Below are 54309 nucleotides of genomic sequence, written 5' to 3'. Positions count from 1 at the left end.
TAGTTTATAGGCAACTTGAAGTGCGAATGTAAACCTTAGGTTCATTCCTATATCTTAATCATATAGTCCTAGCATTGCTCCTTTGCATCTTTGTACATCTTCTTCCTCATATGTACTCCTATTGTGCCATCCTCGCATATCATTGATAGCTCCATCCTTGTATACGCTCTTGCAGCTTCTCTTCTAAAAACATAGAATGGAGAGGATTGAGTACATAAAGTACTCAGCAAACGATAGAGGTTAGGTGAATGGCAGAGGCACTATTGGGAGGTGGTTTATGGTGGTGAAGTATATTTGGTAGGAGGGAAGGAAAGTGGTCTACAGTGGTTGAGTTGTAGTTGGTGAGAGTTAAGCTACATATATAAGGGAATTTGGGCCCTAGGAGAGTATTAATCTTTCCCACCAGTTCCTAGGTTTTATGAATTGTCACTTACCAAATTAGTAGATTGCAACTTACCAAATTATCACAATTTCTTTTCATAAACACATCTAATCATTTGATACCTCATCCCAACAATTGTTCACTCCAAGGATGTGGCTATTCGAATAGATTCAATACACTTTGTAGAGGTTGTACACATTTTCCCACATGATAACACAATCTAACACCATCATCATGGCTTAGACAGCTCTAACGAAATTTTGAACCCAAATGGAAAGACAACAAGCATCCATACAACATTACCACAACTTACTCAGGGGTCGGTAGAACTCACAGAGGTTGGATGATTATACAACATCCAATTCAAAATAAGCGGATTGTTGGTGTTTCATGACACAAAAAGATGAATGGTTTATACTGATTCGAGCCCTCATAATGAAGTAATAGCCTTTACATCTAGTTAGTGTGTAGCCTTTTGTGTTGGATTGCCAATCTTGGGAGCCTTGCCCTCCTTTATATAGCCCAAGAGGCAAATCTCCTAGTTAGTTGCAATGTAAGAGTCCTATTAGGACTATAGGGTAGCAATAATGTTACTAGGATTACATGTGCGGAATTCTAGTCGAACTAGATCTTCTTCCTTCCTTGTGGGGTACCCGGTGACTATGTCCCACAAACCCTTGAGCATTGTATGGTTGATCTTGGAAGCCTTCTTGTTTCTCTAGGTCTTATCCAGTAGAAACAAGCTTCATCCAAGTGCTTGCTTAGGAGAATTCATGAAGTGCTCTTGAAGTCTCCAAGTGTGTGCACTTTTTTGGAAAAGTGCACTCACTAAGTGTAGCCCCAAGCCTCTTATTGTTTGGAACAAAGAGTTGGAGGGTCTTGTTTGAAATTCCTTGCTAAAGAAATTTGAAAGCATCCACAACCCCTGAGCCTACCATTTGACTACTCGAAGTCGATTATAAGATCTTGTAGACATCCTCAAGGATGTAGCTGAGCAACCTCCCAAAGACAATGATTAGTAACTGCATGTTGCCGAGTGGTTGAATGCTTGAAAATTTGGTCTTCTTCCATCATTGAGTCGAAGCCCCCGAGCATAGTCAGATAGCAATGTAAGAGTCCTAGTAAGATTACATATAGCAATGTTACTAGGATTACATGTGGAGAATAATCGATCGAGTCATCGTGCGCTGCAATAATCGATCGAGTCACTGTGCGTTGCCACATGGTGGGGATAGAAGAGATAAATTAAAGAGAGTGGGATGCAGGGTTGTGAAGCTTCAGTGGGACCATGACACCTTCAATCTTATCCATTTCGATGCTTAGGCGGTGGTGAGGTCGGGGAGGTAGGTGAGTAGACGATGCGATGCGGTATTCAATCATGTCATTGTCACTAGGAAGACAAATGATGCTGACGAGCGGAGCCTTCATGTCAGTGAGCGTGAGAGAGGAGAATGGAAGCGGCTACATAGTAGCTGGGCCGGGCGGCCGGGGCCAGCCCACTCGGTAGAGAAGAGGAGGAATAGGAAACACACGCACTTGGGCTAGGCTGGTGGCGACCCATCGCAGGAGGAGAGGGAGACGAAGAAAGCGGTCTTCTTGACCAAAGAGAGGGAGAAGGAGAGATTGAGCATAAAGGGCTTTTCTATTTATGGAATTGCTCTTCCATTTCCCAAAAATATACTAAGGCTTATTTGAATTGATTTCAATTTAGATTTTAAGGGAATTTTTAAAGGGGAGTGTCTGGGTTAATTAAAGGGAAAGGTCAAGGAAGAATTCTCGTGCCACAATAAATTCTAGAAAAGCAAACACACAAGCATTCAAACACAAATGCATATGGTGAGTTTTGATGTAAGGGTTTTTGGAAAAGTTTTTTAAAAGGTGGTTTTGTAGTAAATAAACTACTCAAGTTTTAATTTGTTGTAAAATTTAAAAATTTCAAATTTTTGTAAATTTTAACATGATGCAAAACACAGGGTGCTACACACTTCATCCGTTCATGAGCACCTTCGTGAGCGAGCATGCCCAATGATGAGGCTGACGATGAGTGGAAAGTTGCTCACGCTTAGAACGTGGTCTAGGAAATCCTGACGACTGAAGGTGATTAGAGTCTCTCACTAGCGTAGGTGTTAGGGTCGCACCAATCCGACCAGGTTCACCTCCCATAGGGAGAGCTTCTATCATTGTCTAGTGTCATGGTATCATCTAGCAAGCCCACCCTTTGTTGAGGCAGAATAGCATCAAGGTGAAGGTGTGAAATATAGGGGAGATCTGACTAGGCTAGCACCTAGGAAGGGGTCTAGAGGTTCCTTCCTCACCATCAACATTAACTCAGCACCCTAGGAGCCGCAAGGTACGACAAGTTGGGGTTGCGGGGCGTCTGGGCCTTCCCTTGATGGCACCTTCATCAGATGTGGCGACTGAAGTTCCCCATTGGTGGGGTTCGTATAAGATCTAAGTTACATCTACTAGGTGAGGGTCTCGGAATCTACCCCCGAGAGGCCCAGTGGAGGGTTTAACGCTAGGGACTCATTGTCCATCGGCTTAGCCTCCTTAAGCGGGTGAAGCTCGCCGTAGCAGTCAACGATGTAGTCTAGGCTCCCAAAGTTGAGAGCCTAGCAAGGGGTGAATGGCATCGGTTGTGGTGGAGATCTCACCAGGGAGGCAGACGCTGCCTTCTAGGGCAGCGCTGCCTGCTCTAGCGATGAGGCAGGTGGCTTTGGCCATCGTAGAGCCATGATGAGACTCGGGCACTCCTCTACCTGGCGCGCCTACTCTCATTGTGCTTATTTTTGTGGATTTTCATTCAAGGAAACATGGTTTCATTTCAAGACTATGTTACATATAATTCAGAAATCATTAGACATTTGTTCGTACATTGTGCAAGAAATAGAGTGGAACGACTTAAGACATATCTACATTGAATTTTAACGATAAGCACTAAAAAGACTTTAGACATTTGTTTGAGCCCTCACAATAATAGTGGGGTCAGCATTGTATTGGGATACCCCTCTTGTAGAAATATCTAAGATACAAGACTAAGGTCGTATGTATAACTTTTAAACTAATGGGGGGTTTGGAGAAAGATTGCCTCCTCCCACTTATCCTATAAATACAACCCATGAGTGGAAAGGCAAGAGACATTTACATAACACCATACCCTTTCTCTCTTTCCCAATGTTTACTTTGAGTCTCTCGAGTTCATAGTGAAGGTACACACGATAATTGTAAGCACTAAAAAGACTTTAGACATTTGTTTGAGCCCTCACAATAATAGTGGTTTTGAGTTTGTCGAGTTTATGGTGAAGGTACACACAGTAATTGTAAGCACTAAAAAGACTTTAGACATTTGTTTGAGCCCTCACAATAATAGTTGGGTGAGCATTGTATTGAGATACCCCTCTTGTAGAAATATCTAAATACATGACTAAAGGGTCTATGTCTAACTTGTAAACTAATGGGGTCGCGAGAAAGATTGCCTCCTCCCACATATCCTATAAATACAACCCATGAGTGGAAAGTCAAGAGACACTTACATAACACCCACTCTTTCTCTCTTTCCCAATGTTTATTTTGAGTCTCGAGTTCATGGTGAAGGTACACACGAGGACCTATATACCAACAAATTCTTTGTACAAAAATTAATATCTTTAACATAATGGTGTAAGCAAAAATAATTAATGATGTAATTATACTAATTAAGAGAGAACTGGTATTAGTTAGTCTTAATACTTTTGCACATATATATAGTTCCACAAATTTATATCATTTCTACCATTAGGTTTTTTAGATGAACTTTTTTAATTAGCTATATATGCTTATGGTCATGAGGCGTAACTCATAAACAAACCCTTATGTATTCACAAAATATTAGAGTAAAGCTACCTACTCCATTATGACTAAATACACTATAAAACTCTTTAACTTTATTACAAATGCAAAATACATAATATTCTAACATTATGAATCAATAGAAAATTACGTTGATAGTTCATCGAGTAATATTGCAGGCTTTAGTTCTTTGAAAGATTTAAAAGAAGTTTTATGATGAGGCACCCCTGAATTTAAAGTTTAAAATGACTTCCAAAATCAAGTGGCTTCAATTTCTAACTGGTTTGAAATTGAGTTTAGGTTATGACACACTATAAAGAGATGCGATGCAAATATAGGTGTATAAAAAGATAAGAGCGCTCAATTGTCAAATTTAAATATATTTTGAGAGATATTCTATCACAACATAGCACATGATAAAGATTTGGCTTTCTTCCTCTATCAGTAGTAAAGATGTCGGTGGTACCAAGGAGGTTGGCGGTAAGATACCTCTTATCTCTTCTCGTCGATGGTACTAGTAACTGTTAGTGGTATCAACATGTTTGGTGAAACCTGCTTATGCTGATGGTACCATCGATCATCGGTAGTACTGACATTTGTTCATGGTAATGACAACCTTGTTTGCATAGCCTTAGCCCATATTCATGCAAAAGCCATCAGTGCTACCGACGCTGCTCTAAATAGTCATTTTTTTCCTTTGGGCTATGAATACCGCTTCTCTTTTCTAACCATTACCCATTCTTTCTTCGTGATCAACCTTCAGACCAAAAGGCATCTTAGCACTCAAAAGTCAAAACTCTCCTCTCTTCTCCCCTTTGCTCTTAGATTCCAATCTTGCAAGAAATTGAGTGAAAGAATAATTCTTGGTAAGAGAAATATCGAAGCAAGCTTGAGCATTTGATTTCTTCGTCAAGCCGGTTAGATTTGTGTTTGTTACTCTTTGGGGCTTTAGCTTTAGCTGGCTAGGTATCGCCTCGAAATTCCCAATCTGAGGGAGAACTTTGGAAAGTTTGTATTAGGAGACGTTGGCGCATCGAATGGTGCTCTGTTGCTCTGCTCACATGTGCCTACTGCTATTGGCTATTTCCTCCTTGTCTCTCTGCTTCTCGTGTCTCGATGTCTGCCCATGCGTGATATTGCTCGCGTGCCTGCTGCTACTGCTTATGCGTGCCCTGCAAGTCCACACGTGCCCCTGCACACCTGTGTTCAGATGTGTGTTGTTGATTGCGTGCCTTGCTATGCACTTGCTGCTCTGCTGCTGCTAAGCACCTGCACCTACTTGAAACATGCACTAGAGCATAAAAAATATACCTAATACAACAACGAAAAAAATCTACTACAACGAACAAAAAAAATATACTGCAACATCGAAAATATATACTGCAACATTAAAAAACATGCACTGCAACATCGAAAAAATATGTTGCAACAACCAAAAAGATATCTAGTGCAATAATGAAAAATGTATACTGCAACATTAAAACATATACTGCAACATCGAAAAAATATGTACTACAACATCCAAAAATTATGTCGCAATATTGAAAAAAATATACTGCAATATTTTAAATAGTAGTACAATATAACAAAAAAACATTTGTTGCAACAACCTAAAATAATTTCATTACAATATTTAAAATCATCTGTTACAACGTAAAAAAATACGGGCACACGAACCAGCATATGTGCGTTTGAAGCAGCGGCAGGAGCTGGTGCGGACGCACTTAGCAGCAGCAGAGCAGCGGGCATGCGCTTGGAGGCAACAGGCAAGAAGATAAGAGTGGATGAGCAATTTTTTTTCTAATAAGCTATGACATAAAATACTATTGGCTCATAAGCTATGACCTAATTTATTATGAGAAAAAATACTATTAAATGACTGGTAGATTCAGTTAATAAGCTCAAGCGAACATGCTAATAGAAATAGGAGATAAACAGTTTTTTTCTAATAATGAGAAACAAAGGAGGATGGGATTGTTGGGCTTCACGTCGCGGCCCACTGACGCAGCATCCGGGGCGGACGAACGCTCTACTCCCAGCATTACCGAAAGAAAAAAAAAATCTACTTTTCCTGCTCAACTTTTATAAAAGTTCATTTTTCCTTCTTTAACTTTAAGATTGGGCAAACCATCTCTCTCAACTTTTCAAACCACATATTTTACCTCCCTAGTGTGGTTTTGAAGGTAGTTTTGCTACAATGAATGGTGGTTTTGCTACAATGATAATGATTTTGTCTTTTTTTAAAAAAAATTATTTCGGCAGAGTCTTTAAAAATCATAATAAATCACAGAAAAACCATGAAATGGAAAATTAATTTTTTTTGGACTCCATATAAATAGATCTACACAATAAACGTATAATATGATATGCTTTAGTATAAAGTTTTTGCTATAAAGGTTTTGTCCTTTTATTTTTTTTATTTATTTGGTTGAATCTTTGAAAAAATCATAGTAAATCATAGAAAACTCATAACATAAAAAAAATAATTTGTTTAGACTCCACATGAGTATATATACACAATGAACATATAATATGTGTATGCGTTAGTCCGACATAAAAGCATAGATCTAAAGCTACAATAACAAAAATATACTTAAACATACCATATTATATATTTATGTGTAGATATGCTCATGTGAAGTCTAACGAAATTGGATTTTCTATTTTATAATTTTGCTGAAAGTTACTATGATTTTTCAAATATTTAGCTGTCTGGATTTTCCAAATGGGCCATATATAAGAGGCCGATTCACTAACCTTGTTACGAACCTTGTTACGGTCAGCCTGTCTGGATTAATCGCACTGCTGTTACTGTCAGTGGGTTGTTAGGGGGTGTTTGGGACTGCTCCACAAACTCTGCTCCACAAACTCCACTGTGGAGCAGCTCCACAAAAAACTGGAGTTTGTAGAGTACATCTCATAACTCCACTCTTTTTTTCCTCGAACTGAGTGCGTGGAGCAGAAACCGTTTGGCTAAAAAACATGGAGCGAAGCTAAAAAAAAATGTAGAGCAGAGCAGTCCCAAACACCTTGCCAGACACTTTCTCCTCGCCTGGTCTCCTACTGTCCTGCTGATCCCATACATCTGTTTCCTTTTCTTTTCTGTATATCTATATATAATCTTCGAGATCTCATAATCTTCTTCATGTGAGTGTGAGTGTTGCTGCACCAAACCAAACCCTGCTTTCGTTCAGCATCTGCAAATCGCGGGCCGCCCCATGGATGCATGCCGATGATTATTCAGAGATAGCTGTTGGGTTGCACTTGCACTTGCACCGATGAACACGGCTTCTGCATATTTATCCACTCGAAAAGGGGCAAAGCTAGGTTAGGTGCAATGCCTTATCAGCACTCGCCAAGTGCCAAGTCATTGCCGACCTTTATTAGTTTCTGAAATGCCATTGCATTGCATTGCATTTGTTGGTTGAATGATTGGATCCATCAATCACCACCACACCAATCCAAACCCCCTCTTGTTTGCTTATAAGGAGGCTAGTGTGTGGATGCTTATCCAAGAGAGGAAATAGGGTTAGGGAGAAAGACTGGATTGGAAAGCTAGATGTTAGGCTGCCACCAAACAACTCCTATGTGAAAGGGAAAAGGAAATACCTCTCTTCTTGGTTGGTTCCTTTCACCTTTTTTTTTTTTGAAACCGGTTCCTGTCACCTTATTCTCTTGTCTGGGTTAACTCGTACTCCCACAATCTCAAATAATTTAGATCGTTTTGGGATTCTAAGTAGCCAAATTTCTTAAATTTGGGATTATAATAAAAAAACACTTCTTAAACTTGACCTTAGAGAGTCAAATATTCTCCCTCATTGTTTTTGTCCACCTCTTCTAAACTACTCATGTGACATCACTTGGTTCGTTATCACTCACTTAGTTTAAAGTTGCAAAAATATTTATTGATTTGTCATCGCTCACTTAGTTTATTTAGTTAAAAAACATTTATTAACATTGCACCACTAATGGCCTTCGTAGCGTAGCCGGTTGAGCTCCAATCTATGTGCGTTCAACTTGACACACACGTGTGTGTGGCTAGTATAAATAAAATTACACATAATAAAACACTAGAAATATTGCATCAATAGATACATTATGAAAAAAAAGCTTTTTATTTAAAATAATATGATATCATCTCTATTTAACGTAATATAATTTTAAGGCAAACCAACTCAAATCGTCATAGCGTGGATACTATGGCACTATCCTAAGCAACCTGCTATTCTTTTTAGAAAATGGAAGAGACATCCCGCTACCAGTGTTACTAAATACTAGTGCATTTTAAATGGCTCTCATCATCATCATCATCATCATCATCTTCTTCTTCTTCTTCTCCCTCCTCCTCCTCCTCCTCCTCTTTTTTCATTAAATATCTTCACCTAGTCATTGCTACTGTAAAATCACTACACCAACATCAGAACATGTGTTGTTCATCACCTTTAATTGTCAACCTCCAAAAAACGTTTCTCACATGTTTGGGACTTGGATTAGGAGACTCACTCCTGGGCTAAGAAATCAAATTATAGTGGGGATAGCAGTCATGTGTTGGGCTCTATAGTTGACTAGAAATGATGCGGTGTACCAAAACTTTGTAAATAATTGTCCATGCTGTCTAAAGAGGAAGAGGGAAAAAATTTGAAGGAAGGCTGCAGATGCCTAGAAGGTTTTGTTTTGCAGTTTTTTTTGGAACCAATGGATGGAGGAATCAAAAAAGAATTAGGCTCTAGAGCCAGGTTGCCCAGTGCTTGTTTGATCTGGTACTGCTCTTGCTGCTTTTGGTGTTGGTTGGTCTGGCGCTGCTTACTTCCAGGTAGCTGACAGCTCTGGTCATTTGTAATTGCAAGAGAACGGAGGAAGATAGGAGTATGGAACTAGTTGGTGCGTTGAGTGTCTGCTGGTTTCTTCGTTGAGTTGTGCTTTGGGTTGTGTCCTGCTATTTTTTTTTTGGTCTTGTAGGGTTCTAGCCTCTGTGCTTGGTTTTTCCGCCTAGCGGTTTGTAGACTATGTCCCGTTCTTGTAATGTTTGGCTCGAAGCAATCACTTGTGATTGTGAAGGCCGGAATAATTTATTCCTTAATCTAAAAAGTAGCAGAAAATTTGTTTATTTTTCGCTAGAATTTGGCTTATTCATTGTGAGAGAAAAACATTATATAATGGTTGATAAGCCGTGCTGATAACTTCAAGCGAACAGGATCAGCCAAACGTACCATGAGAAGAGAGATTGATCTTTTTTTTTTTTTTGAGGGGGAGAAGAGAGACTGATCTCGAAATTGACAGGGAAGGGAATACTTCTGGTACGCTGCTCCCATCCGGTCTCATGGAAAAAAATGTATGGCCTTGTTTAGTTCCGAAAAAATTTCGGATTTCGCTACTGTAGCACTTTCGTTTTTATTTGACAAATATTGTTCAATCATGAACTAACTAGGATCAAAAGATTCATCTCGCGATTTACAGACAAACTGTGTAATTAGTTTTTGTTTTCATCTATATTTAATGCTTTATGCATGTGCCGCAAGATTCGATGTAACGGAGAATCTTGAAAACTTTTTGGATTTCGGGGTGAACTAAGGCCTTGTTTAGTTCGCAAAAATTTTCAAGATTCCCCGTCACATCGAATCTTTGTCACATGCATGGAGCATTAAATAAAGATAAAAATAAAAACTAATTACACAGTTTACCTGAAATTTGTGAGATGAATCTTTTGAGCCTAGTTACTCCGTGATTGGACAATGTTTGTCAAATAAAAACGAAAGTGCTACAGCAGCCAAAAAACTAAAATTTTTGCCAACTAAACAAGGCCTATGTATGAAAATCTCCCCCCCCCCACCCCCCGAAGTGCTACAGTAGGCAAAAAAACTACAATTTTGCCAACTAAACAAGGCCTATGTATACAAATCTCCCCCCCCCCCCCCCCCGGCCCCACCCTATGATTGTGACCACTGACGACCCAGTCAAATTAGACATCATCCCAAAAACGAAATGCTCCTAATAATAATAATAATAAACATGATGAAGGAGGCATACTCATCCGACAGGCGTCTGGCCGTCGACGTCCACAGATCGCCGTTGCTCCGTCTCGTCTGGTTGGTGGCGAACTGACGAAGCCGAAAGCCTGAAACGACGTTAGTACGGCTCGGTCCCATTCCCATGCCTCATCTCAACTTCAGAAGAGAAGCGTCTGCGAAGCTGCTGCACTTGCACTTGCACTTGCACTTGGCGTCGTCGTCAGTGGAGACCGAGCCGCTGCGACGACCTGCAGCACCAGCGAATTGAGACGAAAGCGGCGTCTCCGTCGTCGTCGTCGTCGGCGTCGCTTTGCGCGGCACGCACACACGGTGCCGACGACGACGGCAGCTGCTTTTGAACGCTTCAAAGGCAGGCAGTCGTTGCTTAAAAGGCCTCAAAGCCATGTGTGTGCGCGTGCACTGCAGCTCGCGTCATCCCCTGCTTCTTCCTCGCTCAAAATGAAGATCTTAATTGGTGCAAAAAAATATATATATATCAGGAGACTTAAGCTAAAAATGTTAGGTAATCTGACAAATTGTGAATATGTTTTGTACTTTAGTTGGATGCTTAAGCTTAATTTATAGAAAAAAAATATAACAGAGGCGTGGACGCCTTCAATTTTCAATTTTCGCAATAGAGGCGGTAAAAATCGGAGGCAGCCAAATATGAACTAAAGAGTTTATCCGGCGCGAGGTCTCTGTTAATCCAAGGTTAATAATAGAGGCGTCTCTTAAAATTGGTGTGTATTTTCAGAGACACCAACACTTGTTGACGACCTCTGTAAATTAAAGCGTTGCCGATTTTCAGTTGGTTATCAAATCATTTCCACCAGTTTTATGGCGCCATTGTGTTTTCTTCTTCGGACAACTCATGTGCCATTAGAAAGGGCAAAGAAAAATTTCCAGTTACATGGACATCACGGTATATGCTTGCTTTGCCACACCAGCACACTGGCAAGTGGGCACACCTTATCACGAGCCTGTTTGCTTGTTTGAAAAACTATCCGTTCGCTGATTTATTATGAGAAAAAAAACATAACTTGTTGACAAAAAAAGTACGGCTCCTAAGACAATAAATAAACCGATGAAAGCACTTGAACGTGTGCACATTGCAACTGCTAAGGTTTATTCTACACCATTTCATTGGTGAATAACTTATACCAACTAAAATATTCTTTTAATTACCCTGTCTCCTAGAGAGGAACTAAATAACATTCACATTGGTGCAATAGCAGTGATGTATGTCAGCAATACCGCTACAAGATAGCATCCAAAACTTAGCACGTTGCAACAGTTGCAATTTTACGGGTGCTATGTTACTTGTCATGCTATAGACTAACATGTTGCTTTTTACTGAAGTCTCCATTTTTATTGCTTTAAAAACTTCCGTTATATCTTGTTGTCTTTTTGCATGAATTGACTTATGCACTAAGGTCTAAATTTTAGTTGAGGGTGCTATTTGAATGACTGTTATGATGAGAGAAAGTCATGATACGTACATAATTAAACATAATTTCTTGTATTCTTTAAAATAGCACTACATGCTATTCTCCTACACTAATGACAATCTACTTTATATCTTTCCTCGACTTGGAAGGGAGGGTGTATTGTTGTCTAAGATGTGTTTTGAAACTTAACCACGTGTCTATGTCAACACCCTAGCAATGGACAACGAATAAAGGAGGGTGGTGTAGCTACACATAGATGACCTCGCCGATATCACTAGGAAAGGTTGGTGACAAGTGGAAATGAAAACACATCAATTAGCACTAGAACAAACCATAAGTACATACGGTGACAGATCTAGGGTAGCTAGCTACATGAGGGATCTAAGCTACCTTCATCCTTATTTTCTCTCTTTTTCTTATATTCCTCTTTCTCCTCCTCCTTTATTCGTACATACCGATTGTTTTTTGTGGTAGGTGATTGGGGGAGAGAGGGAGGGTGGTACCCATCCCCCATGATGGGTAGGGGCTTGAGCCCTCCTTCCAACCCTCACAATGAATTCAACCTTGAATGTGGCTCTCTAGTCGTTCTTGTGTAGTGTAACGAGTGAGTAGTGCTCGTGTGGTGCTTGTGCTTTGTGCACTTTGCTTTTTGTGAACTTTGTAAACCATCTCAGACCTACTTCTTCACCAGTAGACTAATGAATGAAGATGTATTTGAACTAGTGAGTGAGAAACAACAAAAGAGGGACATGTCTCCTCTCCACACCGCTTTTTGTGCAAAATTTGATCAATTGGTTGTTTCTAGGATCCACGAATTAGCTGTGGGATGTGATTGATAAAAAAATTCTTATATAAATAATGATCACTAGTTAGCCAGTCTTCTTTTCATTTCTTCTTTCCCCATGCTAATTCGACCCAGCCTTGTTCGTTTGGCTGATAAGCCATGACAGAAAGTACTGGTGGCTGATTTATTCTAAGAGAAAAACACTGCTGAATGGCTGACAGATTCGGCTGAACTCATCTATAGCACCGACGGGTACATAGTGCGATTATTTTGGGTGGGTGATTTGGGGGGGGGGGGGTGTTTGGCGGTGTCCATGGGTAGGGAACTTAATCCCCCCTCCAAACCCTCACGTTGTATTCAGCCTTAAGTGAAGATCCAAAGTCTCAGAGCCTCTAGAGATGAGTAGAGGATAGAAATGTAATAGCGTATTCTAGTTGCAATTGCATCGAGATTAGGCGAGGCAACAAGGATGCAGAAGAAATTGTTATTGGAACAACCTTATGCAAAAAAAATTACTACAACAATAAAGATCGTGTCTTATGTCGATCCTTCATCATCATCGTACCATCTTTTCAAAATGTAATTAACTATGAATTCAGGCCTCTTTTAAACTTATTGTCCACACGCTCTCTCCCAACCTATGAAGACTACCAATAAACCTAGAACTATCCACATTATTAGATAGTAAGGCCCCGTTTGGTTTCAATTGTTAAAGTTTACCGTCTATCACATCGAATGTTTGACACATGCATAAAGTATTAAATATAGACTATTTACGAAACTAAAAACACAGCTAGGGAGTAATTTGAGAGATGAATCTTTTAAGCCTAATTAGTTTATGATCGAATACTAATTGTCAAATAAGACGAAAATGCTACATTACCTATTAGATTTTAACAACCCAAACCAAACACCCCCTAAGTTGTTGTTAAGGTAAACCTTATTACTCACCCAAAAAATCGCATCCCTAGTCCCACGCACCTTGTTTAGTTCCAAAACAATTTTGCAAAAATTTTCCAGATTCTCCGTCACATCAAATATTGCGACATATGTATGAAGCATTAAATATAGATAAAAGAAATAACTGATTGTACAATTTACTTGTAGTTTGCGAGATGAATTTTTTAAACTTAATTAATCTATAATTGAATAATATTTGTCAAATATAAATAAAAATACTATCGTACCTATTTTATAAAATTTTTAGAAGTAAAAGTGGTCGGTCGCTATGTACATTCCCACCATCGTGTCTTAAACAAACGAGAGAGAGAGAGAGAGAGAGGAGTATGCCCAAACCGCGTGACATTTTTAATTCCAATTTAATTCCTTGCTTGTGGTCTTGGCATGGTTGCCCGGTCAATCCAACACACCATCCATCCAGCCGAATCCCCACCTCCCCTCCCCTCCTCCGGTCTCTTCTCTTCCCCCACAGCACAACCAGGCCAAGTCGTCGTCTCCTCTTCCACCACCACCACCACGCTCTCGCCTCTTCCTCTCCCTCTCCCGCCAGGCCGCTACTCCACCCTCCCCCTCTGCAGATCCCCGCCGGGTATTATTTCTCCGCCCCGCCGCCGCCGCCGCCGTCGTCGGCGCCTCGCCGTGCCATTTCATCCAGGTAATCCATCCATCCATCCATCAATTCCCGTGCTTCCATGTCGTTTTACTGTACAGTCTCATTCCATCGGCCGTGCTGCTGCCAATGATTGATTCGTCGGGGGGGCAAAAAAAAAAAGGACCATCTTTTCTTCTATCGATCCTTGTGCGCGATTCTAATTTCGCTAGTTTGGCGGATCAGTTGGGCGGATGCTCACCGTGCCTTGTCAATTTGCAGATTTTGATCCGTGATCCAGCCACCGTCGATCTCGGGCACGCCAGCGGCGGACCGAATTGCCATCCGGCGGTACTCGATATCCCATCACCTGCGGATTCGGCGGTGCGGGGCGGCTCATCCGGCGGCGAATTTGATGAATTCGCGCCGGTCGAGGTCGGTCAAGCTGGTGTCGGCGCGCGCCAATAGGGCCCTAGAGGTGGACATCGCGGAGGAAGGGGAGGACGCGCGGATGAGCTCGTCCGCGGCCAACACCGTCTACTGCTGCATCGCCAAGGGCCGGAGCGTCGTCTATCGGTATAGCAGCAGCAAGGGCGGCGGCGACGGCGACCCGCAGGTGGAGGCCACCGCGGCGCTCTGCCTTGACATCTCGCCGCCGCACCACCGGCATTACGTCCACACCGCCGGGTGCAGGAGCTACGGCTACCTGATGGCCGACGGCCACACCTTCTTTGCCATCATCGATCCCAGCGTTGGGAGCGCTGGTGCGTTGCAGTTCTTGGAGCGTGTCCGCGACGCGTTCCGGAGCAGTAGCAGCAGGAGCAACGGGTTCCATGACTCGTTGGTGCCAGCGGTGCAGCGGCTGGTGGCGTCGCTGGAGAAGATGCCCCACGCCACGTTCGTCCTCGAGGACGGTGCCACGGAGCGGGGAGGAGGCGACGGCAGCAACGGCTGCACATCGTCGTCATCCAAGGTGCCTCTGCTTGGGAAGAGTGGGAGCAGGAAGGAGAAGCGACGGTCCAGGGATAAACTAGCATCGGCGGCGGCGGGGGACAGCGAGGACGAGCACCACGGTACCAGGGCGGTGAGGATAGACGTGCCGAACGAGGAGGGCGCCGGTGGCATGTCGCTGGAGCGCAGCTTGAGCCAGTCCAGGCTGCGGAGGCAGCAGCAGCAGCCGTCGCGGTCGCTGTGGATGCGCCATGTGAAGGTGATCATCATCGTCGATGCCGTCGTCTGCCTTGTGCTCTTCGCGGCTTGGTTGGCCGTGTGCAAGGGATTCCAGTGTGTTTCCGGGTGATGATGATCAATGGGAACCTTTTGCAGCATCAGTTGTGTACAGTTTTTGAGGATCAGAGGATGCTCTGGGTGTTGTGAGCATTGAAAATTTCCTTCAGTTCGATTCTCGGAAAGGTAAATACAAGGCAAGAGAAATGTATGCAGAGATCATGTGGTAAAAGATTGGCGGAAACTGGGTGGATGGATAATACAACCCAGCAAGTGATAGAATGTTCAGTGATCAGATCATGGAAATGGAAATGGAGGATCCATGTGTTGAACATGTACATATGCTTCATCGTCTCTGTACATGAGAATTTGTTGCTAGGATTCTTTTTCTTTTTGTAGGTGCCATGCGTGCTTACGTGTGTGATACTCAGATTCCATTGCAAATAATATGTGCGCAGATGATGATATGATCATACGCATTTGCTTACAGTATTTGAGTCAATAGGCATTTTTTTTTCATCCGGCATTTCCTTCCTGTCGATTTATGGTGCTGGTCTGCTGGATTTGTTGTTTGATATGTACTCCCCAGCTGTGGAGGATTACCCAGCTGCAGTCACGATTCAAATTGTGGAGGGTTACCTGTCTGTCTGAAGTTCTGAACTTTTACTGAAAATGGCAGGTTCAATGCAAAGAAAGATGCAGAGCTGACAGAAGTTTTGTGGATGGTGTGATGAACTGATGACCATCCCCTCCCCTCCGCTCCAGCAGTATGTTACGTGTGTGAATTGCCTGATCGCATCCATCCCGATCGGCATGAGACCCTGTGTCAGACGATGTTTAAGTTGGACATGATGGTGCCGGGGTCGAAGGTTTGGTAAACGACATCATGTGGCAAGTGGCATGAGATGCTGATCAAGTCCAACGACATTCCAACATGTAACTGAGACACGGAAGCCAAGCCGGCATTGCCTCATGCCTAAACAGACCGAGTTACATTACTCACACACATGGTGTGCTGAAGCTGTTTCAGAAGGCAAGGTACTGGATGCCGCTGTGGATGCAGTTTTTCAGCTACTGTTTTTTTTTTTCTTTTTTGGAAACTTTCGTGTCTCTACGGCCTTTTATTACCATCACCAGACCCCGCCAAATCGCGGATCACTTGCACATTTACAGAAAACCGGGAGTCCCAAGCTAAGCTCAAATTTGCAAGCTCGTGCGCAGACGAGTTAGTACAGCGTGGAATAAGAGAAACACTTATATTAAGCACACAAACTGATTAGCGAACAAGCTACGGATGCCGTCACTGAAGATCATGCCGCTGGGTGCACTACGGTCATGGGAATCAGACGTGATCGCTGATCTGCCATACATTTCTGCAGTCTCCAGAGCCAGCCTTCATGAGGCAGCTGATCGCTTCCGCCATCGATCAGTGCGTCCTGAAGCTGGCCAGCATTGCCCGCCCCCCTGCCAACACGTGATCTCCCAGTATAATCTCTGATGATGAAACCCCAGGAGGCACCCTCCTTCGTTGCCTGAACATACACTCGCCGTCAGTGTTAATCTTCAGAAAAACCTTGAGGTGGCCTAGGTAGTCTTCGGCCCGGCAGCAGGTTTCAGCTTATGCATGCACTGGGGATTTCAGCAGTTCAACCGTCTTTAAGGGCTGTTTGATTCCACCTACTAAATTTTAGCCAGCTAAATTTTAGTTACTTTGTAGCTAAACTTCCAAACACAGTAAGCTAAAATAGTTTAGTCTCACTAGTCACCTAAAAATAGCTAAAATAGTTTTAGCTGACTAAAATTTAGCAAGGAACCAAACACGCCCGACAGATTGACAGATCTTTGTCTGTTCGTTCCTTCTGAATTGGATCACCGGCATTTACTTGTCCCACCACTTACACAGCAGAATGTGCTCACTTTGCAAGACATTCGGCATGCTCTTGGGCCTTCTTCAGGTGTGGTGGACAGGCAGGCAGGGTCCAAGATCAGTGCGCGCGCTCCAGGCCCAGTAAGATCCCCACGACACTCGCATCAGTGGCCCGGCATGGGTCAATGCATTTTGCAGATGGCCCAAGTCAGATTACCTGTACCGGATCGTTCCTCTGTGTTTTATTTGTTTGGTTTACAGAATGGAACGAGTACAAGCTAAGTACTAGTAGTATGAGGTACATTTACTACATAATTCATTGATACATCACCTCATTTAGAATTGGTTGAATTTTCAAATCTGATACTCTAAAACTGTTGTTTGCTGTGACTTCTGAGTGCCCATCCGGCAACAACAGTGTGTACACACGTTATGGCCTTGTTTAGTTCACCCCAAAAACCAAAAAAATTTCAAGATTCCCTGTCACATCAAATCTTGCGGCACATGAATGAAGCATTAAATATAGACGAAAACAAAAACTAGTTACACAGTTTAGCTGTAAATCACGAAACAAATCTTTTGATCCTAGTTAGTCCATGATTAGATAATATTTGTCACAAACAAACAAAAGTGCTACAATACCGAAATCCGAAATCTTTTCGGAACTAAACAAGGCCTTTCTCTCTGTCAGTCCTTTCTTTTATGTACATAGTATAAAAGGCAGCTTTCTGTGTCTGGAAACAGCTAAAAGTTTCAGTGTATAATTGTTAGGCCCTGTTTAGTTTCCCACCCAAAATTTTTTCATCCATCCCATCGAATCTTTGGACACATGCATGAAACATTAAATGTAGATAAAAAAAATAAACTAATTACACAGTTTAGTTGAGAATCGAGAGACGAATTTTTTAAGCCTAGTTACTCCATGATTAGCCTTAAGTGCTACAGTAACCCACATATGCTAATGACAGATTAATTATGCTTAATAAATTTGTCTTGCAGTTTCCTGACGAGCTATGTAATTTGTTTTTTTATTAGTTTCTAAAAACTCCTCACGACATCCTTCCGACACATCCGATGTGACACCCAAAAAATTTTCATTCCCAATCTAAACAGGCCCTAATACCAAATTGCAGCATATGATTCCATCTCGGTAGTGTCTCTACTATCTAGTCCATTCATGACTGATGAGTAGTATACCATAGCTGCCAAAAGAGGCTCAAGTATTCTTGGTCAGAGGAGGACAGAATTCATTAACTGAATGAAGCAAACATTATACTGTATCCAACCCACCACTAATCCAAACGGTTGGATTATTAGTTAGTCGTGATGTGATATGATGTGGGTCATGAATCAACGTCACATGTGATGTGTACGATGAGATCTCTTAATCTTAAAGATTAATTAATCCACATGCGGATCATCATGCATATGCTAGTATTTTCAGTCATGCTGCTAGAATCAGACGCCAAGTCGTAGTGGTAAAAGATTTCTTCATGCTTTTAATAACTGGTCTCGTACACTAGAATCTACTCTTTCATTCTATATCATAAGTGGTTTTGATTTTTTTTTTCTAGATATACATAACTTATGCTATATATCTTAGATGTAATGTATATTTAAATATATAATAAAAACTACATATATTATTTATTGTCATTTAGAACAAAGGTAGTACTTCACGGTAGTTGGGATATTCGTCGTCATATAGACACAATAGTTTTTATATAGCTGTGCAGAACATAGCCCGTTTGTCCGTTCATGCTTTTTTGTCCGGCCGAGACAGAGAGTTGTTGCTGCATGCTAGTATGCAGAAAAGCTCGCAGAAAATGACATGCACATGAACTGTGCTGGTTTATGGTTTGGTTGTCACTTGTCTGCATGCAGCTTTTCAGTTCAGAGGAGAAAGCTGAAGAATGCCAATTCATCAGATCCAGTTCTTTGTAGAATTCTTATTTTCTTATTGTTTTCCAATGATTAGCTAGATTTTAGGTTCATTTGTTTGGGAGGAGCAGAGCATGATGATGGTTATGTTCCATAAACAACCCACATTTTAACAGAGAACGCGCCGAAAGCTAACATGGTTATATAGTCCAGTAAAAAACAGTAGATTTTGAACAGAAACAGCGTCCTAAATAACTTGAGGGCTGGGAGGAGCAAATGAAAAAAATCCCTGAATATATTGGGAAAAAAAACAATCGTACCACCAGGCAGATTGATTAATTATTCAAGGGAATATTAGCTTTCGTCACACCAGTAGTAGCCAATAATACTACTCACTTGGTTTCAAGTTGTGTATACATCGGAAACCAGCAAAAATATCTGAAAATGAATTTCGGAAGAAAAAGACACGGAAAACCGGAAATGATAGAGGAAATGGAGCTGCATCGCGTTGTATTGAGCCATTTACATGTAAAGTCATAAATAAAGGCCATATTTGGCAGAGCTCCCAGAGCTAATTCTATGCTGAATCCAGTAGGAGCTCCAGAGAGAAGCGATTCTTGAGCTAAGAGGCTCTAAGAGCTGAAAAAAAAAATAGTTTCTCCTGTGAAGTGGTTCTCTATCGTAATTTTGAGAGTTTACGCTAAATAATCAAAGAGAATCACCTTTAGCCATAAAATCACTTCTCATAGAGAATTAGCTTCCACAAAGAATCAGAATCAGATAGGGCTCCACCAAACAGAATCAAAGTGGCACACACCACTACCTCAAGCACTAGTATTTTTATTATTTTTTTCAAAAAATAGCAGTAGTATATCTTGAGAATTCAGATTTCAGACATACTATAGCAAAGCTGAAGCAGACACTATTTTAACTTTTCAAGGATGTTGCCTTAGGCTAGTCTCAATGCATGTTTTATGAGAGTGTCATGCATATTAAATAGAGTGTCACATAAGCAAAGTTGCTGACTTGGCAGGGTCATTAAAACTCATGTGGCTCGGTTACCTAGTTCATAATCTTAGTAACTGTACCATGAAACTAGCATATCCTACAATCTGTAAGAAAAGTTAAACTAATAAAGAATAATTAAATGAGATTATGTCTTGGAAGCTCATTGCAGAAATCACAAGCATATATACATGCATGGCCGTGACAACTAGTAATGGATTTGTGTCCCCAAAGCAGGAGGCCAGCCGCCGAGAATATGTATCCTACTGGATATTGTCTACTGGTGCTAGTGCATGAATCTGAATGCTCTAGTTAAGAGGCCAACAAATAGCTTGAAATCTAATAAGACGTTATTAATTGGCTTCACATTTTTTTTATAAAAGAATAATTTTATCAATTCAGAACCATTACATCAATAAGTTGGTATAATAGCCATAAACCCAATTCTTGCCTTCTTGCTTGACATGCTAAATATATACTGCGTAGTACTACATATATATTAGCTAAAGAATCCAAATCTAATGAATTTTAGACAAAAATATAAACAACCGACTTCACCCTCTCACAAGAGGAACCAGAGCAAACATATTAGAAAGTTCTAACACATAAAAAGTCACACAGTTCACTGACTCCTTTAATTAAAATTCAAGCCTAAAAGTCACTCCTAGATAAGCCTAAAAGCCTAAAATTCAAGCCAAAAGCTAACATGGTCATATAGTCCAGTAAAAAACAGCAATTTTGAACAGAAACAACGTCCTAAATAACTTGAGGGCTGGGAGGAGCAAATTAAAAAATCCCTGAATATATTGGGAAAAAAACAATCGTACCACCAGGCTGAATGATTAATTAGGGAATCTTAGCTTTCGCTACCGCTAAGAGTGAGGCCTTGTTTAGTTCGCAAAAATTTTCAAGATTCCCTATCACATCGAATCTTTGGTCGCATGCATGAAGCATTCAATATAGATGAAAATAAAAACTAATTGCACAGTTTACCTGTAATTTGTGAGATGAATCTTTTGAACCTAGTTACTTATTGTTTGGACAATGTTTATTAAATAAAAACGAAAATGCTACGGTAGCAAAAAATGAAAATTTTTTCGAACTAAACAAGGCCTGACTAGCAATTAGCTTTGATTCCTGGATCAATTAGCTGCCTGGATCAAGCAAGTTGCAACCCCTAAGAGCATCTCTAAGAGTTTTCTTTTTCTTAAATTTACTCTCTAAATCATCGTATAGAGAGCCATTTGAATAAAAAACGATGTTTATATCTTTCTATCTTCCAATAATTTCTCTATATTTTGTGCCCATCCTAGAGAGCTAGCTCTGCTCTTCATCTTTGACTAGCTTAGCAAAGCATCTAGAATGAATGATGGCTATATTTAGATATCTAGTTAAAGAAGTTATTGGAGGATTTTGTTTTCACCAAAATCTCTATTTCTATCCATTAGAAAAGAATATACTCTAAGACTCTTCAACTTGCAGGACGTGTAACAACTTAAGTAAACTTGGGTATTTTTTAAAAAAATATTTATTTTTCACCACCGGTTTGCAAAATGGTGTGATGAACAGCACTTTCACCGTCGCCAAGCAAAACACTGACAGTCCGGTGGTAGTGAAGCTACTGTAGTAGTGATAAGAAGGTTCCAACTAATGCAAATGGAGAGGTACGTAACTGCTGCTGCTGCTACTATACTAACTGAGCAAACGGATGATGCATGGGTGGATGAGAAGCTGGACAAGAAGCTGGCTTGGTAGTAGCTCTGAACATATACTATGATTTTGTAAGACGATGTCTTTTTATTAATGGACGATGTCTTTTTATTAATGAAGGCGGTCACAAAATCTAACCGCCTCTAGTAATGCATACGATTAGCAGATGCGGGCTTTTTTTATTTTTCGAGGTAAGCACTTTTGCCCGCCTCCAAAAATAGATTTATAGAGACGGGCTTCTTAAAGCAATCACCTCCAAACATAGTCTATTTTCGGAGGCGGTCTTCTTATAGAACCCGCCTCTATAAATCCATTTTTAGAGGCGGGCATACTATATGGCCCGACTCCAAAAATACTGGCCCAACTTACCTGGCCCATATAGATCTCCTACTGAGCTCCTATATATTTAACAACTTAGGCTTTCTAACCACACCTCTCTCCCCCGTCCCTCCAGCCACTCCCTCCAACGGCGCCTAGGGCGACTATCGCGCTCCCCAGCCCGAACATCAGGAATCGAGCGTCCTCTCCTGTTTCCTCCCGATGGCTGGCGCCCCTCTCCCTTCCTTCCTAGTTCGCTCCTTCCCCTCCTCCCTCGAGCCCCTCCCGGCGGTGGCGCTACCTATGGCGGCGACACTTCCTCAATGGGCACTCTGTATGCTTCTAGTGGTGGAGGCCACACGCACCCCGGCTGCAAGGCTCCGCGCGCTCCCGGCAGTCAAGGTCGCGCGCGCGCTCGGCCGCAATGGCCGTGGCTCCTTCTCTGACACAGGCCGAATCCGTCGAGCGGCGCCCCTCCTCCACCCTGCAAGCAGCGGCGTGGCGGCCCTCCCCCACCCTATGAGCAACGGTGGTGGCGTTCCACTCCAACACTGTGGGCTAGTGCGGCGAGGTGCACCACTTGTCTTCATCAGCCTGATCCGGTGGTGGGAGTCTGGATCCGGCGACGGCAGCCAGATCCAGCGGTGGGAGGCCGGATCTAGCGATGGCACGACCGTATCCCAGCAGGCACCAACATGGAGCTAGTGGCGGCGACGGTGATAACATGTGGATGGGCTCGACGGGCCTGTCTACATGTTTTTCTTTCTTTTTTGTTTTGTGTGTTTGATTTATAGAGGTGGGCAAAATAACCACCTCCATAGATCACGGATTAACCAAGGCCTTCCATTAGAGGCGGTTGGAAAGGCCGCCTCCATTAATAAATTTTGCCGGCCTCCGTTAAGAATATTGTACTAGTGATACTTAAAAGCAAAAGCAGTTGGATCTGCAGGAACAACGTACTATACATACGTCTCTCTCACATACAGTAGCAGCAGGACGACAGTCGACAGGGCAGATCAGCGTATTAGATGATGATGGACGGATGATTGCTAGCTTGTTGGACCGGCCGATCCGTCGTCCATGCATGTTAACGTTAACGAGCTACTCCTTCCTACTAGCTAGTAGTTAGCTCATGTAGGAGTATATGCAGGTTGTTAGTATAAAGATGCAGGTTGTTGTTAGTAGTTGAAGCGTTTGGTGTACTCCATCTCTTCAAGTCCATACAGTATGTATGTACTGTGTGGCCGACGGTGCCATCGCTAACGTCGCTATACATCAAATCAAATGCATGCATTATTTGTTGCTGCCTTTTCTGATCACTTGCATTATTGGTGAGCCACACAAGAAAAAAACGAATTGCTTGCACTTTTGCTACCTAGCTTAGCTATATACGTACGTGCCGTTACATCCCCGTTCTCATGATAGCAGTAGTACGATGGCTCTTCCGGAGCTAGCTTTTTAATTAAAGCTCTAATTCATCTAAAAAAATATATTCCTGCCCGTGCTTTTAACAGTTTATAGCAATCTCAACAATCTATCTCCTTCAATTTTTACCATCTTTTTTAAGTAGGTCTCGGCCTACTAGAAGTCCAATAAAATAACAAAGAAGGACAAAACAAAAAAAAACAACCACATACCCTCAAATTAGAGTTCCTTAATTTAACATCTTGCATCGGCAACACACCAAGAGCATGCCTCTCCTCGAACTTTGCCATAGATATAGATAGCCAAGCGGGTGACACAGCCTGGACTTGTTAAAGCATGACCCATATATTATCGTCATGTCGTGCCTTCGGCCTATGCATGACCCTACAAGGGTTTAGCTAGGGTGTGCCAGCCTGATGGCTTGACAAACCCGTTGTGTCTCCCTACCACTCTACCATCACACGGGTAGGATGAGGCCATGTTAGTGCTACATGAGCTGTGTTCAGGGCAAGGACTGTGCCTCTCATGTTGCAACCCTATGAGCTACCTGTGGCGCGTGCCCCTATGCCGCCACCCTGGTGGAGATGGGATGGCAACAAGAGGAGTCAACATTGGAGTACAACGCGTAGGGGGAGCTGAAGTGAAGGAGAAGGAAGTGCAGGGCCAAGCGACAACATGTCTCGGCTCATGAGATGCGTCAAATGGCATGCAACAACATATATGTATATCATCATGTCCACTAGGAGCAAGTAAACAAAATTTTCACACTTTGGTGGTGCCCGCCAGTTTCGCCAAATGGTCTCTTGATTGTTTATAGATAGGTTGTTGAAGCTTGATGCACAAAAACTGTTGTGCAATCATGATTGGTTTCACAAGCGGTTGTCCTCAACCTCTGTGGAAAGGTGAACCATCTAAAATTTCCCCCAACGTTGTATGCATTGAACTAGTGTGCACTTGTGCTTTGTAAAAGGTCAAATTTCTCCTTTGGAACTTAGGCTCTCCACAACATGTGTTTGAAAGTGATGCCCAAACAAGAAAGAGAACATCAGGGCATCGCTATGCACTATGTGGTAGGTGATGCTAACTTGCAGTGATGCCATAAAAGTTGAGAGCGGCGTAAGTCCAAGTGTCGGTGCCCAAAACATAAAAAACCAATTTTGTTTTTTCATCCTAACTATTGATCAATACCAAAAATCGCACAAGATGGACCAACAGATAGAGAAGTCATCATGGCAGTAGAACACCTTGCGGCTATTGAAGGTGAAGAAAGTTGCCATGCAAATCGCCTTCAAGAGTCCGACGTTAGTTTTTGTTGTGGGACCCATGTTTTCCCTCTGACATCACTGTCCACTGTGGAAGGCCCTAGTGAGCTCCCATCTCTTCATATTGTGCCATTCCTCATTAGCCACCATTAACACCCTCTATGAGGAATGAACTACTTTAGTAGGTTTTGTTCAAAGAGAACCAAATACACTCGGGCATATATGTACAACTCTAGGACAACTGCTACACATCATCACCTTAGTTGTGAGTTGTGACAACTACTACACAAGTACTACCACACAAACCCTGTATTTTCTTTCTTAACCGAGGATTCATGGAGCTAGGCATGCTTTTGACATGACACATGTGCTACTTGCAAAGTAGTACGAGTATAGTTGACTACATACTTCTTATCACATTTCAATATCTAAAAAATGTCAGGACGTACAGATCAACTCAACATGCATGTGAGGGGTGGGGGATATATATGATGGTAATGAAGCAAGGTCAACACATCTCTAGCCCTCGACGGTCATTCTCGGAGAGCCTACAGCAATTATGCTCCTCATATAAATTGTCAAATCCTATGGGTTCAAATATGGCCTTGTTTACTTTCAAAATTTTTGGCAAAACGTGAATAGTAGCACTTTCGTTTGTATTTGACAAATATTGTCTAATTATAGACTAACTAGGCTCAAAAGATTCGTCTCGTCAATTCCGACCAAACTGTGTAATTAGTTTTTATTTTTATCTATATTTAATACTTCATGCATACGTCTAAAGATTCGATGTGACGGAGAATCTGAAAAGTTTTGCAAAATTTTTGGGAACTAAACAAGGCCTATATATATATATATATGAGATTTGATAATAGGAGTACGTACGCACGCACGTGTTACTAGTTTACTTACAAAAGACGTGAAGGATTACTCGCTATTCATGGCTGAATGCAGAAGGAAGAGGTGGCCAAAACCACATGATTAAAATAAAGAGCAAGTAACTGCCGTCCTGGCAATGGCACGCCAGCATGAGCATGTGAGCAATTTCACATGAGTCACCTACAGCACCACACTATTCCATCGTCATTTCAACGGATCAAATTTATGGAGGGAGTTGTTGAACGCTGCGATCCAGGCAATAAAGAATTGCAAAAGGACGATAAGGGTAATTTGCTTGGGCCTTGTTTAGTTCACCCCGAAATCCAAAAAGTTTTCAAGATTCTCCGTCACATCGAATATTACGACACATGCATGAAACATTAAATATAGACGGAAACAAAAACTAATTATACAGTTTGTCTGTAAATCGCGAGACGAATCTTCTGATCCTAGTTAGTTCATGATTGGACAATATTTGTCAAATAAAAACGAAAGTGCTACAGTATCGAAATCCGAAATTTTTTTGGCCTTGACTTCCAACAGCGCTTCCTGATCCAGTGATCCGTTCTGTTTGTGTTTATTCATCAGGTGGCCCTATTCTCACTTTTTTCCCCAGAAAATCATAGGTGCAGTCGTGCAGCCACATTTCAAATCAGGGCCGATGAAATTCTGGAGCTCAAAAGGGAGACACACACCTACTATCTTTTGCATTCCATCAGTTAATTAACAAAAAAAAAGTACTGTATCAACCAATCCTGCATTGCCGATTTGCAGCTTCATGCTGATAGACTTGATAGTAGAGTACTCTCTTTGTCTCAAAAATATCGTTGTTGTTGACTTTGACCAATTATATTTTATTTTTGTACAATCTAAATAGATAAATCATTATTAAAGTATCTGCAATGATCAAATAGATGTTATTTATATAAAAACTTTTAATAAGACGGATAGTCAAATAAGATATCTGAAAATCAATAACAATGGTCTTTTTGCGACGGAGGGAATATAGAATTGTGAGAGGCAGGTCCTGGCATCTGAAAAGGGGCAGACCAGGATATCTCCTCTCCGGAAAATCAAAGAAAAACCAGAGGAAAAAGAGCACTAGAGGGAAGTTATTTTAAGCGTTTCGGATTTCATAAGGGGAAAAGGAGCTGCCACTTTCATCTTTATCTGAAGAAGATGGAGAAGACAACAAGGACAGCGAGGTGGTCAAAAGCCAGACCAAACAAGACAATCAGTGAACTTGTGTGGAAAAAAATAAAATAAAATCGTAACTGCAAAAAAAGAAACCATTTTTTTGTTCTCTATAGAAGAGAACAAAACAAAAGCTGGAGAGCGGTGTACAGCTAGCGCGTATTGACGATAGATAGTCCGCGCTAGCAAACTAGCAAGTAGGAAGACGGCAAGAGACACAATTCCCTAGAAACCGCCCAAAAGCTTCCTGCAATCCGGCGGCTTTGGCGTTGAACTCCCTTCCTTGCCTTGTTTGATTAGCAGTATCGGCTGCCAAAGATTTCTCTTCTTTATTTTTCTCGGTTCGGAAGGTGCAGCGCAGGGGAGGGAAATAAATCGCTCCGGCGAGATTCCTGTGGAGATGAGTTAGGTGCGAGGACCACTCATAAATTCCGCCCTGCCCGTTCTTTCAGATCTGCTCCGTGCTGTGCATCTGCTGCTGCCTTGCGTTTCTGTTCTGGTCACCCATGCGTCGTCGCCGGAGCCCAATCTCGCCGCTCGGAGTTTCTTGACCTGGTCGGAGTTTCCATTTCCCCGGTGGTCAACTTGTTCCTCTCAAAGGTTGAATTCTTTCACCCCGAGGATTTCGTCATTTCGTGTCGACTCGCGCTGATTTGATTTTTCCTTTTTCTGGAGCAGTCCACCGCTTCCAGTGGAGACAGAAGCGTGTTCTTGAAGCAGAGCTCAATTCCTGCTTGAAAATCCCTCCCTTTCCCCTTTTCCCTTGGTTTCTTTGCTCTCGCTCGCCTTTGCCGCGATTTGCTTGCTCCACAGTCCACAGTCCTCCGTTCTTGTCCCGCCTGAATCTCCCCTCGAGCGGCAGCTTTGCTTGCGGCTTCTTCCCACACTCGTTTCCCCGTCTCGGATTTCATTCCCCAATGGGCAACGCGTTCGCGTGCATGCCGCGCAAGGAGCAGCGGGGCGCGGCCGTGGTGTCGCGCAGCAAGCGGATGGGGAGCGCGCGGTCGGCGCGCGGCGGGCCCAAGCTCACGCCCGCGGAGGAGGAGCTCCTGCACCGCCAGGCGCTGGCCATGGCCATCCACCAGCACCTCGACGCCGGCGGCTCTATGTCGCGCCGCATCGACGCCGGGGCCTCCCTGTCCCGACGCATGGCCCCCGGCTCAACCAGCTCCCGCCGCCGCGGCGACCTGCCGGACTCCGTCACGAATGCCAAGCCCGTAAGCCTCCTAGCTACCTATCCCTTCCTTTCACTTCCAATTTCACTTGCTTGCTTTTTTGCTTGCTGTCTCCAACCTTGCGTTGCGTTCTTGAGCACCAAATCCAATCTTAGTGTTATTATTAATGGTACCTTAGAATTGTACATTTTGGTGTTGCCATAATTTTCTGAATATGGTCAATTGTGCGAAGCATCTGTAATTCGTGGTACTGTATTTGGTCATTCGCAATATGTGCTTTAGGTGTAGTGCCTTAAACTTCACTTGTAAGAATTCTCTGTGGGACAGTTCGTAGAGATGGTTAGTTATGGTACCAACTTTTCATACAGTTTTTTTCTTGATTTATTGAGGTGTTTTTTCAGTAGCATTCTGCTCTTAAAATCAGTACGTCGCTATTATGGGGTAGTTTGGACTGTGACTTGACCCCAACTTTGGCCTGGATGTATTTGTTCATATGTAACTGCTCTTGGTTTGATCTATTGATTTATAATGTGGTTGGTAGTGTCAGGCTTAATGTGATTGGGTGAGTAGTGAGTTCAACTATTGTCTGTGGTGTGCTTTTTTGTTTGCCGAAGGACTTCTCTTGTTTTTTACATGTAAACTGTCCTAACCTTTTGAATTATTTCTGTCCCCCATATAAACCTTTTCAATTATTTCTCTGTAGCTTCCTTGGTTTGGTAAAGTTGAGTTGTATTTGAATAGTGACTTTCTGAATTCTGCCAATACTTAAGTGATAACAACTTGGTGTTCCTGGTTGTGGAACTTTTAGAACTTCAAGGTAGTTCCATCGTGTGGAATTATACCATACTGAATAGGAAGTTGTGTTTCCATGTTGCTTGGTGTTGTACTCCTGTGCTAAATGCCCTGTTCAAATATATGTATACTTCAAAACTAAATAACCTAGCTTGAGTCTTTAGATGTCATTGTAAGCATATATGCCTAATACTTTGCTACAATTTGGAACCTTGATCTTGTTCATAATAAAATGGTGGTGTAGTTGCTTTTCCCCTGTGCAGCCAAGATAGTTCTGGTTTCTTTTGAAATTCAGTTCTCTTGATATGCTGGGCATGCCTTTTCTTATGCTTTGCATGCTTATCACCTAAAGCATAGCAGGGATTTTTTTCTTCAAATGTTCATACACTTGCTAATTCTCTAAAGATAATGGATTATTTAGTAGCCTATATATCGTTGTCTTATGCCACTATATGTTCAAAAGGTATCTTTGTGTGCACCTGTTGTCATACATAAGTACAAGACATGGTTGTCTATTCATGGAGAAATTTATATGGCATTGGGACTACAAGACAATGCTAGCACCTCTTCAGTAACTTAACTGCTTTAACAGCATGGTCCCATATTCAAAACTTTGTCTCATTTATGACTTGTTTGCTAGTCACGTTTTTTTGTTGCCCGACCTGTAAATTCCTAAGAGTAGTTTTATCTCTTTTTCCTTAGCCTTGTCAACAGTTAAAGTAAGAAGAAATGTCTAACATTGTCATACAAACATTATCTTGTGGTTCCTTAGAAAAAAGGATTTTAATGATGCTGCTGGTATATGCTTTCAGGCCCCAATTGTCCTGGAGAATTTAGAAACAAAGAAAATAGTCCTTGTTCATGGAGAAGGATTTGGTGCTTGGTGCTGGTACAAGACCATCTCACACCTGGAGGAAGCTGGTCTAGATCCTGTTGCCTTAGATCTCACAGGTTCTGGCATAGACCATACTGATACAAACAGCATAGCTACATTAGCAGATTACTCCAAGCCATTAATTGATTACCTTGAAAAACTTCCTGAAGATGAGAAGGTGTGCTATTACATCTGCTGTTCTGTGTATATTTATTTTTTTGGGAGGAAACAAAATCAGCTTTTCTGACCACTGTTTGTAACGATGATAATGCAGGTCATTTTGGTCGGCCATAGTTGCGGAGGTGCAAGTGTGTCATATGCATTGGAGCAGTACCCCAAAAAGATATCAAAGGCGGTGTTTCTTACAGCTACGATGGTAAAGGATGGCCAGCGGCCCTTTGACGTGTTCTCTGAGGAAGTATGGAATCCCTCTTTATGTGTTTATAACATTTCCATGTGCATATTCAATTGGAGCTCACGTTAACCTGCATTTCACAGCTCCGGTCAGCAGATGTCTTCTTGCAAGAATCACAGTTTTTAGTTTATGGAAATGGAAAGGACAAGCCTCCCACTGGGCTGATGTTCGATAAACAGCAGATCAAGGGGCTCTATTTCAACCAAACACCTTCCAAGGTTAGCACATTGTGTTCTACCATTATGCAACCAGGACCAGTTGAAAGATCAACGATGTACTGTATCCAGCATTGTCATGGCAGTCTATATTTCCAGTTGACTTGCTAACAAGTTTGCACATGCTTCATAATATGCAGGATATGGCGCTAGCGGCGGTGTCCATGAGGCCTATCCCTCTAGCCCCAATCATGGAGAAGCTCTCCCTCACCCCAGAGAACTACGGCACCGTCCGCCGCTACTTCATCCAGACGCTCGATGACCACATGCTGTCGCCAGATGCCCAGGAGAAGCTGGTCCGCGAGAACCCTCCTGACGGCATCTTCAAGATCAAGGGCGGCGACCACTGTCCCTTCTTCTCGAAGCCGCAGTCCCTCAACAAGATCCTGCTGGAGATCGCACAGATCCAATCCTCCGTGGGGCTGCTCCCAGGCAAGGCGAGCGCGGAGGAGACCACCGCTGCCACAGCAGCAGCGGCAGCTAAGTCATGACTGCATGTATGTAGTGTACATGAAAAGAAAAATGAGTAGCACATAGGAGGATGCAAAAGGGAGGGAGGAAGGTCTGGGGATTAACTGAAAGCAGCTGTGTCGGATAATAATGTAGGGAGGTCAAAGTGTTTGTTTTTTTTTCCTTCTGCCATCAGATCAGATCATATAGAGAATGAGAGGTGGTAATCAGATAGTTGCATTTCTTTTTTTACCCTGTGAATGAATGAATGAGATATGAAGTTGAAGTCTGTCTGTGATGTGTGCCCTGCTTGAACAGTGAGCAATGTCAATGCAGATAGCACTTGTGGTGATGCTTAATTCACCAACAATTATTGTTAATTTGATGGTAATCCTCTCGTTCGTAGTCCCCTTCCTTCTTCCTGGTGGTGTGGCGCAGCGTGTGGTTGCTGGATCATCCCATGTGGCACTCCTGGCACCGTTGGATGCGATCTTATCCAGGCCTTCCCTACCACTGACGCACCTCTCTTTCTTTCTGCTTCTGCTTGTGCCCCAAATTTGCTGTCGCGCCGATCCCGCCGCCGCCCACGCGACCTCACCTGTCGCCGAGGACTGGGCGCGCTTCCACCCACGCCGCCGCGCGAGTTCGCCGTCCCAGGCCCTCCTGGAGCTTCATACAGGCGAGTAACGTTGGTGGGTGATTGACAAGGCAAGCCGCAAACCCCCCATCCATTTGATTTCGTTGAATCTGGCTGAAATCGAAGCACATCAGCTCGAACAACTCTGTAGTGTAGCAAACTTCAAATTTACTGAACCTTGAGTTTTCATGTTCCTTGTCTCATTTTCTGCAGAGAAGGGAACAACATCGAATACCATGAGCTCGTGCTGCCCTTTTGCAGGAGCTACCACTGGTGGCGGCGTATGCCCTGTGAAAGCCACCGATCAGAGCAGCGCTGGGTTATGCCCCGCAGCAAAATCTGACAAGAGCATCACTGGTGTATGCCCTGTGACCGGCAAGGGTCATGGCAGTGAGCACAAGGAAAGTATCGATGGTGGTGAAGAAAAGGGCACCGATGATCCTCGTATGGTGCCGGCAAAGTGCCCGTTTGGCTACGACTCCAACACCTTCAAGCTGGGTCCGCTCAGCTGCATTGTCTGCCAGGCGCTGCTCCATGAAAGCAGCAAATGCAAGCCGTGTGCCCATAAATTCTGCAAGTGCGTCTCGTGCTTCGCATTGCTTCATGTTTGATTCCTTGCTTCGATAGGTTCTTATTGGATTTCCATTGGCAGGGCATGTATTTCACGCTTTAAGGACTGCCCGCTGTGTGGTGCTGATATAGAGGGGATTGAGCCTGATGCTGAGCTTCAAGCGCTTGTTGATCGGTTCATTGATGGCCATGCCAGAATCAAGCGGTTACATGCTACAGGGGATGTGGAAGCAGCAGATTTCAAGGACAAAGTCATATATGAGGATGTTTCGATGGAGAGGGGAGCTTTTCTGGTGCAGCAGGCTATGAGGGTCGGTAATTAAGTGTAGATGCTTTAGATTCTTATGTCGGATGGACTTTAGATTCTGGAACCTGTAAAAATTGGACAGTTAATCATTCTCCATTCTCCATGGATTTATTCACAATAATGTTGTTACAACAGTGTCCTTACTTTTGCTTCTCCAGGCTTTTCGCGCCAAGAACATTGAAAGCGCAAAATCAAGGCTCACTATGTGTGCTGACGACATCAGGGAGGAGTTGAAATCTTCAGAAGATAATCTAGACCTATGTTCGCAGCTTGGAGCTGTATTAGGAATGCTTGGGGACTGCTGGTATGTTTTAACAAGCTGAAATCTTTTCCAATGAAGAAATGGAGAGTCTCACTGTTTCTTTTATTATCTACTTTTGAACAGCACAGTGGGTATGATCCAGTTTTCAGCATAAATTAGTTGTGTGGATTGCGGATGGACGGACTGAATGAATCAGGAGTTTTTAGTAGAGTTCTACCTTGATAGTTTTGTCAGCCACCGGCTGCTTGCAACCTATTTGGATGGTATTTCGCTAAATGAAAAAAAAAGTGTGCCCTGTACCAAGCATCATGTTGGTGCTAATTACAGGCTGATATAGGCTAATAGCAAGTAGCATGATCCTGGTCAAGCATGCCTAGCAACCTTGTTCACCTACAATATCTATGTCCCTGAATCTCTTTAGTTACTATATTTTGTTACTTGTCATTAGTGAATGTTTATTCTGATCACTAATATAATAGCATGCCTCATTCTCCATATAATTATATTTGATACTTTATTCGATATTTGCCAATAGAATCAGCTGTGACACTTATATCTTATTTTGCTACGTTTGTTAATCAGAACTCATTCAACACTGCATCCTTGTCATTGTACTGTGTTTTCAGTCGGACCTTAGGAGATTCTCCTTCAGCAATCACACACTATGAAGAAAGTGCTGAGATACTCTCGAAACTCCCCACAAAAGATCTTGAGGTTGTATTCAATTTTAGCGTAATGTAATAACATTGAAATTACTATCTGATGATTTATCTTTTACATTCATCTGCAGCTAGTTCATACTCTCTCTGTTTCACTAAATAAAATTGGTGACCTTCGCTACTATGATGGGGACCTCCAATCTGCAAGGAACTATTATGCCCGTTCATTGGATGTTCGCAGAAATGCAGTAAAAGAGCACTCAGCAGTGGCTTCCCAGGTATGTTGTGCGGGAGGCAGGGAGTTATACTATACGTAAACTGTTGGGTGACATGGGATAGGAATGCTGCTGTCTTTCAGACATGGGATAGGAACACTTGGAAGCGATGCGATAGGGAAGGGTAAAGAAGGGAGCAACAAACTAATGATCTGGAACAATTGTCAAGATAGAACTTTTACTATACTTCTGGAGAAAATGCTAGTAAGTCGTAATTGGTTAGTGGCAAGCTATTGTACTCTGATGTATTCTTCTTGAACCTATGGCCTAGATAAATAGTTTTCAGTCAAAGTACGAAAATCCTGCTTCAGTGCAGATGTTTGGTCAAAGCTGGCCTTGCCAGGATCCAAATGTCTATTTTGGGTCAAGCTGTACTGCTTGAACTGAACAATAGTTTTTTTTGTCCATTTTTAGTTTTAAAGGAAACATGTTATATTATTCATTAAACTTTAATTTCTGAGAAGAATAATTTGGTTTGAATAGACAAGCTTGAGTTTAGCTGTTTCTATTAGAGCTAATCTGTTGCATAAGTGTAATAGTATTTTAATTTACATTTCTTGGATATAGGTCATTGATCTAGCAACTTCTCTTGCCAAAGTTGCGGACGTGGATAGAAATCTTGGGAATGAGAGCACTGCAGTTCAAGGTTTTGAGGAAGCAATTCAATGCCTTGAGAAGTTGAAGCTGGATTCTGAACAAGCTAGCCTTGAACAACGGGTAGCTATTCTTGATCCTCATTATTCCTACTCTCACCCCCGTGCCTGTATCTGTTGTTCCAGACTGATCTTCATTACGTACCTTTGCAGCGCCTCTCAGTTCTCGACTTCCTGCACAACCAGTTGGCAGATAAGTGAGGCATGGTCTTCTCACATCATATATCTTGTCATGGTTACTGATGGAAGAGGTGTTCAACACCACAATTCTTTTTTCTGTTTACCTATCGAAGGAGTTGCTCGAGAAATAGCTCGTGTTTTTTTTGTGTGTTTTACCACCACTTAGAAACACTTTTCGTGGCACATAATGTGTAGCACTGTAAATGTATGTATGCTCAGCTCAGCCTCAGCGCATAAGATGGCTGCCAATATGATCTATTAGTGTCATCATGCTAAACCTGCCTCTTGTATATATAGAATACAAGAAGACAGGGAAATAGTAACGGAAGCATGGCTGACGTGTGAATGTGTGATGTGTTCTGTATATAAGCGAAGCGATGCATTCACAGGTGACTGCATATTTTAGCTGCCTTTCTGGTAATCCTGGGCCATGAAATCTCTAAAGTCAGGAAGACTTCGTGTCGTGACGCGTCCATGTATTTCTTGTGGTAGACGGGTTACTGGTGTGTGTGAAGCCAGGTCTCCCATGGTGATCGAGTGATAAAGGCCTAAACTTTAACAGAAGACTAAGTTGCGCTCTGCAACGACCCACAGCCTGCTGCAGTTCCGACCGCGCCGGCCCGCAGGTTGACAGTCTGATTTTCAAAATCAGATTTTTAACCTCCCTCTAACTTTATAAAATCGTTTGTTTTTGCACTATAGAATCTTTTGATGATGGTTTTTGTCTAATGTGACATCACGTCAGCCACGAGGAGGGTAAAGCTTGTTCGATAGTTTAGAGAGATATAAATTGGACAACAAATATGTTTTTTTAGATAACCCAAATTTATATAAAAGGGTACTGATATATATCTATTATAAACAAGTACTCAAAGTCATACACGGCAATACTATTTCATCCAAACTAATCAAACCTAAGAAGAGTAGTTTGATTTTGCCTTTGTGGCTAGACAAAACATATAAACCGCTCCGAACAATCAAAGAAACCAAGCACAATTCACTAATGATACTCCATCCTAGCACCGGATATAGCTCTTGCAAGGTCTGCCTAATCCTAATCATCAAAAGCGGTGGCGTGACACCGTGCGCAGGGCTCCAGAACAGTCAGCTTAGTTGTAGGTGCAACTTTATCCTCAATGTACATTCTTATAGCTTCCACCGCTCTAGATGCTTGCTCCATCCTATACTTGCTGTAGCCAACGACAGAATCATCCCCCGAGCAACATGGAGACCTAACATCGCCACGAAATGTGTCGAATGTAAGGCGCTCGAGTGAGACTGCGCTCTTCACAATGCAGCATGTTAGCTCAACCAGGCTCTTTGTAGATTTGAATGTTATCATTTCCACAATCTTGAGGTGGTGGTGCTGTCGTTCAGGCAACTGCCTCAAATCTGAAGAACCTACCAATTCATTCCCCATATCTATCAGAGGTGCCTAAAGACAAAACCAAGAAACTGAATCATCAATAGATCGATGCGCCCAAATTTACCGAGTCACCACATACATTGATTTGCTAGAAATATAGGATGGAGAAAATGTCTTACCTGCAGCCGCCAAGTCTCCAAGAAAGGAGATGCATCCAAGAAAGAAACCAGAGAAGAATAATCACAGGTTGGGGACAAGGCCGATGAAATAATCTGAAGGTATAGGTGCTTGAGGTTGACGAATTTAGTCGGCAGCATTGGTATATCCACCTGCACAACAAATATGCCATGTTCAGATTTATTATATATACACCTGTGCACATATATATAACAGTAGATATGACTACTGCCGATCCTATGGAATGTATCGATACTCTGCAGTATACCTCATGGCTTGAACATAATAAAAGACTCTCAAGATTTGGCATAATGGATGGAAGCTCAGCACGACCATAGCAGATGGCATTCGCACGAAACAAGCTCAGTTCCTTCATTGTTTGTGATGCTTCTCCAAGCGAGAGGTTTCGAACTCCTGGGATAAGGTGAAAACTGGAGAGACTTGGAGCTTTGTTCTCTATAATTTGCAGAGCACTGCAACAAACGACACTCATGTAGCTGAGCTTCTGCATAACGGAAGGTATCTCGAGGGAGATTATCTCCTTGCAATCACTGAGGACCAAACGCTCCAAAGCAAGGGAATTGGAAAGAAGGCACCCTAACTCATCCCCCGTGATACACACAGAATACAGACACAAACTTGTTAGGCTTCTAAAGGGACCAAGTTCAGCAGTGGGACAGAAGACACAAGAGTAAAGATCAAGAGACCGAATTGAGCTCCTAATCCCTCCAGATAAAACTGAGCATGGGAAGCTGAACCCTTTATATAGCTTAAGGGTGAGCTCTTCAATCCCTGGAGTGATAGCATCATGGAGCCATCTGTCGAGATAAGGAAAGAAATCATATAGATCACTCAAATGAAGCTCCAATATTTTCAAGCCAATCCCTGAGTGATTTCTGAGGATTCTGTGGATTCTGCGTCCTAAACTTGTGTTATGTGCCTTGACCGTTTCTGAACTCAAGATTAGTTTGGGATAACATCTCCAGGAGCTTAGAAAGGTGCGAGAAACGCAAGCAGCACGAGCAGCAGCATCCATTGGCATTAAAGAATGAATATGACGCAAGATATCCTGCATGCACAACAATGGGATGAATTTTCAACTTTAAAGACAAGTGAGATTTCAATCAGATAATAAAGGAAAAACAGTAGAACCACATGGAGTACATCTTCTTCCCCATGTAGCTCTCTGCATGCTTGCAAAAGGTATGTAAATTGCCAACTGAATCTAAAGTAGCAGGTAACTTAGCATTTCGCAGAGAAGTTTTTCCCAGACGGTATTACTACAGGCTTTCTGACAACGGGAAAAAATACACGTACTGATAGCCAGCACCGATTAACTAGTATAATATTTAATTTAATTATCTGTTCTTGCTTGCTGCTTGCATAACAGCACACAGAGTAAACAATGTGTCTATCAAAATGCACAAGACGATGTTTTATCGCGGAATAACAGGTCAAAATCGCACAAGTGAGAGATCCTAGGCTAATACGATTATTTGCATATTTCATCAAGAAACAACGATACAGCATCAACAGGCACATGCCTGATTATGTAGATATATGCCTGATTATGTAGATATATACTAAGGTTCCCTAAAAAAAAAGATATATACTAAGGTTCTCCATGTTTAAAAACTTGAGCTAAAAGATCCAACAGAATAGCCCCCCTTCAGAATTTTATGTTGCCCATACCTCAGGAAGGCATGGGATGGAATATCCGAATGTTTGTCCATCTTGAGAATTGCCATCACCATGTCCTTGACAGGGTGAGTCCTTAATTTCGTCCACCGTAGCAACGGATCCATCTGCATGCCGACAAACACGGTTGTGGAAATTCAATATCAAATAATAAAAATTTAAAAAATGTTATACGTGTGACATAATCTAAACAATGAATCCATAACGAACAGATTAAAGAAAAAAAGCTAACAGATGAAAAAGGTCATCTTTTTTATGAGATGATGAAAGAAGAAAACAGCAAACGAATCAGACGATTAGCCTTACTCCGGGCTGAGGTGGCTTGCTGACGCTCCTGGGTCTCGCTCTGAATCCACATGGTACGAGTGGAAGACGACACGAAGTACACCACCCTCCCCGAGATCTCTCGTGGAGTTTCCGTTCTCCTGCAGATCTGCGATGCTATCTGTTTACACATCAATCATCGTAGTAGCCTCCGTATATATATATATTTGTGGACCACCTCCCTCGCGCGCTAGATTTGGATTGGATGATTGAACCAGAATCCGAATACGCATCGGCGGGAAGGAGAGTAAATTTGGGACTCTTCTGTCCCGGTTGGAAACATATGACGGGATCCGATTAGGCACCGGCTGTTCCTACTCCGCATCCGCGGCCGATATGACCCCAGCTGTTGCTCCGTGAAACCGCCGTGGCCTCCAGCTCCAGCTCGGCGTCGCAGCCGTAGGTCGGCTCCTCTGCATCAGCAAGAGACGGGATGGCGTTCGCCTGCAGCAAGAAAGGGGCGGAACGGGACGGCGCTCGCCGTCGCCCTGGTGGCTTGGTCCTCTACGGCGGCGGCGGCTCTGCGCTCGGAGGAAAAAAGCACGGGAGTGGCTATCAGCTGTGCGAGAAAGAGAAAATGCTGCCATTATGAAAACTGGGCTTCGCAATTTTGTCATCCCGCAAATAGGATTCGTAAATCTACCATTCTCAAACGATACACACCCTCAAATATGCCCTGAGCAGGATTTTACTCTAATTTAAATTTTTCTTTTTACCATGCCTTATTTCTCTTCCCGTTTTGCCCCTCCTCTTTATCCATTCATTCACGCGACCGAGTCGTGCGTTCACGGAGTTTAACGGAGGGAGCCGCGACTGGAAGAGGCGCCGCATCCGCGGCGGACGAGACAAGCCGGCGCCGCCCCGTCGATCTGCGCCAGGCCACCGGCGCTGCTTCCTCCGTCCGCTCAAGCCGACGCGCTTCTGCCCCGACGCCCTGTCCGCGAGACGCCGCGGGCGCAGCAGCACCCCATCGCGTCCACGCCACGCCACGGCTCCAGCACGCGCCACCACCCCGACGCATCCACACTGAAGCCTGATGAAGCTAACTTCGGCGGGATCGAGCGCAAGCGGAACTGGAAGGAGTGAGTGCCCCTTTTGCCATGTTCCATTGGTCCGGATTCAGAGCAAGCAGCCGGCGACATTGGGCAAGTGGTTTCTCAAGTGCCCATACAACATCAAGGTAACGATTGTTGACATTGGGGATCTGCCTGTGTTTTTTTGGTGCTGCTTGTGATTGATGTGTTTTGGCTGCAGGGTGATCCCAGTACCTGTGGTTACATTCGTCAAATGTGAAATTGGAAACACAAGAACAGGGATTCAAGGCTAAGATGGAAGAGGCATCCTGTGATTGTTGCTCTGAATTGAAAGCTGAATTGATAGAGTTGAAGCAAACAGTTGATAGTGTTGTAGCTGAAATTTGGAAAATGAAGGTGAAGCCTGCAGAGAGGAATCCTGGGCAGATTCATGAGCCGAAGCCTGGGCCGAAGCAAATTGTTATCGATTATTCTATTTTTGTGGGGTTTGTAGGTGTCCTCATAGGTGTTGTGGTTGCCTGTATGTGGAAGTGAACAGCTGTTGTATGTAGCAACTTTGGAATGTGGTGGTCGACCAATGTGTTGTAATGACATCTACATCCTATGTAATGAAGATGTTTTATGCAGATCAGCCTGTGGCATGATTTTGACAGAACCTTGTTTGAATTTAGACAAAATTTTGACAGAACTTTGCTTGACTTTGGGTTGCTTTTCAATGGATAGAATTTTGACACAATTTCATGATCACACCAACATTCCAGAAACATTGGTCTAGATTGTTGTCCAAATACAATAACATAGGTCCAGATACATGTCTCAAAAATAATAACATAGGTCCAGATACAATTTCACGATCACAATAGCATAGGTAGCATTTAAGTTTTGTGATCAATTGGTTTTCAGTCTCCTTGGCTTCAGTTTCTTCGGTGGGCTCCTCTTTTGCACAGTCTTCTTTGGTGAGGCAACAAGGATGGGATCAACACCTTCACCTAGCAGGGTTTGGAGCCGGCTGCAATAAAAGGATGAAATATGTCATTTGTAGCTCTTGTGTACAAGTATAAAAAGAATGAGAATTAGTATGTTGCATGCCCTCTTGTCACCCTAACGGGGCTGTTTTGTATAATTTGTTCCCTTGTGAGCCTTGTCGGGCTGGAGAGTGCATTTGGGGCTGGTGCAGCCAATTCTTCTTCATTGCATACATTTGGGGATGGTGGTGCCATTTCTTGGTCATTGAAAGCAGCTGTTGATTCAGCAGTAGCTGTAGCCTGAGATTTCTCTCCCTTCCTTGCTCTCTTTGTTGGGATTTTTGCATTCTCACCATACTTTGTTGTATTTTTTCGTGGCTTTCTTTTCCTGCAAGTTAAGAAAAAAAATACTTAAGTTAATAAGCACAAGTGAGGACAGCGAGTAAATATAGCAGTTTTTACCTTTTTTTAGTCCCATTAAGATGGCATTTGTAGCTTGTTTCACCATGGCCCAATTCTCCACATCCCTTGCACTTCCTTTTGCCTCTAATCATTTTCTTCTTGCCCTGTTCTGCCTCATTTGCAGCTTGTTTATCTGCCTCATTTGCTGCTTCCTTGGCTGCCTTCTTTCCTTTGCTGCCACCACCTTCAAGGAATCCTTTGATCCTGAGTTTTCTGTACCTACCAGCAGTCTTCTTGTCAAGTGGTGCCTTAATCACATCAGGCAAATCAACATCTGGCCACTGTGACCTATCAGGCAATGGCTCTATAAGCCTCTTGTAAGCCGACTTGAACCTGTCAACTGAGTAATACTCGTGCACAAAATCCTCCATATTTACGTTAGGCCATGGTACACTTGTAATCAAAGCCAAAGCATGCTGGCAAGGCTTACCAGTATGCTGCCACTCAAGACAGGTGCATTCATGCATATCAGACTTAACAACATGTCTACTGTGAGTGTTAGTGGTGTCCCAAATTTCAGCTGCAGCTCTGCCACCATCGACAACAGTCAAGTGCCCAAGTCCTCTAGTTCTAGCTTTACACTGTTGTATAACTGCTGGAAGGATCTTCCCAGTAAGCCTTTCTGAAATTTTTCTCCTTTTTGCCCATAACACCATAATCATCTCTCTGAGTTTGTCTGCAAGCTCAACAACAGGAAGATCTTTCCAGTCCCTGATCCAGTTGTTAAACACTTCAGCAAGGTTATTGGTGATATAATCACATTTAATCTCAGGATTGAAGCTAGATCTCATCCAAAGTTTATAATGGTGAGCCTCCATCCAAACCAACACATCAGGACAAGCATCAGTGACTGACTTGTAAAAATAATTGAAAACTGATTCTCTATAAGCTCTAGCTGCAGGATACATCTTAGAGAATACATCACCAACAAACCTTTTAATAAAATTGTTCATTAGATGTCTAAAGCATTCCCTATGTTCAGCCTGCGGAAACACATTCTTAACTGCATTTTCTAGACCTTTGCATGCATCTGAAGAAATAGCTAAAACAGGAAGATCTCCTATGGCCTTATGCAACTGAGTCATAAACCAAGTCCAGTTATCTGTTGTCTCACTATCAATGAAGCCAAAAGCAACCGGGTACATCCAGTTGTGACCATCTATACCACAAGCTGCAGCTAAATGACCATTCCATCTGCCATTAAGTGCAGTGGAGTCTACGCTAAGGTATGGCCTGCAGCCTTCTAAAAAGCCTTCAATGCAAGGTTTTAATGCACAAAAAAATCTATGAAAATAGAGCTTGTTGTCTACCTCCTTAATTCCAATCTCAACAACACTACCTGGACATCTCTTCAGGACCTCTGCCCTCCAATTGAATAGCAGCTGAAAGCTCTCTTCCCATTTTCCATACAATTCTCTCAAAGCAATTTGCCTACCTCTACAGATAGTGTCATAATGAATTATGCACTTGTGCTCATCCTGTAAAGTTTCTTGCAATTCCTTAGGGCCCATAAATGTTTTCTTCCTAAGGTGATGTACTGCCTTTGAAGCAACCCAAGCACTGGTTTGTGTGTTAGTCTGCCTCCTAGCACTTGAGTCACATGTATGCTTATCAACAACCACTGTCACCTGTCACAAAAAATAATTAGTGAAGGCAAAAAAAAAAAGAAGAAGCATGAAAAATATTAGCAACCCAATGTTATTCAAATTAAAGGGAAAATACATTAGCAGCAAGTTAGTACCATAATGGTGCAACCATCAGGCTGTCTACGCCCAACAAGATGCCAAGGACAATCTGATCCCCCCTTGCATCCTCCAATATATCTTTCACGATCAGTTTTGACAACACGTAGTTCAAACTCCTTATTTATAGCATATTGTCTCACAGCCAATCTAAACTCAATCATGTTAGGATAACTGTGCCAAGATCCATACTAGGCCGATTTGGATCATACACCACAGTCCTCTCCCCTGGTAAATAGTCATCAACTTCAATGGCTGCCCCATTTGTATCAACTTCCTCAGTCCTCTGATCAGCATCGATGTTCTGTTGACTGCAACCTTGACTGGTTGCCTTCCTTGCCTTATCAGCCTCCTCATCCTCAGCCCTAAATCCCATCAATTCATACATCACCTCATCATCAACAATCTCAATTCTTCCCTCTTCATCTCGACTTTCCTCAATGCGTAGCGTATCCCAATCAATGAGAGGTGTCTGCATCTGCTGTGCAGGGTGTTCTACCAGTGCTAAGCTAAGCCCAGGCTCCCCATCGAGCCTAGTAAAGAGAAAATAAGGTGGCATAGTTAGATTACCACCAAATCTATGCTGATCGAGTCTCATCTACACGCTTGGACCCAGTTAGATTTCACCATAACAAGAATACGTACCCTTGGATGACATCGGGCAAGTCCTCCATCCAGCAATGGGAGCAGCGCCGGCGTCGGCCAGCAAAGCCGGGATGCCTGGCTGCCTTTGGGGAAACAGCCCGAGGTGGACTGCAGTTGACCGTCGGCGGCGGCGTCAGATGCGGCGGTGGCGGGGAACCCTTCCCTCTCTCCCTCTTGACCTAGCGGCGTCGCTCCATCTCTCTGCCGTCTGTCTCCCGAGAGAGAACGCAACGCACGACGACTCTGAGACTCGACGACTCTGTCCCGTGAATGAATGGATAAGGAGGAGGGGCAAAACGGGAAGAGAAATAAGGCATGGCAAAAAGAAAAATTTAAATTAGAGTAAAATCCTGCTTAGGGCATATTTGATGGGTATGCATCGTTTGAGAATGGCAAATGTGCGAATCCCATTTGCGGGATGGCAAAATTGCGAAGCCCAGTTTTCATAATGGCAGAATTACCATTTTCTCTGCGAGAAACGGGCGGACGAATCGAGCAGGGGAGGAAAAAAAAGTGCGATCTACCCATCCCCACAAATGAAATTTGCTACTTTGCCATTCTCGTCTTTCTAGATACTATTTGTTGATTTATTATTACTGACCTCGCCTCTCTTACATCTAGGAATGCAAGACTTAGGCCTTGTTTAGTTTCAAAATTTTTTTGGAAAATCGACACTCTAGCACTTTCATTTGTATTTGATAAATATTGTTCAATTATAAACTAACTAGGCTTAAAAGATTCATCTCGTCAATTCTGACCAAACTATGTAATTAGTTTTTATTGTCGTCTATATTTAATACTCCATGCATACGTCTAAAGATTCGATGTGACGGGAAATCTGAAAAATTTTGTAAAATTTTTAGGAACTAAACAAGGCCTTAGTCTGTTCATCATCAATAACTAGGTTTATATCTTCATCAAGGCAATTCTCACAGGAGCTATCAGTGCTTATGACTAAGCCTGCGACAATGACACTTGCTGCAATTGTCACTGATTGCCTCGATATGTAGGAAATCATCTTCCTCTCAACTGCTGGTGCATTTCCTAAATGGCTTGGATCACGCAGATCCACAAGAGTGGAGAATCAAACACTTCACGCAGATTTTCACAAAGTCCGCGAGCCAAAGAGATGCAAGAATTCTCAGGATTTAAAGAACCCATGATCAGACGGCTGATATTTTAGCTAGGCAAGCACTTCTTCTTTCAACTTGGCTTCAACTTGCTCTAATGCAGCAAATTATGTTGTCTCTTATATAGTGCTGGGGCTAATGTTATGACAACGTTCAAACATGCAAATTAAAATAATCAAAAGACACAGTTTGTTGTACAAGACTTGGCACGTACAACTTAGCAAGTTATCACTTACCACTCAACATCCACGACGCAAATAAATTTATGGTCGAAAATTCCTTCATAATGAGAATTGACTTAAATTTCTTCAAAGACCCAAAAAGATCATATACCTTGATGTAGACAAAAACAATGTTTCACAAACTACCAAAACAAGATACATATTTTAGTAATAATCAAGAAAATTTGAAAAACGGCTAGGAACCCAAATGACTATACAAATCAGTGCAGCCACGTGTCATATTGCAAACTTATACATTCGGAAGATGCACAGACAAATAGCTGCAACAGCTCAACGTAATTTAAGTTTGCCACATATTTGTATATCCCAATAAAAATTTCTAGAACACACTGAACTGTTCTCAGTCCATACATATATCAAATGCGCGTCACTCATCTTCCATTTATACAAGTGAAAACCACACATCAATACATCTCTGATATCTAACCCCCCACACACATTATCTTATCGAAGCTCCCAGTCATATTCTTTATTTTTGTGTGTGTGTTTTTGCAAAGTGTGCGTGCCACACATAGATGTATCGCAGCATCTTGGGCTGTGCAGGATGCAGTCAAATTCAGCTTTTGCAAGAAAACTCCCAACCTACAAAAGAACATTAGAGTTACATGAGCATCATTGATTAGATCATGTCATAGTTATTACATTAAATATGAGGCATATATTTAAATATTTACTTGTGTTGCATCGGGGAAAAATAATATCACGATAGTGTACTGTTACCCAAATAAGATATTACAAGCATGATGTTCAGAACATCAATATTACATAGGTAAATGGCCATGAGTTGCAACCAGAAAAAAAATAATATCATGATAATATAACTATGAACGTGGGTTATACTATTAACCAAAAACAATATTTCGAGCATGATGTTTGGGACATAAATATTTCATGAGTCTTCATAAAGGATGGACAATTAAATATAACTCAAGCTTTGATGTGGAATTGAAACAACCTAGTTCATACCATAAGAATCTAGTTCATTACAACTATCTATTCTACAACTTCTTCTATGATATGCTTAAGATGGTCTTGTGCTTTCACCTAGAATTACAATTGTAAGCCAATAGCTGGATCATAAAGTCATTTCTATCCGCTAGCCATTCCATGCAAAGTTAAATATGAAATCAGAAAGTGTCGCATATAAAATTAGTAGCTTTATAACTTGGAATGGCGGGAGTACCTTTTTTTTCTAAAAAGTATGTTATACTCAGCTTTGTTTTACTCTTATAGCATTGATCGAATCATTTAATTTTGTTTTGTAGAATAGAATTACCAAATAATAATAGTCAAAGTCATTTAGCTGATGTAATCAACCAAAACTTAGAACTAAACAATATGCTTAGAAAGTTGTCGAAACAAAGGAAACAAGTAGCTATGTGAACTTGTTTAGATTAGCAACTGTTATCGGTGGACCCCGCACGGCATTACCAGGTCCTTTTATCATCTTCTCAGCCATATTATTTTTTGGAGGGACAGCAGGAGCAACAAATAAAAGTGCACGAGATGTTTGGTACTTCCTCTGTCCAATAAAATGCAATTCTCATTTCTTCCCTCGGAGTCAGAAAATCTGTCAGCCTAATACACAATCCATTTTTTTCCTTAAAAACTTCATTGTATGATTCAAGAATTCACCGAAATTGTGATGATTCTGTACCCATAACTCAGTGGATCAAAAGAAAGAGTAATGAATGATTTACAATGGGAAGCTAGTACTTCGTCCGCAAACTGTATAGAAAGTTATAAAGTAATAACATGAATCGTATAAGAATTTCATAGGACTCAGTCCAATTTGCAAAACAAATCCAAGCAGCTGGGCTCATTTTGTCTATATAAAATTATTTCATCGATGCTGAATGGACTTGCAGCACCAGCTCAACCATGGGTGAGATATTTAACGGTAGAGGAACTGATAAATTGGCACTGATTGCTAAATGGCTAACTCAAGTTTTTTTTTCCCTGTGCAAAATTCCTAGTTGAGATTCCTGCTGTACACTGGCATCAGGACGACAAGAAAGAATAAAAAAAATAGTTTACATATCGGAGTGAGGGGTATACCGTATACAAATGGGGAGTCACTGATATGGGTCCTCAAGTGATTCGGTCTGGGAATCCAATATACAGTCCCATCATTTGATGCTTGTTAGCATGCCAGTTTAGTATGATAAGGAGACTTGCTCCGCCATGTAGGAATAGCCAGAATCTGCAATTCACAGAACATGAGAATTTTTTTTAACAAGTTTCAGTATGTTCGATAACTGTCATGTTCAATAAGCTAAAGTTGAAATACAAGGCAGATGCAAGCAAATCTCTGTATATGCTAGTTAAATATGAACTATGACAAACATGTGCATAGCTGCAGGAACCACACATATAAGATGATAGCGTACTGACATGCAACACAAATATCAGAGCAGAAATCAGTTTTTTTTTAATTCGTACGGTAAAAGACAATAGAAAGGTCAAAGGACACAAAGCTGAGGAGAAAACATTCAGAACAATGTTGCATTAACAGTACATGTTCCTAGCAGCTAGAAAGGTATGGCACTGAATCTGCATGTGATTTAGAATAGTTTTATCCGGCTTCTTCATGATCCTCAAAATTTACAGTATTTCAGAATGCATGAAAACCAATGCCCTTTGGAAGGTGTGGATATGAAGTAGTAAGTGGGTTCAATACCTTGAACTTTTGCATATTATCACCAACTGAAGTTCTCTTCTAGCTTTGACTAAAGGCACACTTGACAACTTCTATACCAAGAAACACTAAGTTGCAAAAGAATATCTGGAAGCATTGTTTTTTTTGGCACAGTTTACGCCTGCAATATGCTAAAAGGGTTCGTGCCTTCAGGAACCTATTAACTAATTGGAATTACGATCAGTCAACAGGCTAAGACACTTTTCTATTTCATAAAATTTGTGGTATTCATACAGTAACAGAGGCAAAACAACAAAATCTATATCATAGCTCCACAAATTCTCTCAACCTCATAATCACGCTCCACCGCATAACTTGGGATTGATGACTGGACATTATTCGCCCAATGATGAAGACAATCAAGCTGCACGAGAGATGTAATTTTCCTTTACCCTTTTTGAAAAGACTATAGAAAGGAACAGGGATTATTGTCCCAGCTGGTATAAACACCAGTGCTTGGAGTTAAACAGTAAAAGCCTGGATCAAAAGTTCAAAAAAAGGATACATACCACCACTTGCTGGAGAATGGGTAATAATGACAGCATCAATCATTGGTTGTCACACTTTGTAGTTTTAAACACATGTGCAAGGTACTGGCTGTTACGGACTTATAGTATAACAGTTATACATTCCTACTGCCACTTGCTGGAGAACATGCCAAAACATAAGTGAGGGACATCAAAGAAAGTGAGGTTAATATGTTCTTTTGGCTTGCTTTGCACCGGAAGTGCTGGACATCAGATAGGTGGTGGCGTCATGGCCTTCAGGATGACAACTCGTGCATCATGTGTGACCAATTGCCTGAAACTTTGGACCACATCATCTTGGGATGTATCTTCAGCCGTGAGGTTTGGGCCGCATGCCTCAGAACCTTCATTGTTGGCTGGAACCTGTGGAAAGAGCGTAACGCGAGGACCTTCGACAGATCTTCAAGACAACCGGCCGTTGTTCTTCAGGATATCTTGGATGAAGCGTCGCTCTGGATGGCGGCTGGTTTCAGGAGTCTGAGGGCGATCGTGGCCTACGGCCAGTGATCTGAGCAGTGCCACCAAGCCCTCCCTCTGTAGTTTATTTAATGTCTCTTCTATTTTAGTTCCGGTGTGCGTTTGTGAGGTTCTCCTGCGGTAATCTTCGGATTACTGGGTTAGGCTTTGTTGTAAACTGTTTCCTCTATAATGAAATACATGCAGCGCATGTTCTCTAAAAAAAATTAAGGCAATTGACAAAATCAGGAGAGGATTTCTTTGGAAAGGGAAAGAGCAAGCAAACGGGGGATGTTTAGTCGCCTGGGAGAAGGTCATGAGGCCCTTGGACCTTGGGGGTCTGGGTATTCCCAATCTAGAGGTCATGGCTTGGGCTTTGCAGGCAAGATGGCACTGGCACAAGAAAACTCGAGCTGATCACCCATGGACAGACCTCAAACTCTCCTCTCACCCTAATTCTCTTGCCTTGTTTGCTATTGCTGTTAACACAGAAATTGGAAATGGGAGAAATACTCTTTTTTGGTCGGATAGATGGCTTCATGGTTGCACCATTGAGGGCCTTGCACCTTTGGTTGTTGATTGTGTGCCTCCCCGAATTCGTAACAAGCGAACAGTGGCTGAGGCCCTTGAAGATAATAGGTGGGTTTCTGATATTAAGGGGGGACTCTCTGGGGTTGGAATTTGTGAATTTCTTCAACTCGGATTGTATCAGGGAGTTTGATTTGAGTGACCAAGAGGATCGTCATATATGGAAGCTAGATGCAAGTGGCAGTTATTCCTCCAAATCAGCCTACAGAGCATATTTTTTTGGTTCTGTAACTTTTGAACCTTGGAGACGGCTGTGGAAATCTTGGGCCCCAAACAAGTGCAAAACTTTTCTGTTGTTGGCAATTCATAATAGGTGTTGGACAGCAGATAGATTGGCTAAAAGGGGTCTGCCCCATCCAGATAAGTGTCCCCTTTGCGATCAAGAAGAAGAGACCATACAACACCTTCGAACTCCATGTTTTGTAGCAAGGCAAGTTTGGTTCAACCTGTTTGTTCCACTGAACCTTTCTGGGTCAGTTCCACGTCAGAATGAATCTAGCTTTGCTGAATGGTGGCGCAGGACTATTAAAAGATTGAAAAAAGAGGACAGAAAGGAGGTTAGTTCCCTTATCATTTTAGGGTCTTGGATGATCTGGAAACATAGGAATGCTTGTGTTCTTGAGGGTGCCTCTCCTTCAGTTAACTCAGTCTTGAGTTCGCTTAAGGATGAACACTGTCTTTGGTGCTTAGCAGGCACTAAAAAACTGCAAGGTCTAGACCTTGGAAGGGTCGCCTAGGTCAAGTCTTGGCGTTTTCTGTTTTCTTTAAGGCTTTTTTTTAGTTTGGTTCCCTGACTCTCATATCTGCCCCCCGTATGAGAGGAAGGATTTGTATGGGGACCCTCCTTTTTTTCTCTCTAATACAATGAAATGCAGCTCTCCTGCGTTTTTTTTAAAAGAATTGACTGAAGTAAGATTGTCAAAATTTCAACGCTGGTTGGCCAATTCTGCAAACTCACTTGCAAAGCTCCAAAGAATCCAACTTCTTGCAAACAGAAAATCAAATTTCATGCAACCTCAATAAGGACTTCAGTTTCTTCTGAAACTCTTTGATATTTGCATGTGCTCTCACTTAGTATGCATTCAGACAGTTCAAAGCACATAAGTTCTTGAAGGACAAAGAAAAGAGAAAGGACTCATAAGTTCCCCTGAAGCTTATAGCCATCATGCTTTTTGCTGTAAGTTGTAGTCAAGTTAGAGTGACCAAGCAACTCAAAATTTACCACAACCACAAGGGGGCGGTAGCAGCTGCAGGTTCACGACAAATGGATCGTTCCGTTCAGCACCTGTGATGTAATGGAAGATGTGGTTTAAGGACAGAAGGAGAACGTTTGTGGCAGGGCGTCGGTGGCAGTGGCTTTGATGGCCCGGCTCACGGGCCGTGGGGTCAAGGAGGCAACCTTCTTCGTGTCCGGGACTCACCTAAGGAAGCTGCGTGGGCAGGGATCGGGCTCATCGGTGTCACCTAAGGAAGCTGCACGGGTGGGGGTTGGGCTCATAGGCGTCGACGGTGACAGTAGCCTGGAGTCCTGGAGCAGGTAGCGTCGACAACGGCAGTGGTGCAGTCACGCAGGCTGCAGGGTCGCTGGCGTCAGCGCTGACAGTGGGCAACAGGAGATCACCTTTCCATAGGCCGTGGCGGCTGGAGGTTGCTTCTTCGCACTCATCCGCCTCCTGTTGTCCGGCGGAGAGAACTAAAAAAGGAGGAAAGTCATTACATAGGAAAGGAGCACACGCCATAGAGGAATTATCATGTATGCCTGGTAAAGAAGCACACTGACTTCAGAAGAAAGAAAAGAAGTCATCCGGTCCCAGGAGTTTGTGTTTTCTCATAGGAGAATCCATCCTCTAGTAAAGTTAGCAGTCAGCACATAAATGTCAATACGTCACTCACCACCTAGCTCTTGTATTGTATTAAATCCCACTCAAGTACCGTGGCTGGCGTCGTGTGCGTCACGGCGTGATCACGTAACTGGCTGCGCTGGGTGATCGTGGGATTGATCACAGTTCTTAAAGTGTTATGGGATTTATTTATTTTTTGGGCCGTGCTGAACAGCTGATCACGGATGTTACGATGTTTGATTTTTGCCGGAATGTAAGGGGCTTTCACGGTCCACCTGCAGACGAGATAGAGAAGAGATAGTCATCTCCCTTCTAACAGATAAACTCAAGCCCAACATATCACCAGTTTCACTGTAAGTTTTTGAAAGTGAGGATGTGATGCCAGTACTCCTTTGCATTCAGCAAGAGAAGCCAGTGAGCTATGCGTGTTCTCATCATAAGTAGCATACACGTAAAACTGGAAAATATTCAGACTCATTGAGGCAAAAGGCAAATAGATTGATGAAATTCTATTTCACAGGTACATTATGCAAGTCAAGCAATCAGTATATTGTAAGAATTCAGGAAACAAGACCACATGCAGAATAGCAATCACTATGTAAGAGCCGGTCTTTTCACTATGTAAGAGCCGGTCTTTAGTGACAGGCATCATCGCCCAAAGGTGAAGGACCTAAACACGCACCTCTTGCCCACTTGTCCCACAGATTGCCTAAAATTAATAGGTTAGTGACTTAGTTCATCTCTGGAACACTTCGTCTCACAAATTGATAGATTCTGGAATATTGGATCGGATCATCAGAGGCAAATAACACATGAACTGATGGATTTCTGATGGAAAAACCAAATCTAACCAACGGCCGACAGTACCTTCCTGAAATGCATGGTGACCTAACTAAATCAGAGGCAAGATTCTCCTTTGGAACATTGACAGACAGAATAGATTCCATATGTCCTAACTGAATGGCAGTTAACTTCATCTATCTGAATTATTGTATAATCCATCTGACAAGTTTACTCCATAAATAAATCTCAAGAACTCCAAAAGATTCCATAAAATTTAATTGTATACAAAGAATCCACAAAGAAGTATTAAATAAGTTTGGGCTTAATAAATAAAAGCAAGACGACCCCACATCTAATAAAATCATCAAAAAGGGTCAAACCCACTCAGTACTGAATTCCTCTAATCATCTGACCTTGAGCAAAGGTTGCAGCCAAACGGATTTTTTGTTATTGCATTAAATTTGACTATGGATAGGGACATTTTCTTGTCATAAAACCATAGCATGAAAATTCAAAGGTGGAAACTCTCTTGCGCGCCTACCTACATTGTTGCAATACAAATTCTGGCAGGAACTTTCCTATAATCATATATGCGTGCACACTTTATCAGTCCTAGTTTGCTTAAACAAAATTAACAATCTGGTTACCCAACCATGACCCAGAACACTGAGCCCTCTTTTATTATAAGTTACTAATATTACCAATACCGCACATTCAGATAGCACTCAATTATTTGGAAAAATTATAGGATCAGGGACTGTCATTACAAAGTTGCAGACTCGCAAAAAATGGGTAAAGAATAGCAAAGTAGAAATCACATTAGATGTACTCCTGTCCTGAGGATAATAGTGAACTGTGTTAAAACATGATAGCTGCTGCAGCAACAAATTGTGTACAACTAACAGTGCAGCAGCCATCTCTAGTTCCATGCAATAACCCAAGGTTGACACTGGCAGCATCCCCACCCATATGAACTCTCCCAAAGCTAACTATGATATAAGTGGTATGATGTTTGCAGCAATTGACCAAAGAGACATTTTAAGAGAAAAAAGAACATGTGCCTGATAAGAGGAACAAGGACTTGCCCAGAAGCAAATCGTAGGGTGGGTGCCAAGCCAGCAGTGAGGCTAGGGTCAATGGTTAGGGTTAGACCCACAAACTTTGCATGGGCGCTCCTGCGCGTGGAACCACCGCCATCTCCAGACCCCGTCTCGCTTCCCCGCCTCGAGCGCCAATGGCCCAGCTGGCCTCTGCAGCCGCGGTGCCCCTTCACCAGACTGCGACGCAGCAGCAGGCCAGCAGCAATTGCTGCTCACCAAATCACGACACGACCGCAGAGTCTGTTACCTTGCCGCGTAAACCAAGCCAATCCAAAAACCTCGCAAATCAGCACAACACAAATGCGCGCGTGCATAACAAAAGAATGGCGCACTTCTAGTTATACAGGTAGATGAGATGATACGACTCGTTTGATTAGCTCATGTTAACTGTCACTGGCTTATTTATAAACCTCCACCCACTATCTGATGACCAAACTCCATAATTGTAAACTTATTTTGTTTGTGCAGGTTTGCTAATTTAGAGTTATCTGGTTACCCTTGAGTTTTAAATTGACCACTGGATTTGTATATCAGTCTATTAAGCCACGTAATTGTATCCATCTGTTCGTTTGGACCAACAGTTAATGCTCCACCCTTCCGCTAATGTCTACCTAGCATTATTGGTCCATGTCCAGTGTGTGTCTGCAACTATAAACTACACAAGCACTTAGTAGCTATGAAATCAGATTCAAACGGTGAAGGATCAAACAAAATACTGACAGCGTGAAGACAAGTAACTGAATGAGCAAGCAAATTGATGAAATGTTGCAAGTGGCACACAGAAATATGTGTCACGTAAACTGCACGCCAAACTATACCAACCTGCTCTTGTTTGCCCTCCGGCCGGTGCTGAACCAGCAGGTGAAGACCGGCTACCGCTCCCCTTCGCCGGGCCTGGTACGACGGGCCCGCACTCCGGCTCGCTGCCAAACCGGAACACGTACCGCAGACGGCGGGGGACGCCGACGAACCGAGGCAGCGCAGCCGGGGGAGGAGGAGGAGAGGCGTCGCGGACTCGCGGTGGCAGTGCCGCGCACGGCAACCCAGCCCAGCCCAGCTCCGGCGAGGACGCAACCGTGGGCGTCGCCCTTGGCCTCGCCTGGCGCCGGCCGAGGCCGACGAACTCGAGGAGGAGGAAAAGCGGGGGCGGGTTGGAAAGACACCGGACGCGGCGAGGGCATCGGCGGCGGCGAGAGTCGGGCGGTGGACGGGGCGGCGTCGGCGGCGGTTGAGATTTGAGATTACGGCGGGGGTGTTTGGTGGGGCGTTAAAATTTAACGGCGGTAACATTTTTATTTATTTTATTTATTTTTATTATTTAATAATTACTAATTAGGTTCAAAAGATTCATCGTATAAATTATTTTCTAACTGTTTTTAAAATTTTTAAAATAGTATATATTTAATACTTCATTTATATGTCCAAAAATTCTATGTAATGTGGGTTAAAAAAATCAGGAAGGACTAAATACGACCTTAGAACATCTCTAGCAGTTTGTCATCCGACATTCTCATCTTTAATTTTTGGCAAAATAAAAAAAACTTTCTCCAATGATTTAGCATCTTCCCTCACCATCCTCCCAACCTCTCAAAAATTTATCTCGAGCGCACACATATGTGTGTGGCCTAGAAGCGCATATGAGTTTCCCGACCCGTCCAGTAAACATGAAAAAGATGGAGTTCCATATAAGAAAAAACGCAATAGAAAAATATCTAATGGAAGGTCTTAAACGCGTACACAAACAAACTCAAGGTTTCTCATACAAAATATAAGATCGGATCATAGAAAAAAGTGACGAGAAAAAAAGAATAGAAATATAGGAAACTCTTAGAGATGACTTAAAGCCCTAGTTTAGTTTTGGATAATTGATGAAACCCTAGTACTAACCGCTATACTAAGTGTGTAGATTTTAATGTGGTTGGTACATGCCAAGTGATGGAGCAGGTGATGATCCTGGCGATAATGGTGATAACCACAAGATGATCAAGTGCTCAACTTGGAAAAGAAAAAAGAGAAAAACAAACCCTATGGAGATCAATGCAAAGGTATTGCTTAGGGTTTTTTTGTGATCAAGACACCATAGAGGGTGCGATCACATTTAGGAAGAGGGAAATTCTTTGGCTAAGCGATTATCAAATGCCACTAGGTTTATTGTTCATGTGCATGTATTTAGAACCTAGTAGTGAGTTAACTTAACTCCTTCGAAGAAAATGTTTATGAAAATGGTAACACACTTGCATATGTTGGTACACACATGGTGGTGTTGGTACATTTTAAAAAGGAGGTGGAGTTTGTAGGGT

General features: G+C 42.5%; 5 protein-coding genes and 1 long non-coding RNA gene across 10 annotated transcripts; 4 read left to right on the top strand and 2 right to left on the bottom strand.

Annotated features, from left to right (window-relative positions):
- On the top strand, nucleotides 13772-15882 carry LOC8068542 (phytolongin Phyl1.1). Its single transcript, XM_002444854.2, has 2 exons — nucleotides 13772-14065; nucleotides 14282-15882. The coding sequence occupies exon 2, from the start codon at nucleotides 14415-14417 to the stop codon at nucleotides 15297-15299; it is 885 nt and encodes a 294-aa protein (XP_002444899.1). The 5' UTR covers nucleotides 13772-14065; nucleotides 14282-14414; the 3' UTR covers nucleotides 15300-15882.
- Nucleotides 26898-31082, top strand: LOC8068541 (putative methylesterase 14, chloroplastic). Of its 2 annotated transcripts, XM_002444853.2 has the most exons (6): nucleotides 26898-27367; nucleotides 27446-27984; nucleotides 29547-29786; nucleotides 29883-30026; nucleotides 30107-30241; nucleotides 30379-31082. In XM_002444853.2, exons 2-6 carry the CDS (start codon nucleotides 27685-27687, stop codon nucleotides 30727-30729), a joined length of 1170 nt encoding a protein of 389 aa, XP_002444898.1. In that variant the 5' UTR covers nucleotides 26898-27367; nucleotides 27446-27684; the 3' UTR covers nucleotides 30730-31082. The 2 variants fall into 2 exon arrangements, with proteins under 2 accessions (XP_002444898.1, XP_021320640.1); XM_021464965.1 differs by having other exon boundaries at nucleotides 26898-27984.
- Nucleotides 30987-34693, top strand: LOC8064367 (E3 ubiquitin-protein ligase CHFR). Of its 4 annotated transcripts, none has more exons than XR_002454988.1 (8): nucleotides 30987-31367; nucleotides 31539-31902; nucleotides 31978-32206; nucleotides 32361-32506; nucleotides 33091-33178; nucleotides 33255-33401; nucleotides 33482-33602; nucleotides 33966-34107. XR_002454988.1 is itself a non-coding variant. In XM_021464963.1 (8 exons), the coding sequence occupies exons 1-8, from the start codon at nucleotides 31013-31015 to the stop codon at nucleotides 34250-34252; spliced, it is 1527 nt and encodes a 508-aa protein (XP_021320638.1). In that variant the 5' UTR covers nucleotides 30987-31012; the 3' UTR covers nucleotides 34253-34667. The 4 variants fall into 4 exon arrangements, 3 of the variants coding, with proteins under 3 accessions (XP_021320638.1, XP_002444897.1, XP_021320639.1); XM_021464963.1 differs by lacking the exon at nucleotides 33482-33602 and adding an exon at nucleotides 34205-34667 and having other exon boundaries at nucleotides 33966-34115; XM_002444852.2 differs by lacking the exon at nucleotides 33482-33602 and adding an exon at nucleotides 34205-34693 and having other exon boundaries at nucleotides 31225-31396; nucleotides 33966-34115.
- Nucleotides 35036-38417, bottom strand: LOC110437009 (putative F-box/FBD/LRR-repeat protein At5g56810). The gene is made up of 5 exons (XM_021464962.1): nucleotides 37779-38417; nucleotides 37467-37579; nucleotides 36043-36843; nucleotides 35777-35926; nucleotides 35036-35666 (listed from the first exon to the last, which is right to left on the bottom strand). Exons 1-5 carry the CDS (start codon nucleotides 37927-37929, stop codon nucleotides 35286-35288), a joined length of 1596 nt encoding a protein of 531 aa, XP_021320637.1. The 5' UTR covers nucleotides 37930-38417; the 3' UTR covers nucleotides 35036-35285.
- Nucleotides 38570-39485, top strand: LOC110437010. The gene is made up of 2 exons (XR_002454989.1): nucleotides 38570-38976; nucleotides 39051-39485. It is a non-coding gene; the product is annotated as an uncharacterized LOC110437010 (long non-coding RNA).
- LOC8068540 lies at nucleotides 39549-42907 on the bottom strand. Its single transcript, XM_021464961.1, has 4 exons — nucleotides 42645-42907; nucleotides 40258-41885; nucleotides 39920-40183; nucleotides 39549-39839 (listed from the first exon to the last, which is right to left on the bottom strand). The coding sequence occupies exons 2-4, from the start codon at nucleotides 41766-41768 to the stop codon at nucleotides 39719-39721; spliced, it is 1896 nt and encodes a 631-aa protein (XP_021320636.1). The 5' UTR covers nucleotides 41769-41885; nucleotides 42645-42907; the 3' UTR covers nucleotides 39549-39718.

This window comes from Sorghum bicolor, chromosome 7 (genome assembly GCF_000003195.3).
Source record: "Sorghum bicolor cultivar BTx623 chromosome 7, Sorghum_bicolor_NCBIv3, whole genome shotgun sequence".
NCBI classification, from domain to species: domain Eukaryota; kingdom Viridiplantae; phylum Streptophyta; class Magnoliopsida; order Poales; family Poaceae; genus Sorghum; species Sorghum bicolor.
This window is presented reverse-complemented; position numbering and strand designations above follow the sequence as displayed.

Bases quoted from the DNA above. Each gene is read 5' to 3' on its own strand.
- LOC8068542 (XM_002444854.2), top strand. From the start codon at position 14,415: ATGAATTCGCGCCGGTCGAGGTCGGTCAAGCTGGTGTCGGCGCGCGCC.
- LOC8064367 (XM_021464963.1), top strand. From the start codon at position 31,013: ATGTCAATGCAGATAGCACTTGTGGTGATGCTTAATTCACCAACAATT. The intron at 31,903-31,977 runs GTGCGTCTCGTG...TTCCATTGGCAG, and splicing joins TGTGCCCATAAATTCTGCAA to GGCATGTATTTCACGCTTTA. The intron at 33,402-33,965 runs GTATGTTGTGCG...TCTTGGATATAG, and splicing joins ACTCAGCAGTGGCTTCCCAG to GTCATTGATCTAGCAACTTC.
- LOC8068540 (XM_021464961.1), bottom strand. From the start codon at position 41,768: ATGGGCCCTAAGGAATTGCAAGAAACTTTACAGGATGAGCACAAGTGC. The intron at 40,184-40,257 runs GTAAAAACTGCT...CTTAACTTGCAG, and splicing joins CTTAATGGGACTAAAAAAAG to GAAAAGAAAGCCACGAAAAA. The intron at 39,840-39,919 runs GCATGCAACATA...CTTTTATTGCAG, and splicing joins CCCGTTAGGGTGACAAGAGG to CCGGCTCCAAACCCTGCTAG.
- LOC110437009 (XM_021464962.1), bottom strand. From the start codon at position 37,929: ATGTGTAAACAGATAGCATCGCAGATCTGCAGGAGAACGGAAACTCCA. The intron at 35,927-36,042 runs GTATACTGCAGA...TTTGTTGTGCAG, and splicing joins TATTATGTTCAAGCCATGAG to GTGGATATACCAATGCTGCC. The intron at 35,667-35,776 runs GTAAGACATTTT...TTTTGTCTTTAG, and splicing joins TGGAGACTTGGCGGCTGCAG to GCACCTCTGATAGATATGGG.
- LOC8068541 (XM_002444853.2), top strand. From the start codon at position 27,685: ATGGGCAACGCGTTCGCGTGCATGCCGCGCAAGGAGCAGCGGGGCGCG. The intron at 29,787-29,882 runs GTGTGCTATTAC...ATGATAATGCAG, and splicing joins AACTTCCTGAAGATGAGAAG to GTCATTTTGGTCGGCCATAG. The intron at 30,027-30,106 runs GTATGGAATCCC...TGCATTTCACAG, and splicing joins TTGACGTGTTCTCTGAGGAA to CTCCGGTCAGCAGATGTCTT.